The sequence below is a fragment of the Anser anser genome, assembly GCF_964211835.1.
Source record: "Anser anser genome assembly, contig: HAP1_SCAFFOLD_129, whole genome shotgun sequence".
NCBI classification, from domain to species: Eukaryota; Metazoa; Chordata; class Aves; order Anseriformes; family Anatidae; genus Anser; species Anser anser.
The window spans coordinates 89,706-160,768 of NW_028153757.1; the positions used below are offsets into that span (position 1 = coordinate 89,706).

General features: G+C 46.9%; 2 long non-coding RNA genes and 3 pseudogenes across 5 annotated transcripts; all 5 read right to left on the minus strand.

Moving 5' to 3' along the window:
• Positions 1 to 2,366: 2,366 nt before the first annotated feature.
• On the minus strand, positions 2,367 to 11,415 carry LOC310891557 (zinc finger CCCH domain-containing protein 11A-like; annotated as a pseudogene). Its single transcript has 14 exons — positions 11,227 to 11,415; positions 10,881 to 11,000; positions 9,975 to 10,098; positions 9,327 to 9,530; positions 8,679 to 8,798; positions 8,090 to 8,170; positions 7,563 to 7,673; positions 6,762 to 6,824; positions 6,408 to 6,503; positions 6,132 to 6,197; positions 5,232 to 5,618; positions 3,947 to 4,116; positions 3,469 to 3,530; positions 2,367 to 2,691 (listed from the first exon to the last, which is right to left on the minus strand). The product of its transcript is annotated as a zinc finger CCCH domain-containing protein 11A-like (transcript).
• Positions 11,416 to 22,897: 11,482 nt separating this feature from the next.
• LOC310891559 (zinc finger CCCH domain-containing protein 11A-like) lies at positions 22,898 to 32,348 on the minus strand (annotated as a pseudogene). The gene is made up of 15 exons: positions 32,314 to 32,348; positions 31,753 to 31,946; positions 31,403 to 31,522; positions 30,497 to 30,620; positions 29,849 to 30,052; positions 29,202 to 29,321; positions 28,613 to 28,693; positions 28,086 to 28,196; positions 27,285 to 27,347; positions 26,931 to 27,026; positions 26,655 to 26,720; positions 25,755 to 26,141; positions 24,470 to 24,639; positions 23,992 to 24,053; positions 22,898 to 23,214 (listed from the first exon to the last, which is right to left on the minus strand). The product of its transcript is annotated as a zinc finger CCCH domain-containing protein 11A-like (transcript).
• Positions 32,349 to 39,608: 7,260 nt separating this feature from the next.
• Positions 39,609 to 40,776, minus strand: LOC310891549. Its single transcript, XR_014577626.1, has 3 exons — positions 40,511 to 40,776; positions 39,982 to 40,040; positions 39,609 to 39,774 (listed from the first exon to the last, which is right to left on the minus strand). It is a non-coding gene; the product is annotated as an uncharacterized lncRNA (long non-coding RNA).
• Positions 40,777 to 43,462: 2,686 nt separating this feature from the next.
• On the minus strand, positions 43,463 to 52,452 carry LOC310891554 (zinc finger CCCH domain-containing protein 11A-like; annotated as a pseudogene). Its single transcript has 14 exons — positions 52,264 to 52,452; positions 51,918 to 52,037; positions 51,012 to 51,135; positions 50,364 to 50,567; positions 49,717 to 49,836; positions 49,128 to 49,208; positions 48,601 to 48,711; positions 47,801 to 47,863; positions 47,447 to 47,542; positions 47,171 to 47,236; positions 46,271 to 46,657; positions 44,986 to 45,155; positions 44,508 to 44,569; positions 43,463 to 43,730 (listed from the first exon to the last, which is right to left on the minus strand). The product of its transcript is annotated as a zinc finger CCCH domain-containing protein 11A-like (transcript).
• A 7,799-nt stretch (positions 52,453 to 60,251) lies between these two features.
• On the minus strand, positions 60,252 to 61,069 carry LOC310891556. Its single transcript, XR_014577628.1, has 3 exons — positions 61,031 to 61,069; positions 60,501 to 60,559; positions 60,252 to 60,293 (listed from the first exon to the last, which is right to left on the minus strand). It is a non-coding gene; the product is annotated as an uncharacterized lncRNA (long non-coding RNA).
• Between the last annotated feature and the right edge of the window lie 9,994 nt (positions 61,070 to 71,063).

A 71,063-nucleotide genomic window follows, 5' to 3' on the forward strand; every position in this document is an offset into this window, starting at 1 on the left:
GGCTGTTATAAATCCAAATAGGATTACAATCAAAGTTTACAATTTATTAAACGAATAGAGGCAAGCAAGCAGCGCTGGGTGCGCCGGGAGTCTCTGCTCCCCCAGGACGCACACCTGTTACGTAAGGCGGCTGGTTTTGATGCTCCCAGGCTAATACATATTCATTACTACTTCGAGAAGAGGCAGGGTTATTAGAATTGGTTTCCGGAATCCGAAACCCCTCCCAGGGGCGCCTGCGTATCAGTCTCTGGTGGTCTCTCGGGGCTTGCTCGGGCTGAATGCTGGTTGTCTTCCTCCCAGGCTTTTGTCCTTCAATTGTCCTTCATCTCCCCCTTCCTCCTCGTTTGGGAGCCTCTGCGCCGGATTTCAGAAACTCTAGCAACATCCCCTGCAGTAGTCAGCACTTTTCCCTAAAAACCCCTTTGTTCTCTTATCACCTAGACCCGGGCCTCGATGTTAACCCTTCAAATCCCTTAGTGACACGAATTGCTGGACCATTCCTTACAAAAGGAAGGATAAAATATGTAGAGGAGCAATGGCACACGCGAAAGCCCAGCGCCGCGGGCAGAGGCAGCGAAGGTTGACGGCAGAACAGTGCTCGGTTTGAACACGGAGAGGGAAAGCGAGGGGAAGGTGGCCGAAGCCGGCCGCAGTCTCTGAGCTCTCCTCCTCCTGATTGTTTTCTCTCAAAGACATTTCTGTCTGTGTGCGGGCACCCGGAGCCGGCAGAAGTCCCCGTGAAGTCCTTCGGCAGGACGGAGGGCTGCGTGGGCTCCAGTGAGAGAGGGAGTTAGGAGAATCTTATCAAGTAGAGATAGAGCGCTGACGGCATTAAACTAGGATGCTACTTAGTGTCTTTGCTAACTATGGTGCATTGTGCCAATTAACTAAAGCAAGAAGCCTTGGGCCCCTTACCAAGGTCAGTCTCCTAATAAGAGAGCGAGCCTATCTTAAGAAACTGGGAGAAACTGGTCCTGCAGGTGGACAAGAGCCAAGGAGCAACTGAGTCTGTGCAAAGACAAGAGGTCAACTAGCGGTGACGAGGAAGAGTCATCAATCTTCATGCCCACGACCTCCCGTGCTGCCCAGCGCTGAATAAACATACCTACTTTACAATCTCACTGATTGTGGAGTCCCTTTTCCGCAAGTCGCCAGCAGCAGTTTCTTCCGCAGAGGTTTTCCCAGAGCCGCTTCAAAGCTTCCCTCGCGGAGCTGGGGCGTCGCAGGGGGTCATCAAAGCACGCACGTACACACACACACACACACACACACACACACAGGCGTTGTTGTCCAAACAGAAAGTATTTACAACAAATTCGACAAGCGGTTTTTCTCTGCCAGCAGCAAATGCCTGAGGGCCCCTACAGCTTCACAAATCATAGCACAAAGAGCCTAAAGTTCCTCTAAAATTTAGGGAAATAATTCAAAATAGATCTGCTAGGGGAAAACGATCACTGGCGGCAGGGTACACAATACACGCGAGCCTCAGCTCTCCTCCGCAGAGTCAGTGCCCACGCCCAAGTGCGACGCTGATGGCACCCGAACATTTGCTGTAGCAGGCAGCAGAGCCAGCAGCTCAGGGGAGCAATTTTAAAAACCAGGAGGCACTTAAACCAACCCTTAATTGACCCAGTTACTGCAGGAGAGTCCCGACTACTCGCCCTGGAGTCCTACTGTCACCAGCAAAAAGCACCAACCAAAGCTTGGGGGAACTTTGGTACAGCACAAGAGAAGGGAGTGGGGGTAGCGTAGCCGTATCGCAGAGCTGCTGCTTTTCACACCATTTTATCATCCCTGATAATTGAAAGTAAGGCCGGGTGGGCTGACCCCACCACCACCACTCCTGGCAGCATGTTTGGTCCACAACGCTAGAATAATTATTCTGCTCCCTCCCGCCCCTACAGCTTCATCATCTGAAAAGATTACAGTCAAAACAATGGCATACACAAATAAAAGTCAAGAGTTGACATAGTAACTCCGGGATTTGGGTATCAACTGTCCGAGAAATCAGAACACCCAGGCTTCACAATGTGCCCAACATCGAGCTGTGCCAAGGGGGGGCGGAAGGAAGAAGCTTTCCGTTTAAGCCTTCAGAGCATCGCTCCATCACTACGTCAATTCACAGCCACCACAGCGTGCCGATGGACATCTTTCTGTGCCAAAAGAAACAAGTGCTTTGTCCTCTTGATATCAAAGGTAGCCACCTATAGTTACGGAACCATGCACAAGACCTTAACTCTGACCAGCAGGGAAACTTAGGACAACTGAGTGCAGATCCTGCCAATTTCTACCAGTTCCAACTGTGCTTTAAGTCTCATTGCAAAGCCTCAGTTAGAAAAAGGATCACCTCGGGGTATCCAACAAGAAGAAGAGTTGTTTTTTTTTTGTTTTTTTTTGTTTTTTTTTAATATACCATAGGACTATGCAGTTCAATCATCAATCATCTTGGAAAGCTCAAGGAGGAGGTCATCCTCATCCTTCCCTGGGTCCAAGTCGAGCTCGGCTTCCAGTATGCCGTCTGAGAGTTCCCAAAGTAGCGTCTCTAAATCCTCGTCTACAGATACGGGCGCGTTGCCTGTGGAACTCAGCCGGCGTGTCCTTGCTTCTTCTAGCTGGGAAGAAGCTGAAGTCGAGCTTGAGAACTCCATTGGCTCCACAGATTCTGCCTGGCTTCCAAGATGTGCTTCAGGTCTTGGCAGAGCAAGGAGGAGAACAATCAGTATATGCCATTTCTTAACGGGAAATCCCTTTTCTGCAAACCGGCTCTTAAAACCGTAGCCAACCCCTCCTGCACTTCAATCTTACCCAGGGATTGTTATTCAATTAACCCAGGGCGACATTTAGAGCCCAATATATTAGCAGGTACATTTTTCAGTTTGGGGGTTTCTCTGTGAAGCCAGAGCACCTGGAGTCTAGCAAAGATGGTTCAATTGTTGTAGCAAGAGGCACTTTGCCACCTTGCTTAATTTTCCTGTAAAAATGTTAAGAAGTCTCCATCTGCAAATATCTGTTTGCTAAGTTAGTCATTTTTCCCACGGCACACTCAGCAGAGTTTGCTCCCCACTACAGGAAGCTGATCTGCAGCCATCACTTCCCTCTGCTCTCCCTGCACTCTTGTCACCTGGTATGTTTGTTCGGGTGGCATTCTTGAGGACCAAAAGGCAGAGGACACTACTCATCATTTATCACCTCACGAGGAAGTAGGAGAACTTCACCTCATCCTCATTTAGGTATTCAGACAGAGCAAGAAGTCACTGGAAAGCTGTACCGACTTGCAGCATTTAAAGAAAGTAAGTCTAATTAAGCATTCCTGCTAGCTGCTAGAAAGTCATTTCACGTGACTTATTCCTCTGATGGATTTGGGCTTTAATTATCTCAGAACCCTCCTTTTTTCCCCACGTGTGACAGAACTTATGTTTCACTGGGGATATACACCGATTGAGAAAAAGAACAAGTTGTGGTCATCACCTGTTTTGGGGATTTTCTTCAAGTCTGGTGGCTGGGACGTGCTCCAGCGTGGCTGGAACAGCCTAGAAAGCAGCAAAACAGCATTTAGGACTCATGGGTAAAAGATTCCTTACTAGCTTTTTCCTCCATGCTGCTTCTCCTCTGGCATTGCGGAGCCTTAGCCAAAATACAAAACCAAGGTGCTCCTGAAGAAAGTTAATATTCACTTGGAGGTTACTAATGATCTTGTGTCTTTTAAGAACACAGCATTAATGGACAAAATCCTCCACACCAGAGAAATCACAGAATCACAGAGGACTAAGTAAATAGTGCCATTAATCTAATAAATATGGAAGGGTACTACAAGAATTCTGTAGGCAGCTACTGGATTTAAAAGGAAACAGAAAGCCTGTAGAACTTTTGAGTTTTCCATCTTTTCTCCTAGAGGAGGGTGTAAATTTTACAAGGGATCCATTTCTGCATTAGCCCCTGTCCTTACCATAGCTGCTTTTTTGGCTGGAGGTCCCATTGTGTCAGCGTCAGAGGCAGTCCGTGGCTTCACAGCTGCTACAGCAGAGGGAAAACTGCCAGGTGCCTTACGTTTCAGTGCCTTCTTCTTGGGGGAAGCGACTTTCCCATCCCAAGGCTTCGCAAACATGTTAAAGTTGGCTAGAGTAAAAGGAAGAGAGAACTGATACAGTCTTGCTCTGCCTCATGAAAAATCCACGTTCTCTTCCTCATTTCCACGGCCCGTCTACACAGTTAACTGTATTTGGCCAGCAGAATTACACTGCCATTGCCTGGATTCTCAGCAATATCTTCCACATAGTAAACTCCGTCTACCAACAATCCATACAAAGGAACAAAGGAACTGAATAGCTACAGTAAATCATAATCCAGGACGAGGGAAACTCAGACACAGAGCGATCCCAAGTGCAAGCAATACTCTAAGACGTTGTATGAAGTCTAGTAAGATTCACAAATGTTGACAGCTTTTGTATTTAAAGTCTTGCTCCCTCTAGGAAAGGAAAAGCAGCAGGTATAGTAAGACAAGAGAGTGTATGCAACTGTTGTACCAGCTTCCTCTCCCCTGCAGTGATGTCCCACAAAATCTATTAAGTTGTTCTACAAAATCCAAATTTGTAGAGTCATATTCTAGTCTCCCATTCCTGACCTAACATCTGGCTGGCAGGAGAAGAAACGAAAGAAAGCTCAGTACTTGTTTTCTTTGTGTGTTTATTTCCTCGTGTCCCATGAGACAGAGAGAAAGGCTACAATGTGCAGTGCATGCAGCCTTTAAGCCCTCCTTATCTCCCTCACACAATCTCATTTTACAAAGTTGATATAATCTTAACAACGAGGCCTTTGATCCTCTGTCATTTTTGACAGAAACTGGCCCCCCACATTAAGACGCTGAAGCATGCTTTACAAACACATACACGTGTCAAGTTAAGCAACACATGCCAAAGAGGAAGGTGAACTTGAACTCAACGCAGGGAGGACTTCATACCATAAACAGATGGCAGAAAAAAACAGAATACCAAAATTAGACTAAAAAGCCCCTCAATGTGTTAATTTTCTAGTGGGAAATACAGAATACCATCACGTAATTAACGAAAACAGACATGGTTGCATGTTCTGGCCCTTCTTTGCCTTTGAACTTTGCAGCCTTAAACTCTTTTATCCTCTGCATTGAAGGAAAAAGCAAAGCAGATCCTGAGCAAACGGAACTTGCTCAATATGGGAAGCACCTCACCGGGGCAGGTATTAAAGCATCTTATTACCTGATAGCTTTGTGTTCCATAATGATTTCTGCCCGGCTGGGGCAGGTCCAGGTTGTGCTGGGGGAGCTGGCACATTTTCTCCACTCTGCTGCATCCGCAGAGCTTTCTCGCGCTTTATTTCTTCCAGGGTTTTAACACGCACTTCTCCTTCTGGCTTGGCTTTACCTGCCGGCTCCTTCGACTGCACTTTGCTGGGCCCGGAAAGAGTGAGCACGCTCTGCTTCTTGGGCTCACCCTCAATTTTTGCCCCTGCGCTGGGATCTTTGGTTTTACCATGCCATTCAGCCTGGGCTTTGGCTTGACATTCTCGTCTCTGAAGAGCTCTCTCACGACGGATTTCCTCCAGTGTTTTCACATGGACCTCTCCCTTTGGCTTAGCAGCCTTCCCTGTCATCATCAAGAAATGAGAAGCGCCAACATTTAAAGAGAGTCCAACAATAGTTTAAGTCTCCAAAATTTGTCACAGTACTAAGGAAAACTAAGCCTGAGCGTTCCCAATAACGCATCTTAGGACAATAGCCTAACATTCTCCTCCTCCTCTGAGCCACTTGTTGTATTTTGAAGACCAGCCCTATCCAGAGAGAGTTGCTACACAGAAATGCTAGTTTACTTGATTACTTTTTCAGACTGCATTTCAAATTCCTGCTCCCGGCAGTGGCTCTATTCTAATTGTATATGATGGTTCACAGAAGCAGCTTAAAACCTTGACAAGGCACAAGCGGAAAATAAACACACACCTAGAGCCAGATTTCTGATAGTGGCTGTCAGAAGAGCTTCAGCACTCGAGCAAGAGGAATCAGTTCTTTGTTTTCATTTGAATTCCTTTTTAGGGCTGTATGAAAACGGTCTAAGTTCACGGAAAGGAAGAAGGAGAAAGTATATTTAATAGCCAGTTGTTACCTTTCGCAGTACTAGTCCGTTGAGAAGGTAATCCTAGCCTCTCCTTCACAGACTTGGGAACTTGAACTGCAAAACAGAAAAAGACCAAATTAGGGAGGCTGCATAAACGTCAACTTTGTGTTCACATTCAAAAACAAGGCAGGAAAGGTAACTTTGAATCCCGGTGATTAAGACCTCAGCCAACATGCAAAAAGAAACATCGCAGGAAAAGGACAAACAGAAAGCCTAACTACAAAACCCGTGAATCACATCCAGATGCCTGTTTAGTAGCTGTACCTCTCTTTGGTGCTTTGTCAGCATTTCCCGGAACCTCCACCTTCTTCCCCAGCCTTTCAGCAAGGCTGCGCTTCACCGGAAGGGCGCTTACATCAGCTTCAGACAGAGAAAACAAGGAATATTTTAAGAACATTTCTTTGCAGGAAGATTTGAGAACAGTCAACCACAAGCTTCTATTTTTCAAGCATATTTTCATAAAATTGCCTTTCAGCTGCTAAATGGTTTTTTTGCCATTTCTGCAGTCAACACAGATCTCCACTGCAACGCATTTTCCTCTCATACGTCAAAAATACTCTTCAATGCAGTCATATAGAGAAGGCGGCACCTAAATAACAGCTCATAAAAAGTTCTTACCCACGGAGGCTTTCCGTTTTCCTTGTTTCTCAGCAAGATCTAGTCGAACCACAGGTTCCTCCCCTAAAACAAAAGTAAAATTTTTCTATTTCATAGAAACCAGTAGCCAATAGAAATAGTATACTGTTAGCCCATGTCCAAAAAAAACCCAGCAAGGTACTGTTTTGACAGCTAAACCACACAAACTCATATTTCAACTATAATTAACTTAGAAAAAGTATCCATAGTCTCAGTGTTTGCCTCAAATTCCAGCTGAATGTAGTCGAGAATGAATCTGAGTCTGCTTGACAGCTATACTTTGTGCAGAACAGAGCTGCATAAGCAAGCAGAATATTATTAGGTACAAATGCTGAGAAATATTCCTTTCTAAGGTGAATGTCTATGAGTAGAAGTACTTCTTCACTTCTTTCCCTTTCAAAGGAATTTGCACAACTCTAAACAATATAATTTATACACAGACTCCTATCGCACTACTGTCCACACGTGCCACTGTCAGCCTCTTTAAAGCTTCAGAAATTGCTTCTTACATAGCACTGTCCTCTAGAGCTCTTTCTTCTCGTTACTCTCCTGTTTTTCAGTTATCCCCCTATTTGCATACTGACACATTTTTTTCTTTCTCCTGCTACTGCACTTAACCTGAGCACCAAAGCTTTCCAGTACAACCAGGGACTTTCAGCATAAAAGCATGTTTTGAACAGAAGGCGGCAGCACCAGGAGGCTAACAGGGGTGAATTGCCTTCCTTCTTGCTTAACCTTCCAGTTTAGGAGTAATGAAATCAAAACAAAAGCATGAATTATTACCTTCCTCTGTAGACAGTGTCACAGTTCTCACCACTGTCCGGACATTTTCCTTTTCCGGAGCAGGAAAAATCATAGAATCGACGGGAGGAAGAGAAGATCTTGAAGGACCTTCTGCTCAGAGCAAGCAAAACATAAGGAAGTTTACCAAACAGAAAAAACTATCACGAAGAACAAAAAACTTTAATTATTCATTACTGTCAAACATACAGTGACCAGAGCATGCAAATAAGAGAGGTGACTAGTTTGCCTCTGGTTGCCCTTGGAATTCCCATCTAGAATACCAGCTGGCTGAGAATCAGGTTGCTCGATGCCCCCAGCTAAACATGGAAGTCTATCCCTCAAGCAGCTCCCAGCCACCATCACCTGCCATTCTGAAGCCAATCAAATTTCACTTCTTTGGCAAAATAGTTGGATTCACCAAAGCATAGCCAGCTACCCGGTATTACTGGAAGAGTTTTTTTTTGAAAGAAAAATCATCACACAGGATGAAGGTGAACCGGGTAAGGAAGCAGGGAATATTAACTCACCACCGTGTCTCTTAGTTTTTTCCTTCATTTTCTGCAATTTGATTTCTTCAAGTGTTTTTATTCCAAAATTCAGACCGTCCTCTGAAAACAGAAAACAGTTAATGAGACTAAGGCTTAGAGGCACTCACTGAGGACCACAGATCCTCAGGCTTCTTAGTGCTCAGGAACTTTCAGAAGTATTTAGAATAAAGCCTGTCAACACTCCTCACAAGTGAAACAACCATAGAATCAATGGCATTTTGCCCCTCCTTTCACCCTTCAGGGTAAAAACTGTAGTTTTAATTTTAATCCATTTACGTGATATTAGATCCCTCTATCGTTAGATATGGCTTTCAACAGTGGTTGCCAGGCTGCACGTGCAGCCATTTAAACTCCATGCTGTGACCCTGTTTTGTTCTCCAAAAGGAAAGAAAAGCAGTTCAACTTTCTGACCCAATGGGCACATGATGGTATCAGGGAGAAATGAGATCATGGAAATAACCGAGTCCATTCAGCACCCCTACATTCTGTTGTGTTTTTACGCCACATTGCTTTTGAGTTAATTGTCAAGTTATCCTGCCGATTTATCCTACTACAGGTGCTGGAATACCTTGTTTAGCAGTAGTAGCACTGGCTTTCCGAGTGGAAATCATCCGTAATCCATTTTGGCCTTCCTCAGCTGGTTGCTGGACGGGAGTTTTAGTTTCTTCTCCTTCCGCAGAAAGCTGGTCTGAAGGGGAAAAATCTATTCAGTTATGCATAGGCCAGATTGTTCGTGATTATGTAGCTCATGCAATGACACTTCAGTCCATGGTTCCTATAAAAAAGTTGGTTTTTTTTTGTTTTTTTTTTTTTTTTTTAATACAGCTACACTGACCTGATGAACTCGTAAGTAGACTACCCTAGGACAAAACATCTAGGACTCTAGATTCTCTCTGCAGCTTTAACTACTACACGACATATTACTCTTCAGACAAAAAAAAAGGAATTTCCTTCCTAGTTTCACATAGAGCTTTACACAACAGACCAGCTAAAGCCAAGAGTGGTTCTAAGCTTTCCTCCAACATTTCAGGTTCTGTCCGCTGACTGCCAGACAAAGCCACCAGTGACCTGAGCGGACTGCCTGCCCTATCGCTAGTCAGACCTCAGGTCATCTGTGATTTATACATTCATTTACAGCACAAATTCCTTCCAAGAACCAAAGACTTACACAATCATTTACAGCACAAATTCCTTCCAGGAACCAAACCATGCTCACCATCATCATCTTCATCATCATCTGCAGCATTGATTACAACTGGAGGGTGTGTAGGGCTTGGGACATTTTCCGAGTTTTCCACTTTCATCACCCGCCTTAGCTATGGAGAGGGATTGGACTGGACAGAAAGTTTGTTTTGCTGCAGTGACATCTGAGCCACTTTCAAATCATCGTCCGCGGACTCAGGCGGACTTGGCAGTGTAGCTAGAGGAAGAGGAGGATCATCAGTAATATGGCAGTTTAAAACTTTGACCACAATGCACGAAGATGGTAGCTAAGGCAGATAACCTGCACAGGCAATGAATGCAGCATCTCCTTTTGCCCATCCCGCCACTGTTTACACCGTGAACAATGACTTGCCTTCAAACAACAACACATCTCCCTGCCACCCAGCAGAAGACGAAACAACAGAAAGCAAACTGCAAGGCAAATATCACACAAAGCAGAGAGAAGCTGAGCATGAAAGCAGAAAACAAATACCAGCAGTACAGCAGCAGTACACTCGGTTTAGCTGACCACCTAGGACTGCAGACCTTTTCCTGCACTCACAAATGAACGGTTACCTGATGTCTCCTACACTATTGGCACCCACTAAGTAATATGCAAAAATAATTCTTCAATACTTAAAGAAAAAGGACCTAAACTCACTCTTGCTTGGTGGTAAGAAGACGCCATCGATGTAACGTCCCTTTGCGTGATGAAAAGCACAGTTGGCTTTCTGACAGCCTACTGGCTGCTTCTCCCAGTAGCAGGGAATCTCAGCGCGCTTTTTCTGAAGACAGAAAGAAAGACAAGCTCGTGATAACATGCACCTAAGGTTTGCAAAGAGATGCACAGTTCCAGGTCACGACAGCGATAGGGCTGTCACAATACAGTGCTGAAACATCATTCCAAAGGTCAGTTTATCACGGAAGTATAGTATTTCCGGGCATATTCACAAAGTTTGCAGAAGCTGTAACCACTATGCACGTTTAGCCTTGTCATCATTCAGTTTGAGAAGACAGGCACTCTCAGACATCAGTTTAGGGTGGGTTAAACTAATACACCCAGGATTATACTAGGATTATTCAGAGGGAAAAAGAACATCTTAAATTGCCTACGTTAACTCTATCCAGAACTACTTCTCGGAGACTTCGTTCTTCTGCACCTTTAACTTTCCCCACTGCTTCCTAGCCCAGGCAGCTAGAACAGCATTATCTGAAGGACTCCGGGACACAAGAGACCTGATAGATCATTATCAAGCCTGCTCTCAGGAGGCTAGTACAGCCTGTTTATTACCCCCCTGCTCCAGCAGCTTTTAGCAGTCTAGTTAGCGGTTATTCTGCATCTGTTGAGAAAATACTGTCGGCGTCTAATAAAAGAAAATCTTGCTAAGACATACCTAAGGCATTGATTTTATTTCCCTCTCCTTCCTCCCACCCCCTCCCCTGCTAACAGAAACCAGTGTAATTCCAAAGCAAAGGACTCTGTCCTGCAAAAGCACAATCAGCACACCTACAGCACTGAAAAATGCTTTTGTTGATTTATTTTGAGAACACATCTTTAGGCACTCACATCGATTTCCATGTGTCTGAATCGGCAGACATTCCTGAAACAACGACCCTCCTGCCACAGCGTGCAGACTGTCTCGTTCCCCAGAGCAGCTTCACAGTGGCGGAAGGAACAGTTGTCTCCCTGTAACCAAAAGGAAACCAACAAGGAAAATATAGTACAGCCTCAAAAACGTCCATGCTACTGCCTCAGGTTGCTACGATTGAATTCAGAATCTATCTGGTTATCACGTTAACCAAAGACCAGTGTGCCTCCTCCTCCTACTCTACCCCTTCCTGAAAAAAAAAGAAAAAAAAAAAAAAACAACAAAAAAACAAAGCAAAGCAAAGCAAAAGAAACCCAGCCATACCTTGGTACAGGTAGAATAGAAATAGAAGTAGCAATCGTCTCCTTGTTTAGACATGCCGACAAGTTCTGATAACAAGCTCGGGTTCTCTCCACAGGGACTTCCTCTGCTCTTGGAGAGAGCTGTCTTCACCCTTGCTTGGGCTGAAAGTCTTCCACTGGCTTGTGATCAGTGAAATCTTCTTTTTAAAAGTAACCCTAAACAAAGTACCAACAAGTGAAAAATAATGAGTAACAAGCATTTTTCCAGCTTTCTTCTGTTCATCAAATTAGTCTCTTGAGGAGAGCAATGCCTTGAAATCAGCTGTTACGGGAACTAACACAATATTAAACTAAAGTTCTGTAAAGCTGCCAGGAGCTTTGTCAGCAAGTGTTCTCTTCCACGTCCTCAATAATATGCCTTGGAGCACATCCGGAAGCCTGAAAAGGGAGTCACTTCTTCAAAAACCACCTGATCATACATGCAAGGCAATGATCAACTATGGCTACGAGTAACTTCTACAGAACGCAGTATGACGCATTAAATAGCACGTTCCAGTCACTGTGGGTCTTCGAGTTCACCTACCTGGACAACCTCAGCAAAGTTATCGATCTTCAAAGACTTCCAGTTAACTTCTCCTGGAGGCCGAACCAACACTGAATCCGTGAATTAATGATAAAGGGGTAGGAAGAATTTGCCTCCTCACTTTGCCAAGGGAGCCTCTCATCCACAATTCAAACATAGGATGTGCTTTTAAACAGCTTATAACTAATGGAGGAAGCAAGTCCATCTGAACACTCTCTCAGACTGGAGACAGCCAGGGTTAGTTAGCTCTTCAAAAAATAAAAACCAAAAAAAAAAAACACCACAAAACAAAACAAAAACAAAAAAACCCAGTGCATTTAGAGATGAACTCGTGATTCAAAGTGGCTGCAAAAATGAGGCTCCATCTTCCACAGCCAGAAAATTTGACTTTTTTTTTTTTTTTTTAATTCAAAATTCAGTATGTTCCAATCTCTGGTCTTCAAGATTTCTTCACCTATTAAGAAAACACTAAAACCTTTCCCCGTCTTTATTACCTGTACAGCAAAAAACACACCAGTGCACAGAAATACACAAATGTGCATACGCATACACACATATGTGTTTAGACACACACACGAGGAGTGAGTGATAGAAAGTTAGCGAGAGCGACAGTGGAAATCAGAAGTTTTGCCTTTTTGACACAGAGAGCGCGTAAAAACTCTCTCATTTTGAGGGAACTAGAAAAAAATGGAGGATCTACCAAATATTTTGATGAGTATGCCTTCGAGGCCAATGCTTTATACCATGAGTGATCTGGGGGCCAGCACACAAATATGCATACATATGTATCACACAGTATCACGGATTTCTAGGTTGGAAGAGACCTCAAGATCATCGAGTCCAACCTCCGACCTAACACTAAGTACTCCACTAAACCATATCGCTAAGCTCTACATCTAAACGTCTTTTAAAGACCTCCAGGGATGGTGACTCCACCACCTCCCTGGGCAGCCCGTTCCAATGCTTAATAACCCTTTCGGTAAAGAAGTACTTCCTAACATCCAACCTAAAACTCCCCTGTCGCAACTTTCGCCCATTCCCCCTCGTCCTGTCACCAGGCACGTAGGAGAACAGACCAACCCCCACCTCTTTACAGCCTCCTTTAAGGTAACTGTAGAGAGCGATAAGGTCGCCCCTGAGCCTCCTCTTCTCCAGGCTGAACAAGCCCAGCTCCCTCAGCCGCTCCTCGTAAGACTTGTTCTCCAGACCCCTCACCAGCTTGGTCGCCCTTCTCTGGACTCGCTCGAGCACGTCCATGTCCTTCCTGTAGCGAGGGGCCCAAAACTGAACACAGTACTCAAGGTGCGGCCTCACCAGAGCCGAGTACAGGGGGACAATCACTTCCCTAGACCTGCTGGCCACACTGCTTCTTATACAGGCCAGGATGCTGTTGGCCTTCTTGGCCACCTGGGCACACTGCTGGCTCATATTCAGCCGACTGTCAACCAACACTCCCAGGTCCTTCTCGGCCAGGCAGCTTTCCAGCCACTCATCTCCCAGCCTGTAGCTCTGCTTGGGGTTGTTGCGCCCCAGGTGCAGGACCCGGCACTTGGCCTTGTTGATCTTCATACAGTTGACCTCAGCCCATCGCTCCAGCCTATCCAGATCAAATATGTACATGCATACAGGATAAACATATCTATACACACAAGCGTGCACAGTATATGTCGTATGGTATCCATATCGAGAACAACTCGTAGCCCTGATCAGACACGTAGAGTTGCAATCAATTAACAGCAGGAAGACAGCAGATCAAGGATACAGCAAGCTTTGAGAGGCAGGGCAATGCTCACTTTGCCAGTGGCATGGCTGCATGATACCAAGAATTTTGAATTAGTTTGATTTTTTGGAAGCAATTTGTTTTCTTTCTGCGCTGTAGCAAATACCACAGGTTTGCCATCACGTGCTGTTCCCTAATCCATATATCCATCATCATCCATTGCTGCAAGATCATGAAAGGTTAGAAAAGATGACTTAGGTCCAATTTAACAGCCAATGATTTTTCAATGACCAGAGCTGCAACAGATTTTATTTAGCCACAAGCAGGTTTTTTTTTTTCTGATGTGAAGTCAGATATTTTGATTTTTTTTTAAGACACTAAATGTCATAAAACCTGCAACCAGACCAGATAAAGTTCAAATTAGAGTGATTCTGAAGCCTTTCATTAAAATGCTGCACATTTCTGTGCAAATTATTTCTGACTCTTCTGGACAAAAGCGGATGAAATAGTTCTTACAAATTAATAATAAAAGGTTGGAACCTTTTACTCACACAAACACTAGTGAATTTTCCAGGAAGTATTATTTTGGCAGGGAATTTTCCCAAATCTAAAGTAAAGAGGGGAAAAGTTGGGTTCCCGTATTAGTTGTTGGTTTTGACTGCTTGACAAAGGGAATAAAAACAGTAGTTAAGTGCAAGGTTTCCTTCTCTTCTTTAGTATTGAGAGGAATCGTCACTTCTGACCTTTAGCACCTTCAGAAACACACTTAGTGCCATGCAGATTCCTCTGCATCTACTTCTAAAAATTACTGGTGCTCCTTAGCATGGAAGTTGGACTTGAAATCTTTCCCAGACTGAGCTCTTTTGAATGCCCGAGGAGCTCATCATTTTGCTTGTTGCCTTCCATTTTCCTGAACAGACCCAGAACGCTGTTCAGGATATGAATGGATCTGGTCTAAGGAATGGGAAGAAAGCAAAAACCAAGGATACCTCACAGCCCTAAATGCCATAAAAAGCAGTCTCATTTTAAAAAAGATCTCCAAAGCTTTTTTTTTTTTTTTTTCTCCTTGTTGTGACCCTGCTTTTTAATCACCCAGCATCAGCCTTGCTGCAAAACAGTCTCCGCTGATTTACCTGCTTGTTAAAGCACCCCACAGGCTGCAAGTGTTGTGTGCTAGGTGTCAAATTATATTTAACGGTGCATAGGTAAACCATTCATCTTCCCATGGTCAAAGCACAGAAGAGCCTCCTGCTAACACAGCTCATCCTTGCTGTAACTGCTTTTAAACCTATTTGTTGGTAAGAAAAGAGCTCAGTACACCACCTTCACAGGGCAAAAATTCACATGGAAGAGCAGAAAAACCCAGAAGTGCTTCCTGAACTTCACGTTACCAACAGCACCATCGGATTTAGATCCTTGCCTGGCATCCAGGATGCACGGCCTGCAAGCACTGCTGCGATGTGGAAGTGCCAAGGCAGGTTTTTGGCCTGCCCTAAAACACTTTTTTTTTTTTTTCTTTTACAAACAATACAAAGAGTGTGCCAGGTATGCTGTAATGCCCGTGTGCCAGGTCAATAGAGGATATCCAAACAACAGAGGCGCTTCTCCTAATTTCTGGCGTGAAAACACTTTCACAGCATTCTTTTCACGAAGAAACCCCTCTCTATCTTCTCCAATGCTCCAGGACCTGCTGCAGCTGCAGCGGCTGCGCTGGTACCAGCCGCATCTTTGACAAATCTTTTCAACGGTTCTGCTTTACCTCGGCACAGTTGAGGTCACTCCTCTTCCTCTTCCAGCTGAGGAAGCAGCTTGCGGGCTCTGCCACACGGTCGGTGCAGAAGCGAAAGCTGGGAACACAGCAGTCAAACTCTCACTGCTAACGAAGCCACCAGGGCAGAGGGCTGACACAGACCCGCCAGAGGCGAACCGTACCCGCTCTCCCTCCCGGCTGCGAGGCTCGCCACAGCAGCCCCGACCCGAAGCGCTCACAATGCTTTGCTTGGTGATGTCACCGATGAGTCAGAGTCCCCAGATGAGCATCTGCCTTGCCACTCTTTAATGTTGGTGTTGTTTTTTGGTTGGTTGCTTGCTTGCTTTTGAAACTTATGTAGGTTATGGTAAACCTTCAGGTAAACCACAGATCAATGGGGAAGAAGTCCCACACGAGGGAAGGCCGTGCATTTCTTCCAGGCAATGGCGCATTCTTTAACATGCTGCATTCGACAAAGAAGCTCTCTCCATTTTGCGCAGTGGCAACAGGCACGACTGCAACACACGCACGTGTAGGCAGCACCTGCAGGTCCCAAACCGTTAACCAATTTTTAGATAGCACCAATTTTTTATGTAGTTGCTTTCCCTTCATCCATAACCCCTTTTTTCCTTTCTTTATATCGGGTGGCTCTCCTCCATTGTTCTGTCATTTTACTCCCCAGTGTCTGAGCAGGCACTGGGAATCGTTTCCAGAGGAAGGGTACTGCTGAAGCTACAACATTTACTCTCAGGGAAAAGAGAGTATGTGAAAGAATACATACTTCCTTTCTTTTTCCTGTTGTTTTTTCTTTTAAATCTCTGAAATCAACGCTGCAGCCTGGCAGCAAATAACTATGGGAGTAATGATGATTCCTCATCCTCACTGTAACGTTGTAGTTAATGTCATAAAGAAGCAATTTCCCCAGGCAGTGGCCATTTGAGATGGGAAGGGGCAGTAAGAGGAAGTTTTCCTTAGACTAGCTCTTCCCCCAGAACACCTCGCCATCCAGCAACAAATTCAATTCACCTGCTCCGCCTGATCAGTCAAACGCGCGTCCGACTCCAGCACACGTCACAGCGGTGGTTCTGACGTGGTTTGAGAATCACCTATCCGCAGAATATCTCGGGTTTGTACACTCAAATAACGCAGTCTTTTCCAAATAAGGCCCAGAGCTCACACTCCGAGTGCAGCCTAACAGCACCAGAGGGCCGGTAGGCTAAACATTCCCATCCTGGCAACAGGACTGACCCGGGCAACAGTAAGCATCCCTTCTGCACTTTCGTCGTGAACATCAACATAAGGAAACAGAGACCTCCTCGATCCAAGTTTGAAGAAACAAACACAAAGGTCACCCAAGCGGGTTGTTTTCAGCAAACTAACGGAGAAATTAAGGTGACAACCGCGTGCATCCAGAGTTAGTCAGATCCCGAAGGCAGTTCCTTTGGGAAACGCAGGAGCAGCGCGCCAGATGACGGCTACCTTACAGCGCACCCCTCAGAGGCACTGCTACGAAAGGAAGGCAGAAGGTTGGAACTCAAAATAACTCGCAAGGCGCCCGTTAAGGGGGAAGCTTTAATTTCCTGAGCAGAACCTCCCCCCTGAAGGCAGCCCAGGGACTCTTTGCTTCCCTAGGGAGACGGCAGGGACGGGGCAGGGCGGTGGGATGGAGGGACACAGGGCCAGATGGACGGCCAGACGGCCGGATGGATGGACAGACGGACGGCCAGACGGCCCAAAAGGCCTGAGCAAGGGCTGAGGAGCGGGAGGGAAGGGCAGGGCGAGGGGAAGGGGAAGGGCGGCCCTGGGCCTGACAGGGCACCTTGGGCCTAACCCCGGGCAGCAGCTCCCCATCTCACAGGGCCCACGGGGGGCTGCCTGTAACAGGAGATGCGGGCAGGTAAATTTTACAAGCACTGCATCACAAATACCCTGCAACACCTGAACTATTCACTGGGACAGCCTCCTTCCTCACCTCCTGAAAGCTCCAGCTGGCAAACCAAGGACAAAATGAAAGGCAGATGTGGAGGACCTCGTAAGATACTGTTTTGTTCCCTACGTGCCCACTGCTGGTGACACGTAATGCCTCCTGTTCCCAAACGACATCGGCACGTTACATCTTTACTACATGCTGAAAGGAACTCAGCAACTTGAACACAACTTAGAATTACCCATCCCGGCAGCAGGCTGTCCAGCTGAAGCTGCTTTAGCCAATCAAGTGTGTCACGCTGCCCCTCAAAGGTTTCTTCCTGGGAACGTCTGCTGTGACACTCCTGACGTATTACTTCTCGGAATGGCAGAACTGCGCTGGGTAGGCCCCACAGCAAGACTCGTATTTCTGTCCTTCCCTTTCAGGAAAGGATCTCCCACCTTGAATTTATTAATTTTCATGATGATGATACACAAATTGAAGTTTTGAAAAACTGAATGCTGATTAACAGATTTCTAGCACAGCCTGTGCATCAAAATTCATTTCTCTCCATTTAGGTAATCTTAGTTTCTGAGTTACAGTTACAGTCAAAATTTTTCTTCTTCGATTTTTTTCTTTTTCTTTTTTTTTTTTTTTTTTTTGTGATCAGAAAAACGAGGGGACTGGCTGTCCCAAGTCAGCCGGGGAACTTCTCTTTGGTCGATGCATCAAGCAACTCAGCTCTCTTGGGGAAACTTAAATAGAAAAGACAGATCTCCAAACGGATAAAAAAAATAAATCAAATGATAAAAACCCAACCGACACATCTGATACCCCAGCTTATTGAACAGCACAAGGGTTTAATCTACAGGCTCTGTCCAAAGCAGCAAGAAGTGACAGATTTAATCCAAACCAGTTGCCCGCTCTCACTCTCTGATCTGGAGACGTTATTGGACAAGCATGCATAGCAGTAACACTTGTAAACACTGGGTTACTGCACCACAGCCCCAAATCCCTCACGGGCCCACTAAGATACTTTTACTGACTGATCCACAATAAACACTCCCAAAAAGATTCTCAACAAGCTAAACCCTGTTTAGAAAGAATCTGAGGAACCTGTCACTGCAGCAACAAAGGGCTGCAATTGTATGCAAAATCTCCAACACCCTCCTTAGCACCCTGCTAGCTCAAGGACTGTGTGGGGCTTCCGTGCCCTGAACGAGTCCACCCTGGCCACATAACGCAGATGTAATGGTCAAGAAAGCACATAGCGTTATCGAAACTTATCAGATCCACAGCAAAAGGAAAAGCCCACGCTTCTATATTTCTCCTCCTTCTCCATTCACAGAAGGAAGAGACTGAAAACAGGCAGATTTGTGGTTTACATTTACAGTTAATGTGAAAAATGGCTATTTGTGAAATACATCACGTATTGTTTCAAGCTACAAACAACTCGCTCCCACAAAGGAAAGACTTTTGACCTCAGCATGCAACCCCAGTTACAAATAACTTCCTATCTACCAGTGGGCCGCGTTCCCCTGGCACTCAGTCACTCCGCAGCACGGCAGCCACCTTTGTTCTAAGGATGGCAAATTCTACTTAGAAACGCTCTGTAGAAGAGTGATGTTGTCCCCTTTTAACACGATCCAGCCTGCAGCAAAGAGAAGGGAAAGAGGGGATTAGAGAGAGCCCAGAACCTGAGAATAATCTCGTGTTTTCAGAAAGTGTTTTGTGTGGTTGAGCAGGGTTTTGCCCATCATGCAGAGTGCAGGCCGCCTGGTATTACACGTTTCAAAGACCAGAACTGGTCTCAGGCAGGGACAGATTCTCCTTCATCCAGCAAAATCAGCAGCTCAAAAATCATCAGGGACAGAGATGTAGCCAGGAATTGCTCACTGAACTTCAACAGCAAGGCTCGTCACACGGTTGGTACGTCTCAGTGCTGCTACCTAGAAGGCTCACCCGGGCAGGTTTCAGACCGCGCGTCACTCGGGTTGCACAGACACACGACACACCCAGCTGTTTCCTTGATTTTGCCTTGGAGTGAATCTCCTCTGCGTCGTCCAGCGCCAAATTCACGTACTCGTCAAAGCCCTAGAAATCGGCAACAGTGGCAATTAGTTCAGCAACAACACGAACCATCGTCAGCTGTGCTGACCCAGGCTGGACAACGAAGACTAATTGTTAGAGAAGCACGATTTCTTTTTTCCCTTGGGCTAGTTTTTCTTGACAAGAAAAAATAGGATTGTGAATGAGGGAAAACAAACTAACGATGTAACGTGGGGTCGTGCTGACACTCACGATGATGCAGCCTTCTATCCGCACGTTCACTTGCTCAGCCACACCTGGATCCTCGAGCTCTGCAGAACGAAGGAGGAGAGTAAATTGGAACACAAACACCGCGAGCAGTTTTGTTCTCTCTCGTGTGTTCAGAAATACCCGCTAACCATAGCCGCTAGAGCTCCCAAAAACTCCAAGGAGCAACTCTCAGGGGCAGTTTCAATTAACAGTCTGACATTTTAGAGTCTTATATGACTGGGTGAATACTACACGTTTGCTGAAGGACACGTTTCCAGTCACAAGGGAACACTCCTGCACGCCCGGCTGCACGATCCCACTCCCGTTAACACGAGGGGGAAACGCCGGGCTGCGCAGCAGCTCCTTGTACCCACCAGCACGCCGCACAGCTCTCCATTCCCCACAAACCTGCCCCGAGCAACGGGTGGGAGCCGAAAACTCAGCGAGGGAGATCCCCGGACCCTCCCCGCTCCCCCCACCCCCTCCAAATCCCCATCCCCATCCCCTCCCCGTCCTCTCCCCGCGCTACTCACGCTCTGCAGGTAGCGGAAGATGAGGTTCTGGGGCACTGCGTGAAGGGCTCAGCACGGGGACAAGAGCTCCAGGCCCGGGACAAGGCCTCAAGACAAGGCCTCAAACCCTGCAACGAGGCCCCAGGGCCCCGGGACAAGGCCTCAAGGTCCGGGCCGAGACCCCTGAGGCCCGGGCCGCCCCCCACCCGCTCCCCCGTCGCTCCCCGGCCGCAGGAAGGCTACGATGGGCTGCACCATCACCGTCTGCACCTTCTGGTCCTGCCCGCGGTACGCCATGGCTGCCGCCGCCTCGCTGCTCCCGCCGCCCCTGCTGGGCCGCCTCCGGAAGCCCCTGAGGCCGGGCGGGAGCGCACAAGGGACGCTGGGATGCTGGAGGAGCGTGGGGGGCCGCTCTAGCAGGCCGGGAGGACCGCGTCTCTATGGTCGCAGGCAGGAGTCCCTGCGCCAGCTTTATTGGTGAGCAGCGAGGCTGGGGGGGGGAGGGGGGCAAGACAGCCTTAAATAAAATACAAATATAAAAAGTGTTATAAATGGCTGTTATAAATCCAAATAGGATTACAATCAAAGTTTACAATTTATTAAACGAATAGAGGCAAGCAAGCAGCGCTGGGTGCGCCGGGAGTCTCTGCTCCCCCAGGACGCACACCTGTTACGTAAGGCGGCTGGTTTTGATGCTCCCAGGCTAATACATATTCATTACTACTTCGAGAAGAGGCAGGGTTATTAGAATTGGTTTCCGGAATCCGAAACCCCTCCCAGGGGCGCCTGCGTACCAGTCTCTGGTGGTCTCTCGGGGCTTGCTCGGGCTGAATGCTGGTTGTCTTCCTCCCAGGCTTTTGTCCTTCAATTGTCCTTCAGCTCCCCCTTCCTCCTCGTTTGGGAGCCTCTGCGCCGGATTTCAGAAACTCTAGCAACATCCCCTGCAGTAGTCAGCACTTTTCCCTAAAAACCCCTTTGTTCTCTTATCACCTAGACCCGGGCCTCGATGTTAACCCTTCAAATCCCTTAGTGACACGAATTGCTGGACCATTCCTTACAAAAGGAAGGATAAAATATGTAGAGGAGCAATGGCACACGCGAAAGCCCAGCGCCGCGGGCAGAGGCAGCGAAGGTTGACGGCAGAACAGTGCTCGGTTTGAACACGGAGAGGGAAAGCGAGGGGAAGGTGGCCGAAGCCGGCCGCAGTCTCTGAGCTCTCCTCCTCCTGATTGTTTTCTCTCAAAGCCATTTCTGTCTGTGTGCGGGCACCCGGAGCCGGCAGAAGTCCCCGTGAAGTCCTTCGGCAGGACGGAGGGCTGCGTGGGCTCCAGTGAGAGAGGGAGTTAGGAGAATCTTATCAAGTAGAGATAGAGCGCTGACGGCATTAAACTAGGATGCTACTTAGTGTCTTTGCTAACTATGGTGCATTGTGCCAATTAACTAAAGCAAGAAGCCTTGGGCCCCTTACCAAGGTCAGTCTCCTAATAAGAGAGCGAGCCTATCTTAAGAAACTGGGAGAAACTGGTCCTGCAGGTGGACAAGAGCCAAGGAGCAACTGAGTCTGTGCAAAGACAAGAGGTCAACTAGCGGTGACGAGGAAGAGTCATCAATCTTCATGCCCACGACCTCCCGTGCTGCCCAGCGCTGAATAAACATACCTACTTTACAATCTCACTGATTGTGGAGTCCGTTTTCCGCAAGTCGCCAGCAGCAGTTTCTTCCGCAGAGGTTTTCCCAGAGCCGCTTCAAAGCTTCCCTCGCGGAGCTGGGGCGTCGCAGGGGGTCATCAAAGCACGCACGTACACACACACACACACACACACACACACAGGCGTTGTTGTCCAAACAGAAAGTATTTACAACAAATTCGACAAGCGGTTTTTCTCTGCCAGCAGCAAATGCCTGAGGGCCCCTACAGCTTCACAAATCATAGCACAAAGAGCCTAAAGTTCCTCTAAAATTTAGGGAAATAATTCAAAATAGATCTGCTAGGGGAAAACGATCACTGGCGGCAGGGTACACAATACACGCGAGTCTCAGCTCTCCTCCGCAGAGTCAGTGCCCACGCCCAAGTGCGACGCTGATGGCACCCGAACATTTGCTGTAGCAGGCAGCAGAGCCAGCAGCTCAGGGGAGCAATTTTAAAAACCAGGAGGCACTTAAACCAACCCTTAATTGACCCAGTTACTGCAGGAGAGTCCCGACTACTCGCCCTGGAGTCCTACTGTCACCAGCAAAAAGCACCAACCAAAGCTTGGGGGAACTTTGGTACAGCACAAGAGAAGGGAGTGGGGGTAGCGTAGCCGTATCGCAGAGCTGCTGCTTTTCACACCATTTTATCATCCCTGATAATTGAAAGTAAGGCCGGGTGGGCTGACCCCACCACCACCACTCCTGGCAGCATGTTTGGTCCACAACGCTAGAATAATTATTCTGCTCCCTCCCGCCCCTACAGCTTCATCATCTGAAAAGATTACAGTCAAAACAATGGCATACACAAATAAAAGTCAAGAGTTGACATAGTAACTCCGGGATTTGGGTATCAACTGTCCGAGAAATCAGAACACCCAGGCTTCACAATGTGCCCAACATCGAGCTGTGCCAAGGGGGGGCGGAAGGAAGAAGCTTTCCGTTTAAGCCTTCAGAGCATCGCTCCATCACTACGTCAATTCACAGCCACCACAGCGTGCCGATGGACATCTTTCTGTGCCAAAAGAAACAAGTGCTTTGTCCTCTTGATATCGAAGTTAGCCACCTATAGTTACGGAACCATGCACAAGACCTTAACTCTGACCAGCAGGGAAACTTAGGACAACTGAGTGCAGATCCTGCCAATTTCTACCAGTTCCAACTGTGCTTTAAGTCTCATTGCAAAGCCTCAGTTAGAAAAAGGATCACCTCGGGGTATCCAACAAGAAGAAGAGTTGGTTTTTTTTTGTTTTTTTTTTTTTTTTTTAATATACCATAGGACTATGCAGTTCAATCATCAATCATCTTGGAAAGCTCAAGGAGGAGGTCATCCTCATCCTTCCCTGGGTCCAAGTCGAGCTCGGCTTCCAGTATGCCGTCTGAGAGTTCCCAAAGTAGCGTCTCTAAATCCTCGTCTACAGATACGGGCGCGTTGCCTGTGGAACTCAGCCGGCGTGTCCTTGCTTCTTCTAGCTGGGAAGAAGCTGAAGTCGAGCTTGAGAACTCCATTGGCTCCACAGATTCTGCCTGGCTTCCAAGATGTGCTTCAGGTCTTGGCAGAGCAAGGAAGAGAACAATCAGTATATGCCATTTCTTAACGGGAAATCCCTTTTCTGCAAACCGGCTCTTAAAACCGTAGCCAACCCCTCCTGCACTTCAATCTTACCCAGGGATTGTTATTCAATTAACCCAGGGCGACATTTAGAGCCCAATATATTAGCAGGTACATTTTTCAGTTTGGGGGTTTCTCTGTGAAGCCAGAGCACCTGGAGTCTAGCAAAGATGGTTCAATTGTTGTAGCAAGAGGCACTTTGCCACCTTGCTTAATTTTCCTGTAAAAATGTTAAGAAGTCTCCATCTGCAAATATCTGTTTGCTAAGTTAGTCATTTTTCCCACGGCACACTCAGCAGAGTTTGCTCCCCACTACAGGAAGCTGATCTGCAGCCATCACTTCCCTCTGCTCTCCCTGCACTCTTGTCACCTGGTATGTTTGTTCGGGTGGCATTCTTGAGGACCAAAAGGCAGAGGACACTACTCATCATTTATCACCTCACGAGGAAGTAGGAGAACTTCACCTCATCCTCATTTAGGTATTCAGACAGAGCAAGAAGTCACTGGAAAGCTGTACCGACTTGCAGCATTTAAAGAAAGTAAGTCTAATTAAGCATTCCTGCTAGCTGCTAGAAAGTCATTTCACGTGACTTATTCCTCTGATGGATTTGGGCTTTAATTATCTCAGAACCCTCCTTTTTTCCCCACGTGTGACAGAACTTATGTTTCACTGGGGATATACACCGATTGAGAAAAAGAACAAGTTGTGGTCATCACCTGTTTTGGGGATTTTCTTCAAGTCTGGTGGCTGGGACGTGCTCCAGCGTGGCTGGAACAGCCTAGAAAGCAGCAAAACAGCATTTAGGACTCATGGGTAAAAGATTCCTTACTAGCTTTTTCCTCCATGCTGCTTCTCCTCTGGCATTGCGGAGCCTTAGCCAAAATACAAAACCAAGGTGCTCCTGAAGAAAGTTAATATTCACTTGGAGGTTACTAATGATCTTGTGTCTTTTAAGAACACAGCATTAATGGACAAAATCCTCCACACCAGAGAAATCACAGAATCACAGAGGACTAAGTAAATAGTGCCATTAATCTAATAAATATGGAAGGGTACTACAAGAATTCTGTAGGCAGCTACTGGATTTAAAAGGAAACAGAAAGCCTGTAGAACTTTTGAGTTTTCCATCTTTTCTCCTAGAGGAGGGTGTAAATTTTACAAGGGATCCATTTCTGCATTAGCCCCTGTCCTTACCATAGCTGCTTTTTTGGCTGGAGGTCCCATTGTGTCAGCGTCAGAGGCAGTCCGTGGCTTCACAGCTGCTACAGCAGAGGGAAAACTGCCAGGTGCCTTACGTTTCAGTGCCTTCTTCTTGGGGGAAGCGACTTTCCCATCCCAAGGCTTCGCAAACATGTTAAAGTTGGCTAGAGTAAAAGGAAGAGAGAACTGATACAGTCTTGCTCTGCCTCATGAAAAATCCACGTTCTCTTCCTCATTTCCACGGCCCGTCTACACAGTTAACTGTATTTGGCCAGCAGAATTACACTGCCATTGCCTGGATTCTCAGCAATATCTTCCACATAGTAAACTCCGTCTACCAACAATCCATACAAAGGAACAAAGGAACTGAATAGCTACAGTAAATCATAATCCAGGACGAGGGAAACTCAGACACAGAGCGATCCCAAGTGCAAGCAATACTCTAAGACGTTGTATGAAGTCTAGTAAGATTCACAAATGTTGACAGCTTTTGTATTTAAAGTCTTGCTCCCTCTAGGAAAGGAAAAGCAGCAGGTATAGTAAGACAAGAGAGTGTATGCAACTGTTGTACCAGCTTCCTCTCCCCTGCAGTGATGTCCCACAAAATCTATTAAGTTGTTCTACAAAATCCAAATTTGTAGAGTCATATTCTAGTCTCCCATTCCTGACCTAACATCTGGCTGGCAGGAGAAGAAACGAAAGAAAGCTCAGTACTTGTTTTCTTTGTGTGTTTATTTCCTCGTGTCCCATGAGACAGAGAGAAAGGCTACAATGTGCAGTGCATGCAGCCTTTAAGCCCTCCTTATCTCCCTCACACAATCTCATTTTACAAAGTTGATATAATCTTAACAACGAGGCCTTTGATCCTCTGTCATTTTTGACAGAAACTGGCCCCCCACATTAAGACGCTGAAGCATGCTTTACAAACACATACACGTGTCAAGTTAAGCAACACATGCCAAAGAGGAAGGTGAACTTGAACTCAACGCAGGGAGGACTTCATACCATAAACAGATGGCAGAAAAAAACAGAATACCAAAATTAGACTAAAAAGCCCCTCAATGTGTTAATTTTCTAGTGGGAAATACAGAATACCATCACGTAATTAACGAAAACAGACATGGTTGCATGTTCTGGCCCTTCTTTGCCTTTGAACTTTGCAGCCTTAAACTCTTTTATCCTCTGCATTGAAGGAAAAAGCAAAGCAGATCCTGAGCAAACGGAACTTGCTCAATATGGGAAGCACCTCACCGGGGCAGGTATTAAAGCATCTTATTACCTGATAGCTTTGTGTTCCATAACGATTTCTGCCCGGCTGGGGCAGGTCCAGGTTGTGCTGGGGGAGCTGGCACATTTTCTCCACTCTGCTGCATCCGCAGAGCTTTCTCGCGCTTTATTTCTTCCAGGGTTTTAACACGCACTTCTCCTTCTGGCTTGGCTTTACCTGCCGGCTCCTTCGACTGCACTTTGCTGGGCCCGGAAAGAGTGAGCACGCTCTGCTTCTTGGGCTCACCCTCAATTTTTGCCCCTGCGCTGGGATCTTTGGTTTTACCATGCCATTCAGCCTGGGCTTTGGCTTGACATTCTCGTCTCTGAAGAGCTCTCTCACGACGGATTTCCTCCAGTGTTTTCACATGGACCTCTCCCTTTGGCTTAGCAGCCTTCCCTGTCATCATCAAGAAATGAGAAGCGCCAACATTTAAAGAGAGTCCAACAATAGTTTAAGTCTCCAAAATTTGTCACAGTACTAAGGAAAACTAAGCCTGAGCGTTCCCAATAACGCATCTTAGGACAATAGCCTAACATTCTCCTCCTCCTCTGAGCCACTTGTTGTATTTTGAAGACCAGCCCTATCCAGAGAGAGTTGCTACACAGAAATGCTAGTTTACTTGATTACTTTTTCAGACTGCATTTCAAATTCCTGCTCCCGGCAGTGGCTCTATTCTAATTGTATATGATGGTTCACAGAAGCAGCTTAAAACCTTGACAAGGCACAAGCGGAAAATAAACACACACCTAGAGCCAGATTTCTGATAGTGGCTGTCAGAAGAGCTTCAGCACTCGAGCAAGAGGAATCAGTTCTTTGTTTTCATTTGAATTCCTTTTTAGGGCTGTATGAAAACGGTCTAAGTTCACGGAAAGGAAGAAGGAGAAAGTATATTTAATAGCCAGTTGTTACCTTTCGCAGTACTAGTCCGTTGAGAAGGTAATCCTAGCCTCTCCTTCACAGACTTGGGAACTTGAACTGCAAAACAGAAAAAGACCAAATTAGGGAGGCTGCATAAACGTCAACTTTGTGTTCACATTCAAAAACAAGGCAGGAAAGGTAACTTTGAATCCCGGTGATTAAGACCTCAGCCAACATGCAAAAAGAAACATCGCAGGAAAAGGACAAACAGAAAGCCTAACTACAAAACCCGTGAATCACATCCAGATGCCTGTTTAGTAGCTGTACCTCTCTTTGGTGCTTTGTCAGCATTTCCCGGAACCTCCACCTTCTTCCCCAGCCTTTCAGCAAGGCTGCGCTTCACCGGAAGGGCGCTTACATCAGCTTCAGACAGAGAAAACAAGGAATATTTTAAGAACATTTCTTTGCAGGAAGATTTGAGAACAGTCAACCACAAGCTTCTATTTTTCAAGCATATTTTCATAAAATTGCCTTTCAGCTGCTAAATGGTTTTTTTGCCATTTCTGCAGTCAACACAGATCTCCACTGCAACGCATTTTCCTCTCATACGTCAAAAATACTCTTCAATGCAGTCATATAGAGAAGGCGGCACCTAAATAACAGCTCATAAAAAGTTCTTACCCACGGAGGCTTTCCGTTTTCCTTGTTTCTCAGCAAGATCTAGTCGAACCACAGGTTCCTCCCCTAAAACAAAAGTAAAATTTTTCTATTTCATAGAAACCAGTAGCCAATAGAAATAGTATACTGTTAGCCCATGTCCAAAAAAAACCCAGCAAGGCACTGTTTTGACAGCTAAACCACACAAACTCATATTTCAACTATAATTAACTTAGAAAAAGTATCCATAGTCTCAGTGTTTGCCTCAAATTCCAGCTGAATGTAGTCGAGAATGAATCTGAGTCTGCTTGACAGCTATACTTTGTGCAGAACAGAGCTGCATAAGCAAGCAGAATATTATTAGGTACAAATGCTGAGAAATATTCCTTTCTAAGGTGAATGTCTATGGGTAGAAGTACTTCTTCACTTCTTTCCCTTTCAAAGGAATTTGCACAACTCTAAACAATATAATTTATACACAGACTCCTATCGCACTACTGTCCACACGTGCCACTGTCAGCCTCTTTAAAGCTTCAGAAATTGCTTCTTACATAGCACTGTCCTCTAGAGCTCTTTCTTCTCGTTACTCTCCTGTTTTTCAGTTATCCCCCTATTTGCATACTGACACATTTTTTTCTTTCTCCTGCTACTGCACTTAACCTGAGCACCAAAGCTTTCCAGTACAACCAGGGACTTTCAGCATAAAAGCATGTTTTGAACAGAAGGCGGCAGCACCAGGAGGCTAACAGGGGTGAATTGCCTTCCTTCTTGCTTAACCTTCCAGTTTAGGAGTAATGAAATCAAAACAAAAGCATGAATTATTACCTTCCTCTGTAGACAGTGTCACAGTTCTCACCACTGTCCGGACATTTTCCTTTTCCGGAGCAGGAAAAATCATAGAATCGACGGGAGGAAGAGAAGATCTTGAAGGACCTTCTGCTCAGAGCAAGCAAAACATAAGGAAGTTTACCAAACAGAAAAAACTATCACGAAGAACAAAAAACTTTAATTATTCATTACTGTCAAACATACAGTGACCAGAGCATGCAAATAAGAGAGGTGACTAGTTTGCCTCTGGTTGCCCTTGGAATTCCCATCTAGAATACCAGCTGGCTGAGAATCAGGTTGCTCGATGCCCCCAGCTAAACATGGAAGTCTATCCCTCAAGCAGCTCCCAGCCACCATCACCTGCCATTCTGAAGCCAATCAAATTTCACTTCTTTGGCAAAATAGTTGGATTCACCAAAGCATAGCCAGCTACCCGGTATTACTGGAAGAGGTTTTTTTTGAAAGAAAAATCATCACACAGGATGAAGGTGAACCGGGTAAGGAAGCAGGGAATATTAACTCACCACCGTGTCTCTTAGTTTTTTCCTTCATTTTCTGCAATTTGATTTCTTCAAGTGTTTTTATTCCAAAATTCAGACCGTCCTCTGAAAACAGAAAACAGTTAATGAGACTAAGGCTTAGAGGCACTCACTGAGGACCACAGATCCTCAGGCTTCTTAGTGCTCAGGAACTTTCAGAAGTATTTAGAATAAAGCCTGTCAACACTCCTCACAAGTGAAACAACCATAGAATCAATGGCATTTTGCCCCTCCTTTCACCCTTCAGGGTAAAAACTGTAGTTTTAATTTTAATCCATTTACGTGATATTAGATCCCTCTATCGTTAGATATGGCTTTCAACAGTGGTTGCCAGGCTGCACGTGCAGCCATTTAAACTCCATGCTGTGACCCTGTTTTGTTCTCCAAAAGGAAAGAAAAGCAGTTCAACTTTCTGACCCAATGGGCACATGATGGTATCAGGGAGAAATGAGATCATGGAAATAACCGAGTCTATTCAGCACCCCTACATTCTGTTGTGTTTTTACGCCACATTGCTTTTGAGTTAATTGTCAAGTTATCCTGCCGATTTATCCTACTACAGGTGCTGGAATACCTTGTTTAGCAGTAGTAGCACTGGCTTTCCGAGTGGAAATCATCCGTAATCCATTTTGGCCTTCCTCAGCTGGTTGCTGGACGGGAGTTTTAGTTTCTTCTCCTTCCGCAGAAAGCTGGTCTGAAGGGGAAAAATCTATTCAGTTATGCATAGGCCAGATTGTTCGTGATTATGTAGCTCATGCAATGACACTTCAGTCCATGGTTCCTATAAAAAAGTTGGGTTTTTTTTTTTTTTTTTTTTTTTTTTAATACAGCTACACTGATCTGATGAACTCGTAAGTAGACTACCCTAGGACAAAACATCTAGGACTCTAGATTCTCTCTGCAGCTTTAACTACTACACGACATATTACTCTTCAGACAAAAAAAAAGGAATTTCCTTCCTAGTTTCACATAGAGCTTTACACAACAGACCAGCTAAAGCCAAGAGTGGTTCTAAGCTTTCCTCCAACATTTCAGGTTCTGTCCACTGACTGCCAGACAAAGCCACCAGTGACCTGAGCGGACTGCCTGCCCTATCGCTAGTCAGACCTCAGGTCATCTGTGATTTATACATTCATTTACAGCACAAATTCCTTCCAAGAACCAAAGACTTACACAATCATTTACAGCACAAATTCCTTCCAGGAACCAAACCATGCTCACCATCATCATCTTCATCATCATCTGCAGCATTGATTACAACTGGAGGGTGTGTAGGGCTTGGGACATTTTCCGAGTTTTCCACTTTCATCACCCGCCTTAGCTATGGAGAGGGATTGGACTGGACAGAAAGTTTGTTTTGCTGCAGTGACATCTGAGCCACTTTCAAATCATCGTCCGCGGACTCAGGCGGACTTGGCAGTGTAGCTAGAGGAAGAGGAGGATCATCAGTAATATGGCAGTTTAAAACTTTGACCACAATGCACGAAGATGGTAGCTAAGGCAGATAACCTGCACAGGCAATGAATGCAGCATCTCCTTTTGCCCATCCCGCCACTGTTTACACCGTGAACAATGACTTGCCTTCAAACAACAACACATCTCCCTGCCACCCAGCAGAAGACGAAACAACAGAAAGCAAACTGCAAGGCAAATATCACACAAAGCAGAGAGAAGCTGAGCATGAAAGCAGAAAACAAATACCAGCAGTACAGCAGCAGTACACTCGGTTTAGCTGACCACCTAGGACTGCAGACCTTTTCCTGCACTCACAAATGAACGGTTACCTGATGTCTCCTACACTATTGGCACCCACTAAGTAATATGCAAAATTAATTCTTCAATACTTAAAGAAAAAGGACCTAAACTCACTCTTGCTTGGTGGTAAGAAGACGCCATCGATGTAACGTCCCTTTGCGTGATGAAAAGCACAGTTGGCTTTCTGACAGCCTACTGGCTGCTTCTCCCAGTAGCAGGGAATCTCAGCGCGCTTTTTCTGAAGACAGAAAGAAAGACAAGCTCGTGATAACATGCACCTAAGGTTTGCAAAGAGATGCACAGTTCCAGGTCACGACAGCAATAGGGCTGTCACAATACAGTGCTGAAACATCATTCCAAAGGTCAGTTTATCACGGAAGTATAGTATTTCCGGGCATATTCACAAAGTTTGCAGAAGCTGTAACCACTATGCACGTTTAGCCTTGTCATCATTCAGTTTGAGAAGACAGGCACTCTCAGACATCAGTTTAGGGTGGGTTAAACTAATACACCCAGGATTATACTAGGATTATTCAGAGGGAAAAAGAACATCTTAAATTGCCTACGTTAACTCTATCCAGAACTACTTCTCGGAGACTTCGTTCTTCTGCACCTTTAACTTTCCCCACTGCTTCCTAGCCCAGGCAGCTAGAACAGCATTATCTGAAGGACTCCGGGACACAAGAGACCTGATAGATCATTATCAAGCCTGCTCTCAGGAGGCTAGTACAGCCTGTTTATTACCCCCCTGCTCCAGCAGCTTTTAGCAGTCTAGTTAGCGGTTATTCTGCATCTGTTGAGAAAATACTGTCGGCGTCTAATAAAAGAAAATCTTGCTAAGACATACCTAAGGCATTGATTTTATTTCCCTCTCCTTCCTCCCACCCCCTCCCCTGCTAACAGAAACCAGTGTAATTCCAAAGCAAAGGACTCTGTCCTGCAAAAGCACAATCAGCACACCTACAGCACTGAAAAATGCTTTTGTTGATTTATTTTGAGAACACATCTTTAGGCACTCACATCGATTTCCATGTGTCTGAATCGGCAGACATTCCTGAAACAACGACCCTCCTGCCACAGCGTGCAGACTGTCTCGTTCCCCAGAGCAGCTTCACAGTGGCGGAAGGAACAGTTGTCTCCCTGTAACCAAAAGGAAACCAACAAGGAAAATATAGTACAGCCTCAAAAACGTCCATGCTACTGCCTCAGGTTGCTACGATTGAATTCAGAATCTATCTGGTTATCACGTTAACCAAAGACCAGTGTGCCTCCTCCTCCTACTCTACCCCTTCCTGAAAAAAAAAGAAAAAAAAAAAAAAAAAAACAACAAAAAAACAAAGCAAAGCAAAGCAAAAGAAACCCAGCCATACCTTGGTACAGGTAGAATAGAAATAGAAGTAGCAATCGTCTCCTTGTTTAGACATGCCGACAAGTTCTGATAACAAGCTCGGGTTCTCTCCACATGGACTTCCTCTGCTCTTGGAGAGAGCTGTCTTCACCCTTGCTTGGGCTGAAAGTCTTCCACTGGCTTGTGATCAGTGAAATCTTCTTTTTAAAAGTAACCCTAAACAAAGTACCAACAAGTGAAAAATAATGAGTAACAAGCATTTTTCCAGCTTTCTTCTGTTCATCAAATTAGTCTCTTGAGGAGAGCAATGCCTTGAAATCAGCTGTTACGGGAACTAACACAATATTAAACTAAAGTTCTGTAAAGCTGCCAGGAGCTTTGTCAGCAAGTGTTCTCTTCCACGTCCTCAATAATATGCCTTGGAGCACATCCGGAAGCCTGAAAAGGGAGTCACTTCTTCAAAAACCACCTGATCATACATGCAAGGCAATGATCAACTATGGCTACGAGTAACTTCTACAGAACGCAGTATGACGCATTAAATAGCACGTTCCAGTCACTGTGGGTCTTCGAGTTCACCTACCTGGACAACCTCAGCAAAGTTATCGATCTTCAAAGACTTCCAGTTAACTTCTCCTGGAGGCCGAACCAACACTGAATCCGTGAATTAATGATAAAGGGGTAGGAAGAATTTGCCTCCTCACTTTGCCAAGGGAGCCTCTCATCCACAATTCAAACATAGGATGTGCTTTTAAACAGCTTATAACTAATGGAGGAAGCAAGTCCATCTGAACACTCTCTCAGACTGGAGACAGCCAGGGTTAGTTAGCTCTTCAAAAAATAAAAACCAAAAAAAAAAACACCACAAAACAAAACAAAAACAAAAAAACCCAGTGCATTTAGAGATGAACTCGTGATTCAAAGTGGCTGCAAAAATGAGGCTCCATCTTCCACAGCCAGAAAATTTGACTTTTTTTTTTTTTTTTTTAATTCAAAATTCAGTATGTTCCAATCTCTGGTCTTCAAGATTTCTTCACCTATTAAGAAAACACTAAAACCTTTCCCCGTCTTTATTACCTGTACAGCAAAAAACACACCAGTGCACAGAAATACACAAATGTGCATACGCATACACACATATGTGTTTAGACACACACACGAGGAGTGAGTGATAGAAAGTTAGCGAGAGCGACAGTGGAAATCAGAAGTTTTGCCTTTTTGACACAGAGAGCGCGTAAAAACTCTCTCATTTTGAGGGAACTAGAAAAAAATGGAGGATCTACCAAATATTTTGATGAGTATGCCTTCGAGGCCAATGCTTTATACCATGAGTGATCTGGGGGCCAGCACACAAATATGCATACATATGTATCACACAGTATCACGGATTTCTAGGTTGGAAGAGACCTCGAGATCATCGAGTCCAACCTCCGACCTAACACTAAGTACTCCACTAAACCATATCCCTAAGCTCTACATCTAAACGTCTTTTAAAGACCTCCAGGGATGGTGACTCCACCACCTCCCTGGGCAGCCCGTTCCAATGCTTAATAACCCTTTCGGTAAAGAAGTACTTCCTAACATCCAACCTAAAACTCCCCTGTCGCAACTTTCGCCCATTCCCCCTCGTCCTGTCACCAGGCACGTAGGAGAACAGACCAACCCCCACCTCTTTACAGCCTCCTTTAAGGTAACTGTAGAGAGCGATAAGGTCGCCCCTGAGCCTCCTCTTCTCCAGGCTGAACAAGCCCAGCTCCCTCAGCCGCTCCTCGTAAGACTTGTTCTCCAGACCCCTCACCAGCTTGGTCGCCCTTCTCTGGACTCGCTCAAGCACGTCCATGTCCTTCCTGTAGCGAGGGGCCCAAAACTGAACACAGTACTCAAGGTGCGGCCTCACCAGAGCCGCGTACAGGGGGACAATCACTTCCCTAGACCTGCTGGCCACACTGCTTCTTATACAGGCCAGGATGCTGTTGGCCTTCTTGGCCACCTGGGCACACTGCTGGCTCATATTCAGCCGACTGTCAACCAACACTCCCAGGTCCTTCTCGGCCAGGCAGCTTTCCAGCCACTCATCTCCCAGCCTGTAGCTCTGCTTGGGGTTGTTGCGCCCCAGGTGCAGGACCCGGCACTTGGCCTTGTTGATCTTCATACAGTTGACCTCAGCCCATCGCTCCAGCCTATCCAGATCAAATATGTACATGCATACAGGATAAACATATCTATACACACAAGCGTGCACAGTATATGTCGTATGGTATCCATATCGAGAACAACTCGTAGCCCTGATCAGACACGTAGAGTTGCAATCAATTAACAGCAGGAAGACAGCAGATCAAGGATACAGCAAGCTTTGAGAGGCAGGGCAATGCTCACTTTGCCAGTGGCATGGCTGCATGATACCAAGAATTTTGAATTAGTTTGATTTTTTGGAAGCAATTTGTTTTCTTTCTGCGCTGTAGCAAATACCACAGGTTTGCCATCACGTGCTGTTCCCTAATCCATATATCCATCATCATCCATTGCTGCAAGATCATGAAAGGTTAGAAAAGATGACTTAGGTCCAATTTAACAGCCAATGATTTTTCAATGACCAGAGCTGCAACAGATTTTATTTAGCCACAAGCAGGTTTTTTTTTTTCTGATGTGAAGTCAGATATTTTGATTTTTTTTTAAGACACTAAATGTCATAAAACCTGCAACCAGACCAGATAAAGTTCAAATTAGAGTGATTCTGAAGCCTTTCATTAAAATGCTGCACATTTCTGTGCAAATTATTTCTGACTCTTCTGGACAAAAGCGGATGAAATAGTTCTTACAAATTAATAATAAAAGGTTGGAACCTTTTACTCACACAAACACTAGTGAATTTTCCAGGAAGTATTATTTTGGCAGGGAATTTTCCCAAATCTAAAGTAAAGAGGGGAAAAGTTGGGTTCCCGTATTAGTTGTTGGTTTTGACTGCTTGACAAAGGGAATAAAAACAGTAGTTAAGTGCAAGGTTTCCTTCTCTTCTTTAGTATTGAGAGGAATCGTCACTTCTGACCTTTAGCACCTTCAGAAACACACTTAGTGCCATGCAGATTCCTCTGCATCTACTTCTAAAAATTACTGGTGCTCCTTAGCATGGAAGTTGGACTTGAAATCTTTCCCAGACTGAGCTCTTTTGAATGCCCAAGGAGCTCATCATTTTGCTTGTTGCCTTCCATTTTCCTGAACAGACCCAGAACGCTGTTCAGGATATGAATGGATCTGGTCTAAGGAATGGGAAGAAAGCAAAAACCAAGGATACCTCACAGCCCTAAATGCCATAAAAAGCAGTCTCATTTTAAAAAAGATCTCCAAAGCTTTTTTTTTTTTTTTTTCTCCTTGTTGTGACCCTGCTTTTTAATCACCCAGCATCAGCCTTGCTGCAAAACAGTCTCCGCTGATTTACCTGCTTGTTAAAGCACCCCACAGGCTGCAAGTGTTGTGTGCTAGGTGTCAAATTATATTTAACGGTGCATAGGTAAACCATTCATCTTCCCATGGTCAAAGCACAGAAGAGCCTCCTGCTAACACAGCTCATCCTTGCTGTAACTGCTTTTAAACCTATTTGTTGGTAAGAAAAGAGCTCAGTACACCACCTTCACAGGGCAAAAATTCACATGGAAGAGCAGAAAAACCCAGAAGTGCTTCCTGAACTTCACGTTACCAACAGCACCATCGGATTTAGATCCTTGCCTGGCATCCAGGATGCACGGCCTGCAAGCACTGCTGCGATGTGGAAGTGCCAAGGCAGGTTTTTGGCCTGCCCTAAAACACTTTTTTTTTTTTTCTTTTACAAACAATACAAAGAGTGTGCCAGGTATGCTGTAATGCCCGTGTGCCAGGTCAATAGAGGATATCCAAACAACAGAGGCGCTTCTCCTAATTTCTGGCGTGAAAACACTTTCACAGCATTCTTTTCACGAAGAAACCCCTCTCTATCTTCTCCAGGACCTGCTGCAGCTGCAGCGGCTGCGCTGGTACCAGCCGCATCTTTGACAAATCTTTTCAACGGTTCTGCTTTACCTCGGCACAGTTGAGGTCACTCCTCTTCCTCTTCCAGCTGAGGAAGCAGCTTGCGGGCTCTGCCACACGGTCGGTGCAGAAGCGAAAGCTGGGAACACAGCAGTCAAACTCTCACTGCTAACGAAGCCACCAGGGCAGAGGGCTGACACAGACCCGCCAGAGGCGAACCGTACCCGCTCTCCCTCCCGGCTGCGAGGCTCGCCACAGCAGCCCCGACCCGAAGCGCTCACAATGCTTTGCTTGGTGATGTCACCGATGAGTCAGAGTCCCCAGATGAGCATCTGCCTTGCCACTCTTTAATGTTGGTGTTGTTTTTTGGTTGGTTGCTTGCTTGCTTTTGAAACTTATGTAGGTTATGGTAAACCTTCAGGTAAACCACAGATCAATGGGGAAGAAGTCCCACACGAGGGAAGGCCGTGCATTTCTTCCAGGCAATGGCGCATTCTTTAACATGCTGCATTCGACAAAGAAGCTCTCTCCATTTTGCGCAGTGGCAACAGGCACGACTGCAACACACGCACGTGTAGGCAGCACCTGCAGGTCCCAAACCGTTAACCAATTTTTAGATAGCACCAATTTTTTATGTAGTTGCTTTCCCTTCATCCATAACCCCTTTTTTCCTTTCTTTATATCGGGTGGCTCTCCTCCATTGTTCTGTCATTTTACTCCCCAGTGTCTGAGCAGGCACTGGGAATCGTTTCCAGAGGAAGGGTACTGCTGAAGCTACAACATTTACTCTCAGGGAAAAGAGAGTATGTGAAAGAATACATACTTCCTTTCTTTTTCCTGTTGTTTTTTTTTTTAAATCTCTGAAATCAACGCTGCGGCCTGGCAGCAAATAACTATGGGAGTAATGATGATTCCTCATCCTCACTGTAACGTTGTAGTTAATGTCATAAAGAAGCAATTTCCCCAGGCAGTGGCCATTTGAGATGGGAAGGGGCAGTAAGAGGAAGTTTTCCTTAGACTAGCTCTTCCCCCAGAACACCTCGCCATCCAGCAACAAATTCAATTCACCTGCTCCGCCTGATCAGTCAAACGCGCGTCCGACTCCAGCACACGTCACAGCGGTGGTTCTGACGTGGTTTGAGAATCACCTATCCGCAGAATATCTCGGGTTTGTACACTCAAATAACGCAGTCTTTTCCAAATAAGGCCCAGAGCTCACACTCCGAGTGCAGCCTAACAGCACCAGAGGGCCGGTAGGCTAAACATTCCCATCCTGGCAACAGGACTGACCCGGGCAACAGTAAGCATCCCTTCTGCACTTTCGTCGTGAACATCAACATAAGGAAACAGAGACCTCCTCGATCCAAGTTTGAAGAAACAAACACAAAGGTCACCCAAGCGGGTTGTTTTCAGCAAACTAACGGAGAAATTAAGGTGACAACCGCGTGCATCCAGAGTTAGTCAGATCCCGAAGGCAGTTCCTTTGGGAAACGCAGGAGCAGCGCGCCAGATGACGGCTACCTTACAGCGCACCCCTCAGAGGCACTGCTACGAAAGGAAGGCAGAAGGTTGGAACTCAAAATAACTCGCAAGGCGCCCGTTAAGGGGGAAGCTTTAATTTCCTGAGCAGAACCTCCCCCCTGAAGGCAGCCCAGGGACTCTTTGCTTCCCTAGGGAGACGGCAGGGACGGGGCAGGGCGGTGGGATGGAGGGACACAGGGCCAGATGGACGGCCAGACGGCCGGATGGATGGACAGACGGACGGCCAGACGGCCCAAAAGGCCTGAGCAAGGGCTGAGGAGCGGGAGGGAAGGGCAGGGCGAGGGGAAGGGGAAGGGCGGCCCTGGGCCTGACAGGGCACCTTGGGCCTAACCCCGGGCAGCAGCTCCCCATCTCACAGGGCCCACGGGGGGCTGCCTGTAACAGGAGATGCGGGCAGGTAAATTTTACAAGCACTGCATCACAAATACCCTGCAACACCTGAACTATTCACTGGGACAGCCTCCTTCCTCACCTCCTGAAAGCTCCAGCTGGCAAACCAAGGACAAAATGAAAGGCAGATGTGGAGGACCTCGTAAGATACTGTTTTGTTCCCTACGTGCCCACTGCTGGTGACACGTAATGCCTCCTGTTCCCAAACGACATCGGCACGTTACATCTTTACTACATGCTGAAAGGAACTCAGCAACTTGAACACAACTTAGAATTACCCATCCCGGCAGCAGGCTGTCCAGCTGAAGCTGCTTTAGCCAATCAAGTGTGTCACGCTGCCCCTCAAAGGTTTCTTCCTGGGAACGTCTGCTGTGACACTCCTGACGTATTACTTCTCGGAATGGCAGAACTGCGCTGGGTAGGCCCCACAGCAAGACTCGTATTTCTGTCCTTCCCTTTCAGGAAAGGATCTCCCACCTTGAATTTATTAATTTTCATGATGATGATACACAAATTGAAGTTTTGAAAAACTGAATGCTGATTAACAGATTTCTAGCACAGCCTGTGCATCAAAATTCATTTCTCTCCATTTAGGTAATCTTAGTTTCTGAGTTACAGTTACAGTCAAAATTTTTCTTCTTCGATTTTTTTCTTTTTCTTTTTTTTTTTTTTTTTTTTGTGATCAGAAAAACGAGGGGACTGGCTGTCCCAAGTCAGCCGGGGAACTTCTCTTTGGTCGATGCATCAAGCAACTCAGCTCTCTTGGGGAAACTTAAATAGAAAAGACAGATCTCCAAACGGATAAAAAAAATAAATCAAATGATAAAAACCCAACCGACACCTCTGATACCCCAGCTTATTGAACAGCACAAGGGTTTAATCTACAGGCTCTGTCCAAAGCAGCAAGAAGTGACAGATTTAATCCAAACCAGTTGCCCGCTCTCACTCTCTGATCTGGAGACGTTATTGGACAAGCATGCATAGCAGTAACACTTGTAAACACTGGGTTACTGCACCACAGCCCCAAATCCCTCACGGGCCCACTAAGATACTTTTACTGACTGATCCACAATAAACACTCCCAAAAAGATTCTCAACAAGCTAAACCCTGTTTAGAAAGAATCTGAGGAACCTGTCACTGCAGCAACAAAGGGCTGCAATTGTATGCAAAATCTCCAACACCCTCCTTAGCACCCTGCTAGCTCAAGGACTGTGTGGGGCTTCCGTGCCCTGAACGAGTCCACCCTGGCCACATAACGCAGATGTAATGGTCAAGAAAGCACATAGCGTTATCGAAACTTATCAGATCCACAGCAAAAGGAAAAGCCCACGCTTCTATATTTCTCCTCCTTCTCCATTCACAGAAGGAAGAGACTGAAAACAGGCAGATTTGTGGTTTACATTTACAGTTAATGTGAAAAATGGCTATTTGTGAAATACATCACGTATTGTTTCAAGCTACAAACAACTCGCTCCCACAAAGGAAAGACTTTTGACCTCAGCATGCAACCCCAGTTACAAATAACTTCCTATCTACCAGTGGGCCGCGTTCCCCTGGCACTCAGTCACTCCGCAGCACGGCAGCCACCTTTGTTCTAAGGATGGCAAATTCTACTTAGAAACGCTCTGTAGAAGAGTGATGTTGTCCCCTTTTAACACGATCCAGCCTGCAGCAAAGAGAAGGGAAAGAGGGGATTAGAGAGAGCCCAGAACCTGAGAATAATCTCGTGTTTTCAGAAAGTGTTTTGTGTGGTTGAGCAGGGTTTTGCCCATCATGCAGAGTGCAGGCCGCCTGGTATTACACGTTTCAAAGACCAGAACTGGTCTCAGGCAGGGACAGATTCTCCTTCATCCAGCAAAATCAGCAGCTCAAAAATCATCAGGGACAGAGATGTAGCCAGGAATTGCTCACTGAACTTCAACAGCAAGGCTCGTCACACGGTTGGTACGTCTCAGTGCTGCTACCTAGAAGGCTCACCCGGGCAGGTTTCAGACCGCGCGTCACTCGGGTTGCACAGACACACGACACACCCAGCTGTTTCCTTGATTTTGCCTTGGAGTGAATCTCCTCTGCGTCGTCCAGCGCCAAATTCACGTACTCGTCAAAGCCCTAGAAATCGGCAACAGTGGCAATTAGTTCAGCAACAACACGAACCATCGTCAGCTGTGCTGACCCAGGCTGGACAACGAAGACTAATTGTTAGAGAAGCACGATTTCTTTTTTCCCTTGGGCTAGTTTTTCTTGACAAGAAAAAATAGGATTGTGAATGAGGGAAAACAAACTAACGATGTAACGTGGGGTCGTGCTGACACTCACGATGATGCAGCCTTCTATCCGCACGTTCACTTGCTCAGCCACACCTGGATCCTCGAGCTCTGCAGAACGAAGGAGGAGAGTAAATTGGAACACAAACACCGCGAGCAGTTTTGTTCTCTCTCGTGTGTTCAGAAATACCCGCTAACCATAGCCGCTAGAGCTCCCAAAAACTCCAAGGAGCAACTCTCAGGGGCAGTTTCAATTAACAGTCTGACATTTTAGAGTCTTATATGACTGGGTGAATACTACACGTTTGCTGAAGGACACGTTTCCAGTCACAAGGGAACACTCCTGCACGCCCGGCTGCACGATCCCACTCCCGTTAACACGAGGGGGAAACGCCGGGCTGCGCAGCAGCTCCTTGTACCCACCACCACACCGCACAGCTCTCCATTCCCCACAAACCTGCCCCGAGCAACGGGTGGGAGCCGAAAACTCAGCGAGGGAGATCCCCGGACCCTCCCCGCTCCCCCCACCCCCTCCAAATCCCCATCCCCATCCCCTCCCCGTCCTCTCCCCGCGTACTCACGCTCTGCAGGTAGCGGAAGATGAGGTTCTGGGGCACTGCATGAAGGGCTCAGCACGGGGACAAGAGCTCCAGGCCCGGGACAAGGCCTCAAGACAAGGCCTCAAACCCTGCAACGAGGCCCCAGGGCCCCGGGACAAGGCCTCAAGGTCCGGGCCGAGACCCCTGAGGCCCGGGCCGCCCCCCACCCGCTCCCCCGTCGCTCCCCGGCCGCAGGAAGGCTACGATGGGCTGCACCATCACCGTCTGCACCTTCTGGTCCTGCCCGCGGTACGCCATGGCTGCCGCCGCCTCGCTGCTCCCGCCGCCCCTGCTGGGCCGCCTCCGGAAGCCCCTGAGGCCGGGCGGGAGCGCACAAGGGACGCTGGGATGCTGGAGGAGCGTGGGGGGCCGCTCTAGCAGGCCGGGAGGACCGCGTCTCTATGGTCGCAGGCAGGAGTCCCTGCGCCAGCTTTATTGGTGAGCAGCGAGGCTGGGGGGGGAGGGGGGCAAGACAGCCTTAAATAAAATACAAATATAAAAAGTGTTATAAATGGCTGTTATAAATCCAAATAGGATTACAATCAAAGTTTACAATTTATTAAACGAATAGAGGCAAGCAAGCAGCGCTGGGTGCGCCGGGAGTCTCTGCTCCCCCAGGACGCACACCTGTTACGTAAGGCGGCTGGTTTTGATGCTCCCAGGCTAATACATATTCATTACTACTTCGAGAAGAGGCAGGGTTATTAGAATTGGTTTCCGGAATCCGAAACCCCTCCCAGGGGCGCCTGCGTATCAGTCTCTGGTGGTCTCTCGGGGCTTGCTCGGGCTGAATGCTGGTTGTCTTCCTCCCAGGCTTTTGTCCTTCAATTGTCCTTCATCCCCCCCTTCCTCCTCGTTTGGGAGCCTCTGCGCCGGATTTCAGAAACTCTAGCAACATCCCCTGCAGTAGTCAGCACTTTTCCCTAAAAACCCCTTTGTTCTCTTATCACCTAGACCCGGGCCTCGATGTTAACCCTTCAAATCCCTTAGTGACACGAATTGCTGGACCATTCCTTACAAAAGGAAGGATAAAATATGTAGAGGAGCAATGGCACACGCGAAAGCCCAGCGCCGCGGGCAGAGGCAGCGAAGGTTGACGGCAGAACAGTGCTCGGTTTGAACACGGAGAGGGAAAGCGAGGGGAAGGTGGCCGAAGCCGGCCGCAGTCTCTGAGCTCTCCTCCTCCTGATTGTTTTCTCTCAAAGCCATTTCTGTCTGTGTGCGGGCACCCGGAGCCGGCAGAAGTCCCCGTGAAGTCCTTCGGCAGGACGGAGGGCTGCGTGGGCTCCAGTGAGAGAGGGAGTTAGGAGAATCTTATCAAGTAGAGATAGAGCGCTGACGGCATTAAACTAGGATGCTACTTAGTGTCTTTGCTAACTATGGTGCATTGTGCCAATTAACTAAAGCAAGAAGCCTTGGGCCCCTTACCAAGGTCAGTCTCCTAATAAGAGAGCGAGCCTATCTTAAGAAACTGGGAGAAACTGGTCCTGCAGGTGGACAAGAGCCAAGGAGCAACTGAGTCTGTGCAAAGACAAGAGGTCAACTAGCGGTGACGAGGAAGAGTCATCAATCTTCATGCCCACGACCTCCCGTGCTGCCCAGCGCTGAATAAACATACCTACTTTACAATCTCACTGATTGTGGAGTCCCTTTTCCGCAAGTCGCCAGCAGCAGTTTCTTCCGCAGAGGTTTTCCCAGAGCCGCTTCAAAGCTTCCCTCGCGGAGCTGGGGCGTCGCAGGGGGTCATCAAAGCACGCACGTACACACACACACACACACACACACACACACAGGCGTTGTTGTCCAAACAGAAAGTATTTACAACAAATTCGACAAGCGGTTTTTCTCTGCCAGCAGCAAATGCCTGAGGGCCCCTACAGCTTCACAAATCATAGCACAAAGAGCCTAAAGTTCCTCTAAAATTTAGGGAAATAATTCAAAATAGATCTGCTAGGGGAAAACGATCACTGGCGGCAGGGTACACAATACACCCGAGCCTCAGCTCTCCTCCGCAGAGTCAGTGCCCACGCCCAAGTGCGACGCTGACGGCACCCGAACATTTGCTGTAGCAGGCAGCAGAGCCAGCAGCTCAGGGGAGCAATTTTAAAAACCAGGAGGCACTTAAACCAACCCTTAATTGACCCAGTTACTGCAGGAGAGTCCCGACTACTCGCCCTGGAGTCCTACTGTCACCAGCGAAAAGCACCAACCAAAGCTTGGGGGAACTTTGGTACAGCACAAGAGAAGGGAGTGGGGGTAGCGTAGCCGTATCGCAGAGCTGCTGCTTTTCACACCATTTTATCATCCCTGATAATTGAAAGTAAGGCCGGGTGGGCTGACCCCACCACCACCACTCCTGGCAGCATGTTTGGTCCACAACGCTAGAATAATTATTCTGCTCCCTCCCGCCCCTACAGCTTCATCATCTGAAAAGATTACAGTCAAAACAATGGCATACACAAATAAAAGTCAAGAGTTGACATAGTAACTCCGGGATTTGGGTATCAACTGTCCGAGAAATCAGAACACCCAGGCTTCACAATGTGCCCAACATCGAGCTGTGCCAAGGGGGGGCGGAAGGAAGAAGCTTTCCGTTTAAGCCTTCAGAGCATCGCTCCATCACTACGTCAATTCACAGCCACCACAGCGTGCCGATGGACATCTTTCTGTGCCAAAAGAAACAAGTGCTTTGTCCTCTTGATATCAAAGGTAGCCACCTATAGTTACGGAACCATGCACAAGACCTTAACTCTGACCAGCAGGGAAACTTAGGACAACTGAGTGCAGACCCTGCCAATTTCTACCAGTTCCAACTGTGCTTTAAGTCTCATTGCAAAGCCTCAGTTAGAAAAAGGATCACCTCGGGGTATCCAACAAGAAGAAGAGTTGTTTTTTTTTTGTTTTTTTTTGTTTTTTTAATATACCATAGGACTATGCAGTTCAATCATCAATCATCTTGGAAAGCTCAAGGAGGAGGTCATCCTCATCCTTCCCTGGGTCCAAGTCGAGCTCGGCTTCCAGTATGCCGTCTGAGAGTTCCCAAAGTAGCGTCTCTAAATCCTCGTCTACAGATACGGGCGCGTTGCCTGTGGAACTCAGCCGGCGTGTCCTTGCTTCTTCTAGCTGGGAAGAAGCTGAAGTCGAGCTTGAGAACTCCATTGGCTCCACAGATTCTGCCTGGCTTCCAAGATGTGCTTCAGGTCTTGGCAGAGCAAGGAAGAGAACAATCAGTATATGCCATTTCTTAACGGGAAATCCCTTTTCTGCAAACCGGCTCTTAAAACCGTAGCCAACCCCTCCTGCACTTCAATCTTACCCAGGGATTGTTATTCAATTAACCCAGGGCGACATTTAGAGCCCAATATATTAGCAGGTACATTTTTCAGTTTGGGGGTTTCTCTGTGAAGCCAGAGCACCTGGAGTCTAGCAAAGATGGTTCAATTGTTGTAGCAAGAGGCACTTTGCCACCTTGCTTAATTTTCCTGTAAAAATGTTAAGAAGTCTCCATCTGCAAATATCTGTTTGCTAAGTTAGTCATTTTTCCCACGGCACACTCAGCAGAGTTTGCTCCCCACTACAGGAAGCTGATCTGCAGCCATCACTTCCCTCTGCTCTCCCTGCACTCTTGTCACCTTGTATGTTTGTTCGGGTGGCATTCTTGAGGACCAAAAGGCAGAGGACACTACTCATCATTTATCACCTCACGAGGAAGTAGGAGAACTTCACCTCATCCTCATTTAGGTATTCAGACAGAGCAAGAAGTCACTGGAAAGCTGTACCGACTTGCAGCATTTAAAGAAAGTAAGTCTAATTAAGCATTCCTGCTAGCTGCTAGAAAGTCATTTCACGTGACTTATTCCTCTGATGGATTTGGGCTTTAATTATCTCAGAACCCTCCTTTTTTCCCCACGTGTGACAGAACTTATGTTTCACTGGGGATATACACCGATTGAGAAAAAGAACAAGTTGTGGTCATCACCTGTTTTGGGGATTTTCTTCAAGTCTGGTGGCTGGGACGTGCTCCAGCGTGGCTGGAACAGCCTAGAAAGCAGCAAAACAGTATTTAGGACTCATGGGTAAAAGATTCCTTACTAGCTTTTTCCTCCATGCTGCTTCTCCTCTGGCATTGCGGAGCCTTAGCCAAAATACAAAACCAAGGTGCTCCTGAAGAAAGTTAATATTCACTTGGAGGTTACTAATGATCTTGTGTCTTTTAAGAACACAGCATTAATGGACAAAATCCTCCACACCAGAGAAATCACAGAATCACAGAGGACTAAGTAAATAGTGCCATTAATCTAATAAATATGGAAGGGTACTACAAGAATTCTGTAGGCAGCTACTGGATTTAAAAGGAAACAGAAAGCCTGTAGAACTTTTGAGTTTTCCATCTTTTCTCCTAGAGGAGGGTGTAAATTTTACAAGGGATCCATTTCTGCATTAGCCCCTGTCCTTACCATAGCTGCTTTTTTGGCTGGAGGTCCCATTGTGTCAGCGTCAGAGGCAGTCCGTGGCTTCACAGCTGCTACAGCAGAGGGAAAACTGCCAGGTGCCTTACGTTTCAGTGCCTTCTTCTTGGGGGAAGCGACTTTCCCATCCCAAGGCTTCGCAAACATGTTAAAGTTGGCTAGAGTAAAAGGAAGAGAGAACTGATACAGTCTTGCTCTGCCTCATGAAAAATCCACGTTCTCTTCCTCATTTCCACGGCCCGTCTACACAGTTAACTGTATTTGGCCAGCAGAATTACACTGCCATTGCCTGGATTCTCAGCAATATCTTCCACATAGTAAACTCCGTCTACCAACAATCCATACAAAGGAACAAAGGAACTGAATAGCTACAGTAAATCATAATCCAGGACGAGGGAAACTCAGACACAGAGCGATCCCAAGTGCAAGCAATACTCTAAGACGTTGTATGAAGTCTAGTAAGATTCACAAATGTTGACAGCTTTTGTATTTAAAGTCTTGCTCCCTCTAGGAAAGGAAAAGCAGCAGGTATAGTAAGACAAGAGAGTGTATGCAACTGTTGTACCAGCTTCCTCTCCCCTGCAGTGATGTCCCACAAAATCTATTAAGTTGTTCTACAAAATCCAAATTTGTAGAGTCATATTCTAGTCTCCCATTCCTGACCTAACATCTGGCTGGCAGGAGAAGAAACGAAAGAAAGCTGGGTACTTGTTTTCTTTGTGTGTTTATTTCCTCGTGTCCCATGAGACAGAGAGAAAGGCTACAATGTGCAGTGCATGCAGCCTTTAAGCCCTCCTTATCTCCCTCACACAATCTCATTTTACAAAGTTGATATAATCTTAACAACGAGGCCTTTGATCCTCTGTCATTTTTGACAGAAACTGGCCCCCCACATTAAGACGCTGAAGCATGCTTTACAAACACATACACGTGTCAAGTTAAGCAACACATGCCAAAGAGGAAGGTGAACTTGAACTCAACGCAGGGAGGACTTCATACCATAAACAGATGGCAGAAAAAAACAGAATACCAAAATTAGACTAAAAAGCCCCTCAATGTGTTAATTTTCTAGTGGGAAATACAGAATACCATCACGTAATTAACGAAAACAGACATGGTTGCATGTTCTGGCCCTTCTTTGCCTTTGAACTTTGCAGCCTTAAACTCTTTTATCCTCTGCATTGAAGGAAAAAGCAAAGCAGATCCTGAGCAAACGGAACTTGCTCAATATGGGAAGCACCTCACCGGGGCAGGTATTAAAGCATCTTATTACCTGATAGCTTTGTGTTCCATAACGATTTCTGCCCGGCTGGGGCAGGTCCAGGTTGTGCTGGGGGAGCTGGCACATTTTCTCCACTCTGCTGCATCCGCAGAGCTTTCTCGTGCTTTATTTCTTCCAGGGTTTTAACACGCACTTCTCCTTCTGGCTTGGCTTTACCTGCCGGCTCCTTCGACTGCACTTTGCTGGGCCCGGAAAGAGTGAGCACGCTCTGCTTCTTGGGCTCACCCTCAATTTTTGCCCCTGCGCTGGGATCTTTGGTTTTACCATGCCATTCAGCCTGGGCTTTGGCTTGACATTCTCGTCTCTGAAGAGCTCTCTCACGACGGATTTCCTCCAGTGTTTTCACATGGACCTCTCCCTTTGGCTTAGCAGCCTTCCCTGTCATCATCAAGAAATGAGAAGCGCCAACATTTAAAGAGAGTCCAACAATAGTTTAAGTCTCCAAAATTTGTCACAGTACTAAGGAAAACTAAGCCTGAGCGTTCCCAATAACGCATCTTAGGACAATAGCCTAACATTCTCCTCCTCCTCTGAGCCACTTGTTGTATTTTGAAGACCAGCCCTATCCAGAGAGAGTTGCTACACAGAAATGCTAGTTTACTTGATTACTTTTTCAGACTGCATTTCAAATTCCTGCTCCCGGCAGTGGCTCTATTCTAATTGTATATGATGGTTCACAGAAGCAGCTTAAAACCTTGACAAGGCACAAGCGGAAAATAAACACACACCTAGAGCCAGATTTCTGATAGTGGCTGTCAGAAGAGCTTCAGCACTCGAGCAAGAGGAATCAGTTCTTTGTTTTCATTTGAATTCCTTTTTAGGGCTGTATGAAAACGGTCTAAGTTCACGGAAAGGAAGAAGGAGAAAGTATATTTAATAGCCAGTTGTTACCTTTCGCAGTACTAGTCCGTTGAGAAGGTAATCCTAGCCTCTCCTTCACAGACTTGGGAACTTGAACTGCAAAACAGAAAAAGACCAAATTAGGGAGGCTGCATAAACGTCAACTTTGTGTTCACATTCAAAAACAAGGCAGGAAAGGTAACTTTGAATCCCGGTGATTAAGACCTCAGCCAACATGCAAAAAGAAACATCGCAGGAAAAGGACAAACAGAAAGCCTAACTACAAAACCCGTGAATCACATCCAGATGCCTGTTTAGTAGCTGTACCTCTCTTTGGTGCTTTGTCAGCATTTCCCGGAACCTCCACCTTCTTCCCCAGCCTTTCAGCAAGGCTGCGCTTCACCGGAAGGGCGCTTACATCAGCTTCAGACAGAGAAAACAAGGAATATTTTAAGAACATTTCTTTGCAGGAAGATTTGAGAACAGTCAACCACAAGCTTCTATTTTTCAAGCATATTTTCATAAAATTGCCTTTCAGCTGCTAAATGGTTTTTTTGCCATTTCTGCAGTCAACACAGATCTCCACTGCAATGCATTTTCCTCTCATACGTCAAAAATACTCTTCAATGCAGTCATATAGAGAAGGCGGCACCTAAATAACAGCTCATAAAAAGTTCTTACCCACAGAGGCTTTCCGTTTTCCTTGTTTCTCAGCAAGATCTAGTCGAACCACAGGTTCCTCCCCTAAAACAAAAGTAAAATTTTTCTATTTCATAGAGACCAGTAGCCAATAGAAATAGTATACTGTTAGCCCATGTCCAAAAAAACCCAGCAAGACACTGTTTTGACAGCTAAACCACACAAACTCATATTTCAACTATAATTAACTTAGAAAAAGTATCCATAGTCTCAGTGTTTGCCTCAAATTCCAGCTGAATGTAGTCGAGAATGAATCTGAGTCTGCTTGACAGCTATACTTTGTGCAGAACAGAGCTGCATAAGCAAGCAGAATATTATTAGGTACAAATGCTGAGAAATATTCCTTTCTAAGGTGAATGTCTATGAGTAGAAGTACTTCTTCACTTCTTTCCCTTTCAAAGGAATTTGCACAACTCTAAACAATATAATTTATACACAGACTCCTATCGCACTACTGTCCACACGTGCCACTGTCAGCCTCTTTAAAGCTTCAGAAATTGCTTCTTACATAGCACTGTCCTCTAGAGCTCTTTCTTCTCGTTACTCTCCTGTTTTTCAGTTATCCCCCTATTTGCATACTGACACATTTTTTTCTTTCTCCTGCTACTGCACTTAACCTGAGCACCAAAGCTTTCCAGTACAACCAGGGACTTTCAGCATAAAAGCATGTTTTGAACAGAAGGCGGCAGCACCAGGAGGCTAACAGGGGTGAATTGCCTTCCTTCTTGCTTAACCTTCCAGTTTAGGAGTAATGAAATCAAAACAAAAGCATGAATTATTACCTTCCTCTGTAGACAGTGTCACAGTTCTCACCACTGTCCGGACATTTTCCTTTTCCGGAGCAGGAAAAATCATAGAATCGACGGGAGGAAGAGAAGATCTTGAAGGACCTTCTGCTCAGAGCAAGCAAAACATAAGGAAGTTTACCAAACAGAAAAAACTATCACGAAGAACAAAAAACTTTAATTATTCATTACTGTCAAACATACAGTGACCAGAGCATGCAAATAAGAGAGGTGACTAGTTTGCCTCTGGTTGCCCTTGGAATTCCCATCTAGAATACCAGCTGGCTGAGAATCAGGTTGCTCGATGCCCCCAGCTAAACATGGAAGTCTATCCCTCAAGCAGCTCCCAGCCACCATCACCTGCCATTCTGAAGCCAATCAAATTTCACTTCTTTGGCAAAATAGTTGGATTCACCAAAGCATAGCCAGCTACCCGGTATTACTGGAAGAGGTTTTTTTTGAAAGAAAAATCATCACACAGGATGAAGGTGAACCGGGTAAGGAAGCAGGGAATATTAACTCACCACCGTGTCTCTTAGTTTTTTCCTTCATTTTCTGCAATTTGATTTCTTCAAGTGTTTTTATTCCAAAATTCAGACCGTCCTCTGAAAACAGAAAACAGTTAATGAGACTAAGGCTTAGAGGCACTCACTGAGGATCACAGATCCTCAGGCTTCTTAGTGCTCAGGAACTTTCAGAAGTATTTAGAATAAAGCCTGTCAACACTCCTCACAAGTGAAACAACCATAGAATCAATGGCATTTTGCCCCTCCTTTCACCCTTCAGGGTAAAAACTGTAGTTTTAATTTTAATCCATTTACGTGATATTAGATCCCTCTATCGTTAGATATGGCTTTCAACAGTGGTTGCCAGGCTGCACGTGCAACCATTTAAACTCCATGCTGTGACCCTGTTTTGTTCTCCAAAAGGAAAGAAAAGCAGTTCAACTTTCTGACCCAATGGGCACATGATGGTATCAGGGAGAAATGAGATCATGGAAATAACCGAGTCCATTCAGCACCCCTACATTCTGTTGTGTTTTTACGCCACATTGCTTTTGAGTTAATTGTCAAGTTCTCCTTCCGATTTATCCTACTACAGGTGCTGGAATACCTTGTTTAGCAGTAGTAGCACTGGCTTTCCGAGTGGAAATCATCCGTAATCCATTTTGGCCTTCCTCAGCTGGTTGCTGGACGGGAGTTTTAGTTTCTTCTCCTTCCGCAGAAAGCTGGTCTGAAGGGGAAAAATCTATTCAGTTATGCATAGGCCAGATTGTTCGTGATTATGTAGCTCATGCAATGACACTTCAGTCCATGGTTCCTATAAAAAAGTTGGGTTTTTTTTGTTTTTTTTTTTTTTTTTAATACAGCTACACTGACCTGATGAACTCGTAAGTAGACTACCCTAGGACAAAACATCTAGGACTCTAGATTCTCTCTGCAGCTTTAACTACTACACAACATATTACTCTTCAGACAAAAAAAAAGGAATTTCCTTCCTAGTTTCACATAGAGCTTTACACAACAGACCAGCTAAAGCCAAGAGTGGTTCTAAGCTTTCCTCCAACATTTCAGGTTCTGTCCACTGACTGCCAGACAAAGCCACCAGTGACCTGAGCGGACTGCCTGCCCTATCGCTAGTCAGACCTCAGGTCATCTGTGATTTATACATTCATTTACAGCACAAATTCCTTCCAAGAACCAAAGACTTACACAATCATTTACAGCACAAATTCCTTCCAGGAACCAAACCATGCTCACCATCATCATCTTCATCATCATCTGCAGCATTGATTACAACTGGAGGGTGTGTAGGGCTTGGGACATTTTCCGAGTTTTCCACTTTCATCACCCGCCTTAGCTATGGAGAGGGATTGGACTGGACAGAAAGTTTGTTTTGCTGCAGTGACATCTGAGCCACTTTCAAATCATCGTCCGCGGACTCAGGCGGACTTGGCAGTGTAGCTAGAGGAAGAGGAGGATCATCAGTAATATGGCAGTTTAAAACTTTGACCACAATGCACGAAGATGGTAGCTAAGGCAGATAACCTGCACAGGCAATGAATGCAGCATCTCCTTTTGCCCATCCCGCCACTGTTTACACCGTGAACAATGACTTGCCTTCAAACAACAACACATCTCCCTGCCACCCAGCAGAAGACGAAACAACAGAAAGCAAACTGCAAGGCAAATATCACACAAAGCAGAGAGAAGCTGAGCATGAAAGCAGAAAACAAATACCAGCAGTACAGCAGCAGTACACTCGGTTTAGCTGACCACCTAGGACTGCAGACCTTTTCCTGCACTCACAAATGAACGGTTACCTGATGTCTCCTACACTATTGGCACCCACTAAGTAATATGCAAAATTAATTCTTCAATACTTAAAGAAAAAGGACCTAAACTCACTCTTGCTTGGTGGTAAGAAGACGCCATCGATGTAACGTCCCTTTGCGTGATGAAAAGCACAGTTGGCTTTCTGACAGCCTACTGGCTGCTTCTCCCAGTAGCAGGGAATCTCAGCGCGCTTTTTCTGAAGACAGAAAGAAAGACAAGCTCGTGATAACATGCACCTAAGGTTTGCAAAGAGATGCACAGTTCCAGGTCACGACAGCGATAGGGCTGTCACAATACAGTGCTGAAACATCATTCCAAAGGTCAGTTTATCACGGAAGTATAGTATTTCCGGGCATATTCACAAAGTTTGCAGAAGCTGTAACCACTATGCACGTTTAGCCTTGTCATCATTCAGTTTGAGAAGACAGGCACTCTCAGACATCAGTTTAGGGTGGGTTAAACTAATACACCCAGGATTATACTAGGATTATTCAGAGGGAAAAAGAACATCTTAAATTGCCTACGTTAACTCTATCCAGAACTACTTCTCGGAGACTTCGTTCTTCTGCACCTTTAACTTTCCCCACTGCTTCCTAGCCCAGGCAGCTAGAACAGCATTATCTGAAGGACTCCGGGACACAAGAGACCTGATAGATCATTATCAAGCCTGCTCTCAGGAGGCTAGTACAGCCTGTTTATTACCCCCCTGCTCCAGCAGCTTTTAGCAGTCTAGTTAGCGGTTATTCTGCATCTGTTGAGAAAATACTGTCGGCGTCTAATAAAAGAAAATCTTGCTAAGACATACCTAAGGCATTGATTTTATTTCCCTCTCCTTCCTCCCACCCCCTCCCCTGCTAACAGAAACCAGTGTAATTCCAAAGCAAAGGACTCTGTCCTGCAAAAGCACAATCAGCACACCTACAGCACTGAAAAATGCTTTTGTTGATTTATTTTGAGAACACATCTTTAGGCACTCACATCGATTTCCATGTGTCTGAATCGGCAGACATTCCTGAAACAACGACCCTCCTGCCACAGCGTGCAGACTGTCTCGTTCCCCAGAGCAGCTTCACAGTGGCGGAAGGAACAGTTGTCTCCCTGTAACCAAAAGGAAACCAACAAGGAAAATATAGTACAGCCTCAAAAACGTCCATGCTACTGCCTCAGGTTGCTACGATTGAATTCAGAATCTATCTGGTTATCACGTTAACCAAAGACCAGTGTGCCTCCTCCTCCTACTCTACCCCTTCCTGAAAAAAAAAGAAAAAAAAAAAAAAACAACAAAAAAACAAAGCAAAGCAAAGCAAAAGAAACCCAGCCATACCTTGGTACAGGTAGAATAGAAATAGAAGTAGCAATCGTCTCCTTGTTTAGACATGCCGACAAGTTCTGATAACAAGCTCGGGTTCTCTCCACAGGGACTTCCTCTGCTCTTGGAGAGAGCTGTCTTCACCCTTGCTTGGGCTGAAAGTCTTCCACTGGCTTGTGATCAGTGAAATCTTCTTTTTAAAAGTAACCCTAAACAAAGTACCAACAAGTGAAAAATAATGAGTAACAAGCATTTTTCCAGCTTTCTTCTGTTCATCAAATTAGTCTCTTGAGGAGAGCAATGCCTTGAAATCAGCTGTTACGGGAACTAACACAATATTAAACTAAAGTTCTGTAAAGCTGCCAGGAGCTTTGTCAGCAAGTGTTCTCTTCCACGTCCTCAATAATATGCCTTGGAGCACATCCGGAAGCCTGAAAAGGGAGTCACTTCTTCAAAAACCACCTGATCATACATGCAAGGCAATGATCAACTATGGCTACGAGTAACTTCTACAGAACGCAGTATGACGCATTAAATAGCACGTTCCAGTCACTGTGGGTCTTCGAGTTCACCTACCTGGACAACCTCAGCAAAGTTATCGATCTTCAAAGACTTCCAGTTAACTTCTCCTGGAGGCCGAACCAACACTGAATCCGTGAATTAATGATAAAGGGGTAGGAAGAATTTGCCTCCTCACTTTGCCAAGGGAGCCTCTCATCCACAATTCAAACATAGGATGTGCTTTTAAACAGCTTATAACTAATGGAGGAAGCAAGTCCATCTGAACACTCTCTCAGACTGGAGACAGCCAGGGTTAGTTAGCTCTTCAAAAAATAAAAACCAAAAAAAAAAACACCACAAAACAAAACAAAAACAAAAAAACCCAGTGCATTTAGAGATGAACTCGTGATTCAAAGTGGCTGCAAAAATGAGGCTCCATCTTCCACAGCCAGAAAATTTGACTTTTTTTTTTTTTTTTTTAATTCAAAATTCAGTATGTTCCAATCTCTGGTCTTCAAGATTTCTTCACCTATTAAGAAAACACTAAAACCTTTCCCCGTCTTTATTACCTGTACAGCAAAAAACACACCAGTGCACAGAAATACACAAATGTGCATACGCATACACACATATGTGTTTAGACACACACACGAGGAGTGAGTGATAGAAAGTTAGCGAGAGCGACAGTGGAAATCAGAAGTTTTGCCTTTTTGACACAGAGAGCGCGTAAAAACTCTCTCATTTTGAGGGAACTAGAAAAAAATGGAGGATCTACCAAATATTTTGATGAGTATGCCTTCGAGGCCAATGCTTTATACCATGAGTGATCTGGGGGCCAGCACACAAATATGCATACATATGTATCACACAGTATCACGGATTTCTAGGTTGGAAGAGACCTCAAGATCATCGAGTCCAACCTCCGACCTAACACTAAGTACTCCACTAAACCATATCGCTAAGCTCTACATCTAAACGTCTTTTAAAGACCTCCAGGGATGGTGACTCCACCACCTCCCTGGGCAGCCCGTTCCAATGCTTAATAACCCTTTCGGTAAAGAAGTACTTCCTAACATCCAACCTAAAACTCCCCTGTCGCAACTTTCGCCCATTCCCCCTCGTCCTGTCACCAGGCACGTAGGAGAACAGACCAACCCCCACCTCTTTACAGCCTCCTTTAAGGTAACTGTAGAGAGCGATAAGGTCGCCCCTGAGCCTCCTCTTCTCCAGGCTGAACAAGCCCAGCTCCCTCAGCCGCTCCTCGTAAGACTTGTTCTCCAGACCCCTCACCAGCTTGGTCGCCCTTCTCTGGACTCGCTCGAGCACGTCCATGTCCTTCCTGTAGCGAGGGGCCCAAAACTGAACACAGTACTCAAGGTGCGGCCTCACCAGAGCCGAGTACAGGGGCACAATCACTTCCCTAGACCTGCTGGCCACACTGCTTCTTATACAGGCCAGGATGCTGTTGGCCTTCTTGGCCACCTGGGCACACTGCTGGCTCATATTCAGCCGACTGTCAACCAACACTCCCAGGTCCTTCTCGGCCAGGCAGCTTTCCAGCCACTCATCTCCCAGCCTGTAGCTCTGCTTGGGGTTGTTGCGCCCCAGGTGCAGGACCCGGCACTTGGCCTTGTTGATCTTCATACAGTTGACCTCAGCCCATCGCTCCAGCCTATCCAGATCAAATATGTACATGCATACAGGATAAACATATCTATACACACAAGCGTGCACAGTATATGTCGTATGGTATCCATATCGAGAACAACTCGTAGCCCTGATCAGACACGTAGAGTTGCAATCAATTAACAGCAGGAAGACAGCAGATCAAGGATACAGCAAGCTTTGAGAGGCAGGGCAATGCTCACTTTGCCAGTGGCATGGCTGCATGATACCAAGAATTTTGAATTAGTTTGATTTTTTGGAAGCAATTTGTTTTCTTTCTGCGCTGTAGCAAATACCACAGGTTTGCCATCACGTGCTGTTCCCTAATCCATATATCCATCATCATCCATTGCTGCAAGATCATGAAAGGTTAGAAAAGATGACTTAGGTCCAATTTAACAGCCAATGATTTTTCAATGACCAGAGCTGCAACAGATTTTATTTAGCCACAAGCAGGTTTTTTTTTTCTGATGTGAAGTCAGATATTTTGATTTTTTTTTAAGACACTAAATGTCATAAAACCTGCAACCAGACCAGATAAAGTTCAAATTAGAGTGATTCTGAAGCCTTTCATTAAAATGCTGCACATTTCTGTGCAAATTATTTCTGACTCTTCTGGACAAAAGCGGATGAAATAGTTCTTACAAATTAATAATAAAAGGTTGGAACCTTTTACTCACACAAACACTAGTGAATTTTCCAGGAAGTATTATTTTGGCAGGGAATTTTCCCAAATCTAAAGTAAAGAGGGGAAAAGTTGGGTTCCCGTATTAGTTGTTGGTTTTGACTGCTTGACAAAGGGAATAAAAACAGTAGTTAAGTGCAAGGTTTCCTTCTCTTCTTTAGTATTGAGAGGAATCGTCACTTCTGACCTTTAGCACCTTCAGAAACACACTTAGTGCCATGCAGATTCCTCTGCATCTACTTCTAAAAATTACTGGTGCTCCTTAGCATGGAAGTTGGACTTGAAATCTTTCCCAGACTGAGCTCTTTTGAATGCCCAAGGAGCTCATCATTTTGCTTGTTGCCTTCCATTTTCCTGAACAGACCCAGAACGCTGTTCAGGATATGAATGGATCTGGTCTAAGGAATGGGAAGAAAGCAAAAACCAAGGATACCTCACAGCCCTAAATGCCATAAAAAGCAGTCTCATTTTAAAAAAGATCTCCAAAGCTTTTTTTTTTTTTTTTTCTCCTTGTTGTGACCCTGCTTTTTAATCACCCAGCATCAGCCTTGCTGCAAAACAGTCTCCGCTGATTTACCTGCTTGTTAAAGCACCCCACAGGCTGCAAGTGTTGTGTGCTAGGTGTCAAATTATATTTAACGGTGCATAGGTAAACCATTCATCTTCCCATGGTCAAAGCACAGAAGAGCCTCCTGCTAACACAGCTCATCCTTGCTGTAACTGCTTTTAAACCTATTTGTTGGTAAGAAAAGAGCTCAGTACACCACCTTCACAGGGCAAAAATTCACATGGAAGAGCAGAAAAACCCAGAAGTGCTTCCTGAACTTCACGTTACCAACAGCACCATCGGATTTAGATCCTTGCCTGGCATCCAGGATGCACGGCCTGCAAGCACTGCTGCGATGTGGAAGTGCCAAGGCAGGTTTTTGGCCTGCCCTAAAACACTTTTTTTTTTTTTTCTTTTACAAACAATACAAAGAGTGTGCCAGGTATGCTGTAATGCCCGTGTGCCAGGTCAATAGAGGATATCCAAACAACAGAGGCGCTTCTCCTAATTTCTGGCGTGAAAACACTTTCACAGCATTCTTTTCACGAAGAAACCCCTCTCTATCTTCTCCAATGCTCCAGGACCTGCTGCAGCTGCAGCGGCTGCGCTGGTACCAGCCGCATCTTTGACAAATCTTTTCAACGGTTCTGCTTTACCTCGGCACAGTTGAGGTCACTCCTCTTCCTCTTCCAGCTGAGGAAGCAGCTTGCGGGCTCTGCCACACGGTCGGTGCAGAAGCGAAAGCTGGGAACACAGCAGTCAAACTCTCACTGCTAACGAAGCCACCAGGGCAGAGGGCTGACACAGACCCGCCAGAGGCGAACCGTACCCGCTCTCCCTCCCGGCTGCGAGGCTCGCCACAGCAGCCCCGACCCGAAGCGCTCACAATGCTTTGCTTGGTGATGTCACCGATGAGTCAGAGTCCCCAGATGAGCATCTGCCTTGCCACTCTTTAATGTTGGTGTTGTTTTTTGGTTGGTTGCTTGCTTGCTTTTGAAACTTATGTAGGTTATGGTAAACCTTCAGGTAAACCACAGATCAATGGGGAAGAAGTCCCACACGAGGGAAGGCCGTGCGTTTCTTCCAGGCAATGGCGCATTCTTTAACATGCTGCATTCGACAAAGAAGCTCTCTCCATTTTGCGCAGTGGCAACAGGCACGACTGCAACACACGCACGTGTAGGCAGCACCTGCAGGTCCCAAACCGTTAACCAATTTTTAGATAGCACCAATTTTTTATGTAGTTGCTTTCCCTTCATCCATAACCCCTTTTTTCCTTTCTTTATATCGGGTGGCTCTCCTCCATTGTTCTGTCATTTTACTCCCCAGTGTCTGAGCAGGCACTGGGAATCGTTTCCAGAGGAAGGGTACTGCTGAAGCTACAACATTTACTCTCAGGGAAAAGAGAGTATGTGAAAGAATACATACTTCCTTTCTTTTTCCTGTTGTTTTTTTTTTTAAATCTCTGAAATCAACGCTGCGGCCTGGCAGCAAATAACTATGGGAGTAATGATGATTCCTCATCCTCACTGTAACGTTGTAGTTAATGTCATAAAGAAGCAATTTCCCCAGGCAGTGGCCATTTGAGATGGGAAGGGGCAGTAAGAGGAAGTTTTCCTTAGACTAGCTCTTCCCCCAGAACACCTCGCCATCCAGCAACAAATTCAATTCACCTGCTCCGCCTGATCAGTCAAACGCGCGTCCGACTCCAGCACACGTCACAGCGGTGGTTCTGACGTGGTTTGAGAATCACCTATCCGCAGAATATCTCGGGTTTGTACACTCAAATAACGCAGTCTTTTCCAAATAAGGCCCAGAGCTCACACTCCGAGTGCAGCCTAACAGCACCAGAGGGCCGGTAGGCTAAACATTCCCATCCTGGCAACAGGACTGACCCGGGCAACAGTAAGCATCCCTTCTGCACTTTCGTCGTGAACATCAACATAAGGAAACAGAGACCTCCTCGATCCAAGTTTGAAGAAACAAACACAAAGGTCACCCAAGCGGGTTGTTTTCAGCAAACTAACGGAGAAATTAAGGTGACAACCGCGTGCATCCAGAGTTAGTCAGATCCCGAAGGCAGTTCCTTTGGGAAACGCAGGAGCAGCGCGCCAGATGACGGCTACCTTACAGCGCACCCCTCAGAGGCACTGCTACGAAAGGAAGGCAGAAGGTTGGAACTCAAAATAACTCGCAAGGCGCCCGTTAAGGGGGAAGCTTTAATTTCCTGAGCAGAACCTCCCCCCTGAAGGCAGCCCAGGGACTCTTTGCTTCCCTAGGGAGACGGCAGGGACGGGGCAGGGCGGTGGGATGGAGGGACACAGGGCCAGATGGACGGCCAGACGGCCGGATGGATGGACAGACGGACGGCCAGACGGCCCAAAAGGCCTGAGCAAGGGCTGAGGAGCGGGAGGGAAGGGCAGGGCGAGGGGAAGGGGAAGGGCGGCCCTGGGCCTGACAGGGCACCTTGGGCCTAACCCCGGGCAGCAGCTCCCCATCTCACAGGGCCCACGGGGGGCTGCCTGTAACAGGAGATGCAGGCAGGTAAATTTTACAAGCACTGCATCACAAATACCCTGCAACACCTGAACTATTCACTGGGACAGCCTCCTTCCTCACCTCCTGAAAGCTCCAGCTGGCAAACCAAGGACAAAATGAAAGGCAGATGTGGAGGACCTCGTAAGATACTGTTTTGTTCCCTACGTGCCCACTGCTGGTGACACGTAATGCCTCCTGTTCCCAAACGACATCGGCACGTTACATCTTTACTACATGCTGAAAGGAACTCAGCAACTTGAACACAACTTAGAATTACCCATCCCAGCAGCAGGCTGTCCAGCTGAAGCTGCTTTAGCCAATCAAGTGTGTCATGCTGCCCCTCAAAGGTTTCTTCCTGGGAACGTCTGCTGTGACACTCCTGACGTATTACTTCTCGGAATGGCAGAACTGCGCTGGGTAGGCCCCACAGCAAGACTCGTATTTCTGTCCTTCCCTTTCAGGAAAGGATCTCCCACCTTGAATTTATTAATTTTCATGATGATGATACACAAATTGAAGTTTTGAAAAACTGAATGCTGATTAACAGATTTCTAGCACAGCCTGTGCATCAAAATTCATTTCTCTCCATTTAGGTAATCTTAGTTTCTGAGTTACAGTTACAGTCAAAATTTTTCTTCTTCGATTTTTTTCTTTTTCTTTTTTTTTTTTTTTTTTTTGTGATCAGAAAAACGAGGGGACTGGCTGTCCCAAGTCAGCCGGGGAACTTCTCTTTGGTCGATGCATCAAGCAACTCAGCTCTCTTGGGGAAACTTAAATAGAAAAGACAGATCTCCAAACGGATAAAAAAAATAAATCAAATGATAAAAACCCAACCGACACATCTGATACCCCAGCTTATTGAACAGCACAAGGGTTTAATCTACAGGCTCTGTCCAAAGCAGCAAGAAGTGACAGATTTAATCCAAACCAGTTGCCCGCTCTCACTCTCTGATCTGGAGACGTTATTGGACAAGCATGCATAGCAGTAACACTTGTAAACACTGGGTTACTGCACCACAGCCCCAAATCCCTCACGGGCCCACTAAGATACTTTTACTGACTGATCCACAATAAACACTCCCAAAAAGATTCTCAACAAGCTAAACCCTGTTTAGAAAGAATCTGAGGAACCTGTCACTGCAGCAACAAAGGGCTGCAATTGTATGCAAAATCTCCAACACCCTCCTTAGCACCCTGCTAGCTCAAGGACTGTGTGGGGCTTCCGTGCCCTGAACGAGTCCACCCTGGCCACATAACGCAGATGTAATGGTCAAGAAAGCACATAGCGTTATCGAAACTTATCAGATCCACAGCAAAAAGAAAAGCCCACGCTTCTATATTTCTCCTCCTTCTCCATTCACAGAAGGAAGAGACTGAAAACAGGCAGATTTGTGGTTTACATTTACAGTTAATGTGAAAAATGGCTATTTGTGAAATACATCACGTATTGTTTCAAGCTACAAACAACTCGCTCCCACAAAGGAAAGACTTTTGACCTCAGCATGCAACCCCAGTTACAAATAACTTCCTATCTACCAGTGGGCCGCGTTCCCCTGGCACTCAGTCACTCCGCAGCACGGCAGCCACCTTTGTTCTAAGGATGGCAAATTCTACTTAGAAACGCTCTGTAGAAGAGTGATGTTGTCCCCTTTTAACACAATCCAGCCTGCAGCACAGAGAAGGGAAAGAGGGGATTAGAGAGAGCCCAGAACCTGAGAATAATCTCGTGTTTTCAGAAAGTGTTTTGTGTGGTTGAGCAGGGTTTTGCCCATCATGCAGAGTGCAGGCCGCCTGGTATTACACGTTTCAAAGACCAGAACTGGTCTCAGGCAGGGACAGATTCTCCTTCATCCAGCAAAATCAGCAGCTCAAAAATCATCAGGGACAGAGATGTAGCCAGGAATTGCTCACTGAACTTCAACAGCAAGGCTCGTCACACGGTTGGTACGTCTCAGTGCTGCTACCTAGAAGGCTCACCCGGGCAGGTTTCAGACCGCGCGTCACTCGGGTTGCACAGACACACGACACACCCAGCTGTTTCCTTGATTTTGCCTTGGAGTGAATCTCCTCTGCGTCGTCCAGCGCCAAATTCACGTACTCGTCAAAGCCCTAGAAATCGGCAACAGTGGCAATTAGTTCAGCAACAACACGAACCATCGTCAGCTGTGCTGACCCAGGCTGGACAACGAAGACTAATTGTTAGAGAAGCACGATTTCTTTTTTCCCTTGGGCTAGTTTTTCTTGACAAGAAAAAATAGGATTGTGAATGAGGGAAAACAAACTAACGATGTAACGTGGGGTCGTGCTGACACTCACGATGATGCAGCCTTCTATCCGCACGTTCACTTGCTCAGCCACACCTGGATCCTCGAGCTCTGCAGAACGAAGGAGGAGAGTAAATTGGAACACAAACACCGCGAGCAGTTTTGTTCTCTCTCGTGTGTTCAGAAATACCCGCTAACCATAGCCGCTAGAGCTCCCAAAAACTCCAAGGAGCAACTCTCAGGGGCAGTTTCAATTAACAGTCTGACATTTTAGAGTCTTATATGACTGGGTGAATACTACACGTTTGCTGAAGGACACGTTTCCAGTCACAAGGGAACACTCCTGCACGCCCGGCTGCACGATCCCACTCCCGTTAACACGAGGGGGAAACGCCGGGCTGCGCAGCAGCTCCTTGTACCCACCACCACGCCGCACAGCTCTCCATTCCCCACAAACCTGCCCCGAGCAACGGGTGGGAGCCGAAAACTCAGCGAGGGAGATCCCCGGACCCTCCCCGCTCCCCCCACCCCCTCCAAATCCCCATCCCCATCCCCTCCCCGTCCTCTCCCCGCGCTACTCACGCTCTGCAGGTAGCGGAAGATGAGGTTCTGGGGCACTGCGTGAAGGGCTCAGCACGGGGACAAGAGCTCCAGGCCCGGGACAAGGCCTCAAGACAAGGCCTCAAACCCTGCAACGAGGCCCCAGGGCCCCGGGACAAGGCCTCAAGGTCCGGGCCGAGACCCCTGAGGCCCGGGCCGCCCCCCACCCGCTCCCCCGTCGCTCCCCGGCCGCAGGAAGGCTACGATGGGCTGCACCATCACCGTCTGCACCTTCTGGTCCTGCCCGCGGTACGCCATGGCTGCCGCCGCCTCGCTGCTCCCGCCGCCCCTGCTGGGCCGCCTCCGGAAGCCCCTGAGGCCGGGCGGGAGCGCACAAGGGACGCTGGGATGCTGGAGGAGCGTGGGGGGCCGCTCTAGCAGGCCGGGAGGACCGCGTCTCTATGGTCGCAGGCAGGAGTCCCTGCGCCAGCTTTATTGGTGAGCAGCGAGGCTGGGGGGGGGAGGGGGGCAAGACAGCCTTAAATAAAATACAAATATAAAAAGTGTTATAAATGGCTGTTATAAATCCAAATAGGATTACAATCAAAGTTTACAATTTATTAAACGAATAGAGGCAAGCAAGCAGCGCTGGGTGCGCCGGGAGTCTCTGCTCCCCCAGGACGCACACCTGTTACGTAAGGCGGCTGGTTTTGATGCTCCCAGGCTAATACATATTCATTACTACTTCGAGAAGAGGCAGGGTTATTAGAATTGGTTTCCGGAATCCGAAACCCCTCCCAGGGGCGCCTGCGTACCAGTCTCTGGTGGTCTCTCGGGGCTTGCTCGGGCTGAATGCTGGTTGTCTTCCTCCCAGGCTTTTGTCCTTCAATTGTCCTTCATCTCCCCCTTCCTCCTCGTTTGGGAGCCTCTGCGCCGGATTTCAGAAACTCTAGCAACATCCCCTGCAGTAGTCAGCACTTTTCCCTAAAAACCCCTTTGTTCTCTTATCACCTAGACCCGGGCCTCGATGTTAACCCTTCAAATCCCTTAGTGACACGAATTGCTGGACCATTCCTTACAAAAGGAAGGATAAAATATGTAGAGGAGCAATGGCACACGCGAAAGCCCAGCGCCGCGGGCAGAGGCAGCGAAGGTTGACGGCAGAACAGTGCTCGGTTTGAACACGGAGAGGGAAAGCGAGGGAAAGGTGGCCGAAGCCGGCCGCAGTCTCTGAGCTCTCCTCCTCCTGATTGTTTTCTCTCAAAGACATTTCTGTCTGTGTGCGGGCACCCGGAGCCGGCAGAAGTCCCCGTGAAGTCCTTCGGCAGGACGGAGGGCTGCGTGGGCTCCAGTGAGAGAGGGAGTTAGGAGAATCTTATCAAGTAGAGATAGAGCGCTGACGGCATTAAACTAGGATGCTACTTAGTGTCTTTGCTAACTATGGTGCATTGTGCCAATTAACTAAAGCAAGAAGCCTTGGGCCCCTTACCAAGGTCAGTCTCCTAATAAGAGAGCGAGCCTATCTTAAGAAACTGGGAGAAACTGGTCCTGCAGATGGACAAGAGCCAAGGAGCAACTGAGTCTGTGCAAAGACAAGAGGTCAACTAGCGGTGACGAGGAAGAGTCATCAATCTTCATGCCCACGACCTCCCGTGCTGCCCAGCGCTGAATAAACATACCTACTTTACAATCTCACTGATTGTGGAGTCCCTTTTCCGCAAGTCACTAGCAGCGGTTTCTTCCGCAGAGGTTTTCCCAGAGCCGCTTCAAAGCTTCCCTCGCGGAGCTGGGGCGTCGCAGGGGGTCGTCAAAGCACGCACGCGCACACACACACACACGCACACACACACACACAGGCGTTGTTGTCCAAACAGAAAGTATTTACAACAAATTCGACAAGCGGTTTTCCTCTGCCAGCAGCAAATGCCTGAGGGCCCCTACAGCTTCACAAATCATAGCACAAAGAGCCTAAAGTTCCTCTAAAATTTAGGGAAATGATTCAAAATAGATCTGCTAGGGGAAAACGATCACTGGCGGCAGGGTACACAACACACGCGTGTCTCAGCTCTCCTCCGCAGGGTCAGTGCCCACGCCCAAGTGCGACGCTGATGGCACCCGAACATTTGCTGTAGCAGGCAGCAGAGCCAGCAGCTCAGGGGAGCAATTTTAAAAACCAGGAGGCACTTAAACCAACCCTTAATTGACCCAGTTACTGCAGGAGAGTCCCGACTACTCGCCCTGGAGTCCTACTGTCACCAGCAAAAAGCACCAACCAAAGCTTGGGGGAACTTTGGTACAGCACAAGAGAAGGGAGTGGAGGTAGCGTAGCCGTATCGCAGAGCTGCTGCTTTTCACACCATTTTATCATCCCTGATAATTGAAAGTAAGGCCGGGTGGGCTGACCCCACCACCACCACTCCTGGCAGCATGTTTGGTCCACAACGCTAGAATAATTATTTTGCTCCCTCCCGCCCCTACAGCTTCATCATCTGAAAAGATTACAGTCAAAACAATGGCATACACAAATAAAAGTCAAGAGTTGACATAGTAACTCCGGGATTTGGGTATCAACTGTCCGAGAAATCAGAACACCCAGGCTTCACAATGTGCCCAACATCGAGCTGTGCCAAGGGGGGGCGGAAGGAAGAAGCTTTCCGTTTAAGCCTTCAGAGCATCGCTCCATCACTACGTCAATTCACAGCCACCACAGCGTGCCGATGGACATCTTTCTGTGCCAAAAGAAACAAGTGCTTTGTCCTCTTGATATCAAAGGTAGCCACCTATAGTTACGGAACCATGCACAAGACCTTAACTCTGACCAGCAGGAAAACTTAGGACAACTGAGTGCAGATCCTGCCAATTTCTACCAGTTCCAACTGTGCTTTAAGTCTCATTGCAAAGCCTCAGTTAGGAAAAGGATCACCTCAGGGTATCCAACAAGAAGAAGAGTTGTTTTCTTTTTTTTTTTTTTTTTTTTTTTCAATATACCATAGGACTATGCAGTTCAATCATCAATCATCTTGGAAAGCTCAAGGAGGAGGTCATCCTCATCCTTCCCTGGGTCCAAGTCGAGCTTGGCTTCCAGTATGCCGTCTGAGAGTTCCCAAAGTAGCATCTCTAAATCCTTGTCTACAGATACGGGCGCGTTGCCTGTGGAACTCAGCCGGCGTGTCCTTGCGTCTTCTAGCTGGGAAGAAGCTGAAGTCGAGCTTGAGAACTCCATTGGCTCCACGGATTCTGCCTGGCTTCCAAGATGTGCTTCAGGTCTTGGCAGAGCAAGGAAGAGAACAATCAGTATATGCCATTTCTTAACGGGAAATCCCTTTTCTGCAAACCGGCTCTTAAAACCGTAGCCAACCCCTCCTGCACTTCAGTCTTACCCAGGGATTGTTATTCAATTAACCCAGGGCTACATTTAGAGCCCAATATATTAGCAGGTACATTTTTCAGTTTGGGGGTTTCTCTGTGAAGCCAGAGCACCCGGAGTCTAGCAAAGATGGGAAACCAACATGGCCTCCCGGAAGCCCAGTGTCCGAGAACTACATCTCCCGGCATGCTCTGGGAAAACAATATGGACTCCCGGAAACCCGGTGGCCAAGAACTACATTTCCCAGCACTCCCCAGAAAATTGAGCCTCGCACCTTGCCGTAGGACGCCATTTTTTGCTCTGTTACATTACCGGTTTCGTGTTTATGGAGGGTTTTCCCGCCGTTTTGGGGGGTTTCCCCTCAATTTCGGGTTTTCAGCTCTCCATTTCAGAGTTCTTCCCCGCAATTTTGGGGTTCCTTCCCCTAATTTGGTGCTTCGCCCCCCCCCCTTTTGGGGTTCCCCCTCCATTTTGGGGATTCCCCCCAGTTCCAAGCCCCCCACAATTTTGGAGGCCCCCACCATCCTTTCTTGGCCTGCCACCCTAATATTAAGGTTCTTTCCCCCAATGTTGGGGTTCTCACCACATGTTTGAGGTTCCTTCCCTTAATTTGGGGCTTAGCTCCCCGGGATCTGGGGCTTTAACCCCAATTTTGGGGGTCCCCCCCAAGTTTGGGGATTCCTCCCCAGGTCTGGGGGGGGTCCACATTCAATTCTGGAATTTCACACTTCCATTTAAGTCTTCTTCCCCCCCAATATGGGGGTTCGCCCACCCAATTTTGGGGGTTCCTCCCCTAATTTGGGGGGGACACAACCGATTGTAGAGTCCCCCACCCTCCTTTTTTGGGTTCCCCCCTAATATTAAAAGTTCTTCCGCCCAATTTTGGGGGACCCCACAATTTTGACGTTCCTTCCCCTAACTTGGGGCTTCAACCCTTCAATTTTGGGGGGGGCTCCCACCCTCTTATTTTGGCCTTCCGCCCTAATATTAGGCCTAACCCCTAAGAACCTTGACCCCTAACGCTATGGCAACCACGGATCTAACCCTAACCCCTACCCCAACAAACCCTAGAAACCCTAACCCTAAAAACCCTTACAGCCCTAACCCGATAAAATTTACCACACTAAACCCCTGAAGACTGTTCTGGGGGGTCCACATTCAATTCTGGAATTTCACACTTCCGTTTAAGTGTTCTGCCCCCCCAATATGGGGGTTCGCCCACCCAATTTTGGGGGTTCCTCCCCTAATTGGGGGGGACACAACCAATTTTGGGGGGGACACAACCAATTTGGGGGGGGACACAACCAATTTGGGGGGTCCCCCCAATTTTAGAGTCCCCCACCCTCCTTTTTTGGGTTTCCCCCAATATTAAGAGCTCTTCCGCCCAATTTTGGGGGACCCCACAATTTTGACGTTTCTTCCCCTAAATTGGGGCTTCGACCCTTCAATTTTGGGGGGGGCTCCCCCCTTAGTTTGGCCTTCCACCCTAATATTGGGCCTTACCCCTAGGAACCCTGACCCCTAACACTACGGCTCCCACGGATCTAACCCTAACCCCTACCCCAAAAAACCCTAGAAACCCTAACCCTAAAAACCCTTACAGTCCTAACCCGATAAAATTTACCACACTAGACCTACGCCTAAAAGCCCTAACCCTAAAAATTAAGACCCTCTAAACCCTAACCCAAAACGTAAAGATTCTCAAAGCCCTAACGCTGGAGACCCTAACCTTAAAAAAAAAAAAAAAAAGACCTTAAAACCCTAACCCTAAATACCTGACCATAACTAAAACCCTAAGACCCTAACCCTAAAAACCCTATCAACACTAAAACCACAAAATACTTTAAAACCTTAACACACTAACCCCCAAACCCTAACCCTTATAACTCCAACCCTAACAACCTTAAAATCCTAACCCTAAACCCTGGAAACCCTAACCCTGAAACCCAACCCTAGTGCCTTAGCCCTGAAACCTTAAAACCCTAACACCTTATTAGAAACACTCTGTAACCAATACCATAGGCTCAGGCAAGTATCTCAGTGAGGTAGCATTTTTATTCACGATTGCAATGGCAGGCGTCCCACAAGCCACCTACTAGTTCCATAACACAGTTTATATAATTTTGTTTTTCCTCTCGGTGACCAGGACCCTCCCCAGTTTCCCCATTGACTGAGTAATCCATGTTCACGATCTATCCAGTGCTTCACAGAAAATACACAGCTGCTGGCCTGTTACTAGTCAATTTTATTTTTTTCTTGACTGTTTTCCTCTTTGAGGTGGTAATGTTTCTTACACCGTGATTTCCACCCAATTGCTCTAAGGATTCTGGTTGTCTGCATTTTACAAGGTTGTCTGTTAAGCTTTCTTATCACTGCAAGCATATATCAATACCACCCTCCTTCCCTCTAAACGATGTAACTCTGTGCAAAAACATTTTTATTCCCACAACCTTGATCCCCTTACCCTAAAATCCTTATTCTCTTTAACCGTAACAACTCTAACCACAACCCTAACCCTTCATATCAACCCCCCGACGCTAATGACACTGACTAATGATCCAAACCCCAAACCCCAGGCAACCAACAAAGAAACAGACACAAAGCTGAAAACTACAAAAAAGGCAAAACCCTGGATACAGACCCCAAATCACAAACACGCTACCAAAATGCTACAGAAAAGCCCCAGACGCAGGCCCCAAGCACTACAGCTAGGCCCCAGAAGCTCTAGACACATCCCAAAGCCAAAATGCAATCCCCAAACACTACAGAAAAGCCCCCAAACACCAGACACAGGCTGCAGAAGTCTACAAGCAGGCCCCAGCCACACCCGGATGCAGACCCCAACTGTCCACAAGCAGCTCCCAACCCACCCCCCCATGAACTGGACCCCCCCCCCACCACCCAGATGCATGCCCCAGGCCCCAGGCCTCAGCCCCAGCCCCCACACCCCAGACTCAGGCCCCAAAGGTGTACAACCAGCTCCCAACTGCCCCCCTCAAAGGGAGGCCCCAAAGCCTGCCAGAGGACCCTAGAGCGTACAAGCAGCTCCCAACCCCCCCGGCACAGGCCCCAACCCCCCCCCAGACACAGGCCCCAAAGGTGTACAAGCAACTCCCCATCCTCCCCAGAGGCACGCCCCAAAGGTGTACAAACAGCCCCAACCCCCCAAGACCCAGACCCCTACAGCGTAGAAGCAGCTCCCAACCCCATGCCCCCAAGGCACATGCCCCAACCCCTCCCCCAAGGCAGGCCCTAACAGTGTACAAGCAGCTCCCACCTCCCCCCAGACGCAGGCCCCAAAGGTGTACAAGCAGGCCCCTACAGTATACAAGCAGCTCACAACCACCCCCCCAAAGGCAGGCCCCAAGCCCCTCCAGATGCAAGCCCGAAAGGTTAAAACCAGCTCCAACCCCCTAACCCCCCCCGCCCCGCGCAGACGCAGGCCCCAAAGGTGTACAAGCAGTTCCCAACCCCTCCAAGGCAGGCCCCAAAAGTGTACAGGCAGGCCCCTACAGTGTAGAAACGCTCCAACCCCCCCCGCTTCCACCTCGAGGGAGGCCCTCCCCCCCCAGTATACACGAAGCTCCCAACCCCCTCTCAGAGGAATGCCTAAAAAAGTATACAAGCAGCTCCTAACACCACCCCCCCCCCCCCCCAAAAGAGGCAGTCCCCAAAGGTGTACAAGCAGGCCCTCAAATCCCTTAGGTGTACAAGCAGGCCCTTCAAATCCCTTAGCCCCTGTGCCAGCTTTATTGGCGAGCAGCGAGGCTGGGGGGGGAGGGGGGCAAGACAGCCTTAAATAAAATACAAATATAAAAAGTGTTATAAATGGCTGTTATAAATCCAAATAGGATTACAATCAAAGTTTACAATTTATTAAACGAATAGAGGCAAGCAAGCAGCGCTGGGTGCGCCGGGAGTCTCTGCTCCCCCAGGACGCACGCCTGTTACGTAAGGCGGCTGGTTTTGATGCTCCCAGGCTAATACATATTCATTACTACTTCGAGAAGAGGCAGGGTTATTAGAATTGGTTTCCGGAATCCGAAACCCCTCCCAGGGGCGCCTGCGTACCAGTCTCTGGTGGTCTCTCGGGGCTTGCTCGGGCTGAATGCTGGTTGTCTTCCTCTCAGGCTTTTGTCCTTCAATTGTCCTTCAGCTCCCCCTTCCTCCTCGTTTGGGAGCCTCTGCGCCGGATTTCAGAAACTCTAGCAACATCCCCTGCAGTAGTCAGCACTTTTCCCTAAAAACCCCTTTGTTCTCTTATCACCTAGACCCGGGCCTCGATGGTAACCCTTCAAATCCCTTAGTGACACGAATTGCTGGACCATTCCTTACAAAAGGAAGGATAAAATATGTAGAGGAGCAATGGCACCCGCGAAAGCCCGGCGCCGCGGGCAGAGGCAGCGAAGGTTGACGGCAGAACAGTGCTCGGTTTGAACACGGAGAGGGAAAGCGAGGGGAAGGTGGCCGAAGCCGGCCGCAGTCTCTGAGCTCTCCTCCTCCTGATTGTTTTCTCTCAAAGCCATTTCTGTCTGTGTGCGGGCACCCGGAGCCGGCAGAAGTCCCCGTGAAGTCCTTCGGCAGGACGGAGGGCTGCGTGGGCTCCAGTGAGAGCGGGAGTTAGGAGAATCTTATCAAGTAGAGATAGAGCGCTGACAGCGTTAAACTAGGATGCTACTTAGTGTCTTTGCTAACTATGGTGCATTGTGCCAATTAACTAAAGCAAGAAGCCTTGGGCCCCTTACCAAGGTCAGTCTCCTAATAAGAGAGTGAGCCTGTCTTAAGAAACTGGGAGAAACTGGTCCTGCAGGTGGACAAGAGCCAAGGAGCAACTGAGTCTGTGCAAAGACAAGAGGTCAACTAGCGGTGACGAGGAAGAGTCATCAATCTTCATGCCCACGACCTCCCGTGCTGCCCAGCGCTGAATAAACATACCTACTTTACAATCTCACTGATTGTGGAGTCCCTTTTCCGCAAGTCACTAGCAGCGGTTTCTTCCGCAGAGGTTTTCCCAGAGCCGCTTCAAAGCTTCCCTCGCGGAGCTGGGGCGTCGCAGGGGGTCGTCAAAGCACGCACACACACACACACACACACACACACACACACACACAGGCGTTGTTGTCCAAACAGAAAGTATTTACAACAAATTCGACAAGCGGTTTTCCTCTGCCAGCAGCAAATGCCTGAGGGCCCCTACAGCTTCACAAATCATAGCACAAAGAGCCTAAAGTTCCTCTAAAATTTAGGGAAATGATTCAAAATAGATCTGCTAGGGGAAAACGATCACTGGCGGCAGGGTACACAATACACGCGAGTCTCAGCTCTCCTCCGCAGGGTCAGTGCCCACGCCCAAGTGCGACGCTGACGGCACCCGAACATTTGCTGTAGCAGGCAGCAGAGCCAGCAGCTCAGGGGAGCAATTTTAAAAACCAGGAGGCACTTAAACCAACCCTTAATTGACCCAGTTACTGCAGGAGAGTCCTGACTACTCGCCCTGGAGTCCTACTGTCACCAGCAAAAAGCACCAACCAAAGCTTGGGGGAACTTTGGTACAGCACAAGAGAAGGGAGTGGGGGTAGCGTAGCCGTATCGCAGAGCTGCTGCTTTTCACACCATTTTATCATCCCTGATAATTGAAAGTAAGGCCGGGTGGGCTGACCCCACCACCACCACTCCTGGCAGCATGTTTGGTCCACAACGCTAGAATAATTATTTTGCTCCCTCCCGCCCTTACAGCTTCATCATCTGAAAAGATTACAGTCAAAACAATGGCATACACAAATAAAAGTCAAGAGTTGACATAGTAACTCCGGGATTTGGGTATCAACTGTCCGAGAAATCAGAACACCCAGGCTTCACAATGTGCCCAACATCGAGCTGTGCCAAGGGGGGGCGGAAGGAAGAAGCTTTCCGTTTAAGCCTTCAGAGCATCGCTCCATCACTACGTCAATTCACAGCCACCACAGCGTGCCGATGGACATCTTTCTGTGCCAAAAGAAACAAGTGTTTTGTCCTCTTGATATCAAAGGTAGCCACCTATACTTACGGAACTATGCACAAGACCTTAACTCTGACCAGCAGGAAAACTTAGGACAACTGAGTGCAGATCCTGCCAATTTCTACCAGTTCCAACTGTGCTTTAAGTCTCATTGCAAAGCCTCAGTTAGAAAAAGGATCACCTCGGGGTATCCAACAAGAAGAAGAGTTGTTTTCTTTTTTTTTTTTTTTTTTTTTAATATACCATAGGACTATGCAGTTCAATCATCAATCATCTTGGAAAGCTCAAGGAGGAGGTCATCCTCATCCTTCCCTGGGTCCAAGTCGAGCTCGGCTTCCAGTATGCCGTCTGAGAGTTCCCAAAGTAGCATCTCTAAATCCTCGTCTACAGATACGGGCGCGTTGCCTGTGGAACTCAGCCGGCGTGTCCTTGCTTCTTCTAGCTGGGAAGAAGCTGAAGTCGAGCTTGAGAACTCCATTGGCTCCACGGATTCTGCCTGGCTTCCCAGATGTGCTTCAGGTCTTGGCAGAGCAAGGAAGAGAACAATCAGTATATGCCATTTCTTAACGGGAAATCCCTTTTCTGCAAACCGGCTCTTAAAACCGTAGCCAACCCCTCCTGCACTTCAATCTTACCCAGGGATTGTTATTCAATTAACCCAGGGCTACATTTAGAGCCCAATATATTAGCAGGTACATTTTTCAGTTTGG